Below are 70,549 nucleotides of genomic sequence, written 5' to 3'. Positions count from 1 at the left end.
CAGCAGTGTTAGGCTATATCAAATAATTTTAACACATTTTAAACAATATCACTCATTGTAATTATATTAATTGTTAAGATGTCATTCACATAATATATACAGTTCATTGTTCACGTGTGTTTAAGTGTCTTCACACTTCTGCCATATCTCAATGTCACTGTGGTAGCTGTAGCTGGTTGGGTCATGGATGGTGGTGGATCTGTGGGCTTCTCAGACACAGCAGCAGCTGAGGACGGCTTGGAGGCACTGATGGAGCTTGGTGCCGCGGCATACGCTTGGTGTCAGGAGTTGCGTATGTTGCTGATCTCTGAGGCTCGGTTGCTGTTGACTTGTCGTCACCGAGATGTTTCCGATTCCTACAGAAAAGTTTTCCAGTGGGTGTAGTGACAATGTACAAGCGAGGTTCTGAAGCCTTAACCTTCATGGTTGCTTTCTCACATTTCTTTGAGAGTTGTTTCTGGATGTATACCTGCTGTCCTTCGATTAGCGGAGGTAAATCTGTTGTTGCTCGGCTGTCAAACTGCTGTTTCTAGTTCTGATGTCAGTCTTGGAGCTGGTGGTAGTTCACCTCCTCCTGTGGCAAGGGGTTCCTGCTCCATACTGGAAGGGTGCTTTAGAGTTTACAGTAGTACCATAGCTCTGCAGGACTTGGGAGATGGTGGTCTACTGGTGTTGTTCGTAGACTTAATAACACCAATTCGGGGTCAGTGATGGCGTTCCTGGCTTTCTGGAGTGTATGTTTTATAGTCTGTATACAGAGTACGGCGAAACCATTATACCACCGTGATATGGGGCTGAAGTTACACGGTCAATGCCCCAAGAATTGGTACAGTTCTGGTACTGCTCACTTATGTAGTGCCAGCCATTATTACTGAAGATCTTATCTGGAATTCCTTGTTCTGCCAGGAATCACTTCGTGGCACCTACTACAGCTTGGCTCGTGCATGGTCCGGTGATTTTCCTGATAAATGGAAATCTGGAGTAATAATCAGCAATTTACAAATAGTTCTCATCCTTGAGGTGAACAAGTTCGTTCCCAGCATCTGCCAAGTACCAGTTGGAATCTCATGTGGTTGGAGGGTCTCCTTGAGCTGTGATCTCTGTGATTCTTGATTCTTGGCAAACTTGGCATTTTGTGCCAAAAAACATAACTCTCAGCCCTCAGCTTGCACTTTTCCTGGTCCTGGTGTCCGCTGTGGATCACCTGTAGAATCTTATTCTGCATGGCTGTCAGTATAACGATGCAATCTCTTTTCAAAACCAGTAAGTGATGGTAGTTCCCTCCATTTCTCGGGCCATCTTTTGACGATGAACTCCTTTAGTGCTGCTAGTTCCAGGTCTCATACTATCTCAGTTTTCAACCTCTGGATCTTCTCTGTGCTGAATTGGACAAAATGGACCTTCATGTCGAGTTGTATCACCTGGTGGTTCCGAGTGTTGGACAGTCATGATAGTCCGTCAGGAAGAATTATCTGTTTCCCAAGCTTGCACCTTATGGTGAGATCATACTCTTGTAGTTGCAGTAGCATGCGGTGGAGCTGCTGTCAGGTTCTTGAGGGAGATAATTTCGAGTGGCTTGTGGTTACTTGACCTCGACTGGTTTCCCCTAGATGTAAGTGTAGAATCGCTTGCAGCCAAACACGACGGCCAAGAGTTCTTGTTCGATGTTTGCATACCGCTGCTCAATTGGTGTCAGTGATTTTGATGCAAAAGCCACCGGTCTGCTGTTTTGGAGTAGTACTGCTCTTAGTCCGTGGCTAGATGCATCTACAGTAATCCCTCACCTATCAAGGTTAATGGGGACCAGAACTGAGTGTGATAGGTGAAAAACAGTGAAGTAGGTTCCCTCCCTATTTTTGGAATACGTAAATTTTTTTGTGTATATGTACGTGTATATATATATAATAACAATAAGTGTATATTAACCCTATAAATGCATATGTTATCATTAGAACATTAAAGAATCATGTACAGTAAGCGCCTTGGAGGAGTGAAAACAGAATTCGACTTCCTTCGCCCAACAACTGTCCATTTCTCTGTCCTTGGGCTCAAAACAAGCTCTTCCCAAGGATGGAAGAGTGTCTGAGCTTGTCGACATTCACGGATGAGACACCCGAGAGGAAGCCCTCGGACACTGCGTCTAGATGCTCCAACATCGAGGTTGCCCGCAAGTTCGAAACTTGGCGACGGAACGCAAAGGTGCTTGAGCCCGAGAGGAGGAAAGTACCCATGATCTTTCTGGGGCTTCCTAGTACAAAACCTCGGGTCGCAACCGAGGAGGGAAAGGCCTGGTAAGCCCCTTCCACGAGAGGTGAAGAGGAAGGGTAAAACCAGTCACCCCTTGCCCGATGGAGAAATCTCGAAAGGAAAACTCCCTGGCAAGACCCTTCCAGGGAACGACGAAGAGAAAGGACTAACCCAGGTTCCGGAAAGAAGAATGTTGCACAGACCTCCCTGAAGATTCTTCCTGCTTTAGCACGAGCCATGCTCTGCGTTTACGGGGTGGAGACTGTGTTCTGGAAATACGCGCTCCAGAAGACTCGCCAGGCTGGCCGTGTTGCGAAACCCCGACGGGAATCGCGGTCGCAATCGCCCTAGCGCTCGCGCGATGGTAAATGAATGGTTCGCGCGTGGGCGAAAGTGGAAATGCCCGTGCGCGGCCACGCAGGAGCGCAGACGAAAGTGCGCGAGGGAGCGCAGAAGGAGGGCGGGCGTGGTTGGAAGGGCGAGATCTGGCGGTCGGAATCCGATAGTTCACAGGCGAGCAACGACAAGTAGGCGAGCGACGACAAGTAGGCAAGCGATGGCTTACTGCAGGAATCGAGCTGGCGCTCGCGCGATGGAACACCGTCGGTTCGCGCGATGGAACACCGTCGGTTCGCGCGATGGAACACCGTCGGTTCGCGCGATGGAACACCGTCGGTTCGCGCGATGGAACACCGTCGGTTCGCGCGATGGAACACCGTCGGTTCGCGCGCGGGTGAACACTGGAGCGCATGTGCGTAGGCGTGCGGGCACGTGGGCGTGCGGTCGCGCGGGCACGTGGTTGCGCAGGCACGTGGGCGAGCGCAGGCGGTCGGGAGACCAATGGCGCGTTGACGAGCGATGGCCCGTAGGCAAGTGAAGGCGCGTCGGCAAGCGACGGCGCGTTGGCGAGCGGTGGTGCGTTAACAAAACGCTAGCGCGCAGGCGAAGAATCGCGCGTAGGAGATCGCTGAGGCGTAAGAGACTAGGGATGGTTATCGCGCATCGCGCTAATCAGAAGGCGCGCAGGTGCATCAGGAAGGTGAGCGCTGATGCGAGCTGTCAATCAGGCGATCCTGTACGGTCAGGAAAAACCGTTGGTGCCCATAGGTGCGTGGCAGGAAAGGGCGCGCAGATGTGCGCTGGCGATTGAAGAAAGCTGGCGCACAGAAGGACAGAAGTAAAGGTGAGCGCTAGCGAGCAGGAGGAAGATCTACGGCAAGACTCAGCTACCGGAGATCGTGGTCCACAGCAGGCGAGCGCTAGATCGCTACTGATGGTGTCCAGGGGACCTGTAACGCGTGGAAGATCGATGGCGATCGTTGACGCGCAGGAGATCGCTGACGAGCAGGCGAACGTTGATGCGTCTGTGGTCGCTGGCGAGCAGAAGGGCGACGCGTGGAATCCTGTGCGTACAGTAGCTTAGAAGCACGCGTAGGCGACCGTGAGCGTTGCTGCGCTGGAGCAGGCTGACGAGCCGGATCGCGAGGGCTAGGAGAAGAAGAGTCCTTGTCCAAGACCTGAACCGAAGTTCTAGGTCGCGCGGGCGAACGTGGGCGCACAGGGCGCGTATCAGGAACTGGAAGCGCAGGTGCGCTCTGACGGGCAGGAGATCTAGAGCGCTCAGGAGACCGATGGCGCGCAGGGCACACAACAGGAACAGCAGGATATTCGGAGTCCTCAGGAGAGCGCTGGCGAACAGGAGAGCGCTGGCGAACAGGAGAGCGCTAGCGATCAGGAGAACGCTGACGAGCAGGAGAGCGCCTGCGCGCTAACACTGCAGAAGGGCGCACAGGGGAACCCTGACACGCAAGGGAAGCACCCACCATGGGAGGCAACCCTTTGCCCCGAAGGGACCGTTGCCCGTCGGATGACGAGGTCAGACTGCTATCCATCTGCACCAGGGGCGGAAGGTCAGGAAGGCATTGGAGATCAATCCCCGGGGAGATCTAAGGAGGTAGGAGCTGCAGGTTGCATACGGAGAAGATTCAAAAAGGCGCCTCTTAGCACCCCTATAGGGAGACGGGAGGCCCTTACGACGTAGCGGACAGTGAGCCTTATGGCGAAGGCGGCCAACAGCAACAACAGCAGAAGAGTCCTCCGAAGAAGTCTCTCTATGAGTGTACAGTACTCCCTCGCGAACGAAAGAGAAACACTTCGTAGAAGAGACGGGTCAGCCAGTGACCTAAAAAGAGCAATCCTCCGAAGAGGGGCTCCTGCAGTTGCCCAGCCCCTTGAGCGTGACTGCAGGTGCGACCGCTCAGCACCAAGAGCATAGTCGCACGAAATAAAGGCAAGAGGAGAACCCCCCAAAGGGGAAAAAACTCAAGCCTGGACAGGAAAACTTCCCTCGTTAGGAAAGTTACCCACCCAAGGAGGCGAGCCTCCTGAGTGTTCTAAAATGAACTGGAGAGCTGTCAATCGTCACGGGAGTACTTCCAGGAGAAGGAGACACGCCCCTGACGAAGATCTATAGGGGAGGCAGCAACAGCCGAATCCCCAGGCCTCAACAAGACAGCTCACTCCGTTGTCACATTACAGAACGAACTAGATTGGTAACTGTGAAAAATAAAAACAAAAATCATTAGTTAACATTCATTCCCCCGGGAAGACTCCGAAGAGGAATCCCGAGGGAAAAGAACACAAGAATTACACAACAGGCACGTGCCCTCACAACCAATTACACTCACGGAAGGAGAGCTGTAACCAACACAGAATTATAACAATTATAATCATGTAACTATGTAATTATGTAATTTAAAAATGAATGAACACTAAATAAAGAACGAAAACCCCGATGGAATCGTTCTACAAAAGCTGAAAAATCAACAAATACAATTAGATTCATAAACTAATTGAGACAAAACGTACGGCGTAGCAACCCCACCCACACAGGAAGGAAGCTACTCAGGTGACGTAGTAAAGGGTGAACGACCTCAAAAGAGAGAGAGAGAAAGACCGTAGTCAAACTCGATCGCGACCCATGAAATTACACCGTGGTGGCCTAACTGCCGAGGGCTCCAAGGAGATATCGTACACTACACACACAAGCACAAACTCTGAAAAGGAAACTTACTGATTTCTATACTCAAATATATACATAAACACGAAAAAATGTTTACATATATATTGAGTAAAAGAAAAGTAAGTGATTAAGTAAAGATAAACAATGGCTGCCAAACGAGGACGAAGACAGGAACGTCTGTCCATCGTCCGAGCCAAAAATGAAGTGAGACATTTCACCGGTGTGTGAGGGAGGGAGGGGTAGCAAGCTACCCCTCCCCCTACCCCTGCTAACTAGCGCAGGGTAGGAAATCCTCGTTAAAATCTAATGGCTCGTCATTTCAGCTACGCCGAAAGTAATACCCAATGTAAATAGCATGGTTTGTATTTCGGTTACGGAACAATGATATTTTCATAATAAAATAAATTTTTGAACATACTTACCTACTGGTTATATAAGAATGGTTAAAGTCCCTGACGCTCCGGCAGAACTATTCAAAACTCGTGGCTAACGCAGGTATGCCAGGTGTACACTAGCACCCTGGTGGACTACAGGTAGAACTACTCCAACTTATTCAGATTTTCCTTGCCCCTTGGTCTCTAGAGGGGAGGAGGGTGGGATTATAACTTATATAACCAGCGGGTATGTTCAAAAATTTATTTTATTATGAAAATATAATTTTTAAGCATAAAACTTACCCGCTGGTTATATAAGAATGGCTGATTGACACCCTTGATGGCAGGTCAGAGACAGCAATTTGATTGGGAATTCACTTAATAGTTACACATAACTAATATAAGAGCTTCGTACCTGATAAGGAAGCAGACCGCAATGGTTCTCTGCCTCATTCTGTCTGCTATCCTTAGAAGATCCAGCGGTCCACCCAGGGGGCTGAAGATCTCTAGGAGCTGTCAAACGGTGCCATAACCTATAACATGACAGGACCTCAACTAATCCATCTGCACCAGGGCGCTCTCAAGGAACAACATGACCACCTGACCAAATCAATAGATTGCGAAAGACTGTCGACCAATCTCCACATACAACCATAAAACAACAAAGTTCCAAGAGAAAGAAAAGGGTACAAGGAATTAGGGGAACGTAGTGGTAGATCCTTCACCTACTACTGCATTCGCAGCAACGAATGGACCCAAAGTGTAGCAGTCCTCATAAAGAGTCTGAACATGTTTTAAGTAATGGGATGCAAATACAGACTTACTTCTCCAAAAAGTCGCATCCATTATGCTTTGCAGAGAACGATTCTGTTTAAAAGCTACTGAAGTAGCCACTGCTCTTATTTCATGTGCCTTAACCTTGAGCAGTCTAAGATCCGCCTCATCACACTGTGAATGAGCTTCTCTAATTAAAAGCCTTATAAAAAAGGATAGAGCATTCTTCAATATAGGCTGCGAGGGCTTCTTGACTGCACACCAGAGCGCCTCCGAGCTGCCTCTCAAGCTCTTTGTTTTGTCCAAATATATCCTTAAAGCTCTAACAGGACAGAGTACTTTTTCTATCTCATCGCCCACCATGTCATAGAGATTACTAATTTCAAAAGACTTGGGCCATGGACGAGAAGGGAGTTCATTCTTGGCCAGAAAATCCTGCTGCAAGGAACATATCGCTCTTCCGTTTCTGAATCCAATGTTCTTGCTGAAAGCATGGAGCTCACTGACTCTTTTAGCCGTTGCCAAGCTCACTAAGAAAAGGGTCTTCAAAGTCTTATCTTTAAAAGTAGCCGAGTGCAGAGGTTCAAACCTGTCACTCATAAGGAATCTAAGTACTACATCCAAATTCCAGGCAGGTGATACCTGATGACATCTCTTAGATGTTTCAAAAGACCTAAGTAGGTCTTGTAAATCTTTATTGTTTGAGAGATCCAGATTCCTATGTCTGAAAACAGTTGCCAGCATACTTCTGTATCCTTTAATTGTCGGGACAGAGAAGTTACGCTTATTCCTCAGATCTAAAAAGAAGTCAGCAATCTGTGTTATAGAGGTATTGGACGAAGAAACCGAGTTAGCTCTACACCATTCTCTGAATACCTCCCATTTGGACTGATACACCCTAATGGTAGAGGTTCTCCTTGCTCTTGCAATAGCCTTGGCTGCCTCCTTCGAAAAACCTCTAGATCTTGCGAGTTTTTCAATAGTCTGAAGGCAGTCAGACGTAGAGCTTGGAGGTTATGGTGATTTCTTGCCAAATGGGGCTGTCTGAGAAGATCTGCTCTTAACGGAAGGCTTCTCAGCACGTCCACTATCCACTCCAGTACCTCCGTGAACCAGACCCTCGACGGCCAGAAAGGAGCAATTAGGGTCATCCTGGTCCCCTTGTGAGATACGAACTTTTGCACCACTTTGTATAGGATCTTGAAGGGTGGAAATGCATAAACATCCATGTGTGTCCAATCCAACAGGAACGTGTCTATGTGAGCTGCCTCGAGATCCGGAACTGGAGAGCAATACGTTCCCAGTCTCTTTGTTTTGGAGGTTGCAAAGAGATCTATGAGAGGACGACCCCATAATCGCCACAGCTTCTTGCAAACATCCAGATGCAGCGTCCATTCCATGAACAGAACTTTATCCCTCCTGCTGAACCTGTCCGCACTCACATTCTTGGCTCCTTGAATGAATCGAGTCAATAAAAGAATCCTCCTTTCCTTTGCCCAAAGGAGTAGAGATCTCGCTAACTCATACAGAGACTTCGAGTGGGTCACCCCCTGCTTCGCTATGTACGCTAGGGCCGTGGTGCTGTCCGCATTGACCTGAACCACCTTGTTTAGGACCAGATCCTCGAATCCTTTGAGGGCTAAGTGCACCACTAAGAGCTCCTTCTGATTGATATGAAGAGCCCTCTGTTCCTTTGTCCAAAGCCCTGAGATCTCTTTTTCCCAATGTTGCTCCCTACCCCGAATTTGAGGCGTCTGAAAACAACACGAGGTCTGGGTTCCTCTGCTCCAACGAGAGGCCCTCACTGAGTTTGTGAGCATTGTTCCACCATCGAAGATGTGCTCTGATCGTACTCGTAACGGGAATACTCGCCTTGTCGAGACTGTCTCCCCTCTTCCAATGAGGTGAAATTGAAGGGGGCGTAGGTGCATTCTCCCCAGAGATACAAACTTCTCTAGAGACGAGAGGGTTCCCAGAAGACTCATCCATTCTCTTATTGTAGTGACTTTCTTCTCCATATAGGCCTCCAGTCTTAGAAGTGCTGACTGAACTCTTGCAGGCGACAGAAAAGCCTGAAAATCCTGACTCCGAATCTCTATCCCCAAATAAAGTATCTTCTGGGATGGAGTCAGCTGTGACTTCTTTGAACTCACTAGAAGTCCCAATTCTTTTGTCAAATCCAGGGTCAACTGAAGGTCCTTCAAACAGCGATCGACCGAGGGAGCTCTTATCAACCAATCGTCCAAGTACAGGGAGGCTCTGATGCCTCTCGAGTGCAGCATGCTCGCCACATTCATCATTAGTTTCGTGGAAATCAGAGGAGCTGTGCAGAGGCCGAAACAAGGGGCTCGAAACTGGTAGACGTCCTTCCTGTATACGAACCTCAGATAACGTCTGCAGCTTGGATGTATCGGAACATGGAAATAAGCGTCCTGGAGGTCCAATGATACCATCCAGTTGCCTTTCCTCACTGCTGCCAGCACAGTCTTCTGAGTCTCCATGGTGAATTTCGAGTTCTGGATGTAGCGGTTGAGGGCGCTCACATTCAGAACCGGTCTCCATTCCCCTGAATTCTTGGGGACTAGGAACAAGAAGTGGTTATAAAACCCTGGAGACTCCAAGTCCCGCACCCTTTCTATCGCTCTCTTTTTGAGCAGAAGCGACACCTGAAGGTGCATGGCTTGCCTCTTCGGTTCTCTCTTGTACTTGGGCGAAAGATCCACAGGATCTGCGGCTAAAGGAGGTTTTGATACAAACGGAATCTTGTATCCTTCCCTTAGAAGACGTGCAGACCAAGGGTCCGCTCCCTTCTTCTCCCAGGCCTGCCAGAAGTTGTTTAGCCTGGCTCCCACTGCTACTTGAAGGGGAGAGCAGTCAGACCCTGCCTCAAGGGGGCTTGGCTCCTCTTTTCTTTGGCTTCCTTGCCTCCGGTTTGAAATTACTGTACTTCTCCCTGCAGGTTTGCCTCGAAAGGGCAGAGCAGAATGAGAATATGATGTCCCCTCCATAGTTCTACGAGAAGGGAAGGACGTAGGCAAAACCTTACTGGCTGTTTTAGTAACCAAATCCTGAGTAGCCTTCAGAGTCAAATTTGCAGCCACTTCCTTAACTAAGTCCTGCGGAAAAAGAGCCAAAGACATGGGCGCCAAAAGCAACTACGATCTCTGACATGGAGTGACCCCCGCAGAGAGGAAGGAACACAAAGTAGCTCTCTTCTTTATAACACCTGCAGTAAACAAAGCAGCCAGCTCGTTAGAACCATCCCTAACTGCCCTGTCCATACAAGACTTAAGTTGGATAAGATTACTTGTGTCCGTGTCCTTAATTTCGGTTACTCTTCTGCTTAATGCTTCCAGTGACCAGTCAGGCAAATTAAATACCTCAAAAGCCCTGAACAATCCTTTCAAGAGATGATCAAATTCCGACATTGACCACCACACTTTAGTCTTCCTCATTGCCAGGCGACGGGAAGAGTCCACCAGGTTTGAGAAGTCTCCCAGCGCAGACGCCGGAACTCCCAAACCCAAGACCTCCCCCGTCTCATACCAAACGTTCAACTTAGAAGCTAACTTGGCTGGTGGGAAAGCGAAGCATGTCTTACCCAGAGCTTTTCTTGAATCCATCCATGCTCCATTAATTTCAATGCTCTCTAAGAAGAGTGGGAAAGCACCATTTTTGTGTAAAAGGATGTCTTTGCTGCTTTGCCTAACGTAAACTCAGAAGGGGGAGATGGCGGAGCAACTGGTGTAAAATTGTCTGGAAATAATTCCGAGAAGACTAGCATTAGCTTTTTGAAGTCCACCGAATGTTGAGGTCATCTCTCCTCTTCTCCCTCCGAGATATCCTCCAATTGTTCCTCGCGCGAGAGAACCTCATCTGGATCTTCTATAAAATCAGAGATTGGTGCTGTGCTTTGATCCAAACGTTGACCTTCCTGTGCAGGTGCATCAGTGGTGACATGGGTGCGCTTGCGTTGTTCCATATCCACATCCAATTGACAGCCATCCGCCATGCGTTTGCTGTCACGATTGATTTTACAATAGGATGAATCCAGCTGGCGCTGCCGCTCCGCCGCGTCCTGGCGTGCCGCTCTCACGCTCCACGGCGTCCTGGCGCACAGCGCTCATGCGATGCTCGCGCTGCCGCTCCGCGGCGTCCTGGCGCGCCACGATCACGCGATGCTCGCGCTCACGCTCTGCCCATTCATGACTCGACTGGCGTGGGTCGTCACGGTGATGCTTGGCGCCTGCCTGGTGCTGCCTCTGACGCTCCGATCCTTCATTAATTAACTTCTGAGCCTCGTCGCGCTGCTGCTCAGGCTTCGCCTGCGCCTCGCGCCTGCTCCCATCCTGCCGCTTCGCGGTTCGCTCCGCCATTTGGCGAACGAAATCATGCTTGGACTGACGATCGGCTGTATGCTCTTTTAATAGTTGTTGTGAAACAGAGCTCTCCCGAGACAAATCTACCTCATCCTGCCGCTGAGCAGTGAAACTGGGAGATCGCCTGTGCGATATCACGTCAGTCCCAGAGACAACAGGCCGCCTGTGCGACAACGGGTCTACCACCAAAGACTGACGCCCAGTCGCACTGCCAACAGCTGGTCGATAAGACTGCATCATCGACAAGAGCTGTTGTTTCATGTCCAACAACATAGCCCACTTGGGATCGCCTTGAGGAGACAATTGTGCAGTCTTTTCTATAGCGAATTCGCCCTCTTCATTGCTCTCCAATCGTTCACCCCTTTCGGGAGAAGAGTCCCAGTCCGAAGGGAGAGGCAGAGCATGAATCGTCACACCTGAACCAGATATTAACTCCGCATCCGAATCAATTACTCTATCTCCATCGGAATCCACATTCGAGCGCTTCGCAGGCGAACACTCGTCCAGGGACCGAAAACATTCAGGTGTCTCCCAATGACTACAGCCCGGCTGTTGCAGGGAGGAAACGTGCCGCTGTTCCACTGACTGAACTTTCCTCTTAATCGGTCTAGAAGCTTTACACCACTTATCGTCACGTGACCCTTCATCTGAAGAAGGGGACAAAGCACTAACCTCACTTTTCCTATGGTGAGTGTGAGTGACCTGAGCTACGTTACCAGGATCACTCGAGGGAACGTCTACGCGATTGATGAAGCCTCTCGTTCCCTTTCGCCCTTCGACATAACTTCTCCCCTTCCGGGAGCTTGACAGAGGTCTTAAGCTAGGCGAACGACAGGATCACGCAGGTGCGCCCTCCACAACACTTAACACATTCGTCGAACTTTTAACACTTGATTGATCACTAGTGAGACCACTTTTAAGTAAATTAATTTCTGACATAATTTGTTTTTTGTCCGCCGTTAAAGATTCAACCCTCACACCGAGAGCTTGAATTGCGGACAACATCTCCCTCATCGTAGGTTCTTTAGGCTCTTGATCTACCACTACGGGGGAAGAAATAGGATTAATGACATCAGACTTAGATAAATCCACAGAACGGGAAGAACTACGTCTAATCCTATCTTTCTCTAATTTCTGAGTACAGTACAACGCTCATAAGCTACCCACTGATTTTCTGTTAACGAAGAACATTTTTCACACCGATCGCCATAAGCACACGATTTTCCCCTACATTTAACACAAATTGTGTGCGGATCAACAGAACCTTTAGGAAGGCGAGTCTGACAACCCTTACTACACTTCCTATATACAGGGGAGGGGTCGGCCATATTGAAAAGTAACGAGAGAAAATTAAACAATAACAAAGGTCAAAATAACTAAATAACCCCAAAATAATAAAGATTTCAAGAATATTTGATAAGGAAATCACTAAAGCGAAAGCCAAAAACAAAAAGACAAAGTACATCACCAAATAAACCGTCCAATTGAATGTAAATAGCGAGTGAATTTTCAACGTTCTAGCCAGTATGGCCGGCAGAGAAAATCTGAATAAGTTGGAGTAGTTCTACCTGTAGTCCACCAGGGTGCTAGTGTACACCTGGCATACCTGCGTTAGCCGCGAGTTTTGAATAGTTCTGCCGGAGCGTCAGGGACTTTAACCATTCTTATATAACCAGCGGGTAAGTTTTATGTTTAAAATTTTTATCTATTGTTTGACAATAAATGATTAATTGTTTTGTTCGTCTTATTTCACCCTAATCATTTTAATAAAGTTATGTGTGAGCATTCCTTTCATTCCTTTTTATTCTGCATAATTATATCGAGCAAAGGTAGTAACTTTGTTCCTATATGTATACAAACCTTTATAGCTAGAAGTATGACAAATTCGGAGATAATTTGTATTTTTCCTAACCATACAAACCTTAGCTATTTACATGGGGTATTACTTTCGGCGTAGCTGAATGACGAGCCATTAGATTTTTAACGAGGGTTAACTACCCCCTCGCTAGTTAGCGAGGAGGTAGGGGAGGGGTAATTAGCTACCCCTCGCCCCTCACACACCGGTGAACTGATTCACTTCGCTTAGAGGTAGGACTTCACGGGGGACAGGGCTGGCGGGCAAGTATGTGTAAATAGCTAAGGTTTGTATGGTTAGAAAAAATACAAATTATCTCCGAATTTGTCATTTGTTCCGTAACCGAAATACAAACCACGCTATTTACATGGGGTGACTTAACCCTTAAGAAGGGTGGTAAGTCCCAGCCTTACTGGCTTTGGCTTTGCCCGGGGACTCAGGATCCGAGTGTGTAGCACTCGAGATGAGGAGTCCCTGGACCTCGCAAGTTCCTTGCTCCGCAAGGAACGTGCAGCCTACATAAGCTAGTGTGTGAAGGAAAGAAGTGTGACTCGTCCTAGGAAGTTGACCTGAAGTCCTTTAGATGGAAATCTAGGCTAGAACGTTCCCAATACCACCTCGTCAGGGTATGGGGGACGCGACAGTATTATTTAATACTAGGAACACAAGGAAGCATGGTTTACCTGCAGTGGTTTGAGGTCAGCTGTGCAGAGAACCCAGGATGCTGCTTTCCCCAAGAGAGGGGAGGATGAAGAAAAGAGTAAGGGCCACACATACTTTTTCATTCATGCAGACTAAAACTGGGTAACAATGCCCTCAACCTTCTGCTACTTGTCCATTAAGGAGCCTGAGGTTAGATCAGCTGTTGTGCAGCCACCACAGGGCCAATAGAGAACGTATCGAGCCTCCTGTGGGTCACGTCCTGCAGGTAGTGGGCTGTGAAGGTCGTTTGACGCTTCCAGACCCCAGCTTGTGGACCCTGCGTCACTGAGAAGTTTCTCTTGAATGCCAGGGACGTAGCGAGGCCTCTGACATCGTGTGCTCTCGGGCGACGTGACGGAGGAGGGTCTGGATTCAGGGAATGGTGGATGACCCTGCGAATCCAAGCTGAGATGGTGTTCTTAGTGACTCTCCTCTTCGTCCTTCCTGTGCTCACAAACAGGGCTTGCACTCGAGGACGAACTGCAGCTGTTCTCTTAAGATAGAGCCTCAGACTCCTTACTGGGCACAGTAGGAGATGGTCTGGGTCATCTGTTACAGAACGGAGACTCGAAATCCTGAAGGAGTCGAACCGTGGGTCCGGAACTCCAGGATTCTGAGTCTTAGCAACAAACTAAGGGATGAACCCGAACGTTACCTCCCCCCATCCCCTTGAATGGGCGACGTCGTACGAGACACCATGAAGTTCACTCACTGACTCGCTTGGCCGAGGCCAGAGCGAGCAGGAATACCGTCTTCCAAGTCAGGTGATGATCAGAAGCCTGGCGTAATGGTTCGAACGGAGGTCTCTTAAGAGACCTGAGGACACGAACCACGTTCCATGGAGGTGGTCTCACTTCCGACTGAGGGCAGGTAAGCTCATAGCTTCAAATGAGTAGAGAAAGTTCCAGCGAAGAGGCTGAGCGATAGCCTTTCACCGCCGAGACCGAAAGGCGCATTTCTTCCCGCAAATACACAAGAAACTCCGCTATTGCTGAAATAGTGGCATCGAGGGGAGAGATATCCCTTCCACGACACCAACCACAGAAGACTCTCCACTTCGCCTGGTAGACCCCTGCAGATGACTTTCGCAGGTGTCAAGACATCCTCTCCGAAGAGGCTGAGCGATAGCCTTTCACCGCTGAGACCGAAAGGCGCATTTCTTCCCGCAAATACACAAGAAACTCCGCTATTGCTGAAATAGTGGCATTGAGGGGAGAGATACCCCTTCCACGACACCAACCACAGAAGACTCTCCACTTCGCCTGGTAGACCCCTGCAGATGACTTTCGCAGGTGTCAAGACATCCTCTCCGAAGAGGCGATAGCCTTTCACCGCTGAGACCGAAAGGCGCATTTCTTCCCGCAAATACACAAGAAACTCCGCTATTGCTGAAATAGTGGCATTGAGGGGAGAGATACCCCTTCCACGACACCAACCACAGAAGACTCTCCACTTCGCCTGGTAGACCCCTGCAGATGACTTTCGCAGGTGTCGAGACATCCTCTCCGCAACTTGTTGCGAAAAGCCTCTCTCTGTGAGGAGATGCTGGATAGTCTCCAGGCGTGAAGCCGAAGCGATGCTACGGCTTTGTGGAAGATGTTGCAGTGTGGTTGCCTGAGTAGCTCGTGTCGTGGAGGAAGCTCTCTCGGGAGTTCCGTCAGGAGCTGCAGAAGGTCCGGGAACCATTCTGCATGATGCCATAGCGGAGCTATTAGGGTCATTGACAGGTTGACCGATAGTCTGGTCTTGTTGAGCACCCTTCTCATCAGACATAACGGTGGGAAGGCGTAAACGTCGATGTCCCACCGTTGTTAGAAGGTATCTTGCCAGAGTGCCTTGGGGTCCGGGACTGGGGAACAGTACAGCGGAAGCTTGAAGTTCAAGGCTGTCGCGAACAGGTCCACCATCGGGGAACCCCACAAAGTCAGGACTTTGTTGGCTACTAGACGATCCAAAGACCACTCGGTACTCACTATCTGCGAGGCTCTGCTCAGACTGTCGGCGAGCACATTCCTCTTGCCCGGAATGAAGCGAGGGACTTCGGTCCATCTCAGTACCTCTACTGCAAGATGGGATAGCTGTTGTGAAAAGGTACCTCCCTGCTTGTTGATATAAGCCACCACCGTGGTGTTATCACTCATCACCACCATGGAGTGACCTGCCAGGGGCCGTTGGAACTGTTGAAGTGCCAAATATACGGCCTTCATTTCTAGCAGATTTATGTGGAGGCACTTTTCTGATTCTGACCATAGGCCTGAGATCCTGTGGTTCAGAATGTGGGCACCCCACCCTTCTTTTGAAGCGTCCGAGAACAGCATCAAATCCGGGGGGAGGACGAGAAGATCCACTCCCTTTCGAAGGTTTCCGTCCGTTACCCACCACTGAAGGTCCGTCCGTTCCGCAGGACCCATAGGGACCAGAATGTCAGGGGAATCGTGGCCTTGATATCACCGGGACTTGAGCCGCCATTGCAGGGATCTCATCCTGAGGCGGCCGTTTGGAACCAGACGGGCTAAGGAGGAAAGGTGACCTAGGAGACGTAACCACGATTGGGCTGGAAGCTCTTCTCGACTGAGGAAAGGATCTGCGACCCTCCTCAGCCTTGCTATCCTGTCGTCTGATGGAAAAGCTTTGTGGAGATTGGTGTCCAATATCATGCCTAGATATACCAGTCGTTGAGATGGAAGCAGAGAAGACTTCTCGAGATTTACTATGATCCCTAGATCTTGGCAAAGTCCCAGAAGCTTGTCTCGGTGTCGAAGAAGGGTCGACTCCGAGTCTGCCAGGATCAGCCAGTCGTCCAGATAACGGAGGAGACGGATGCCGATCCTGTGTGCCCACGAAGATATCAAGGTGAACACTCTGGTGAATACCTGGGGTGCTGTGGAGAGATCGAAACACAGCACCTTGAACTGGTAGATCTTGTTGTCTAGGCTGAATCTCAAGTACTTCCTGGAAGACGGATGGATTGGGATCTGGAAGTACGCGTCCTTCAGATCCACTATACAGTACACATGAAGTCTTGCGGTCTCACTGCAAGTCTGACCGTGTCTGCTGTCTCCATGCTGAACGGAGTTTGTTTGACAAACTTGTTCAGGGCTGAGAGGTCGATGACGGGTCTCCAGCCTCCAGACGTCTTCTTTACAAGAAAGAGTCGACTAAAGAAGCCTGGGGAGCCGTCCACGACCTCCTGGAGGGCATCCTTCTTGAGCATGGTCTCGACTTCTGCCCGAAGGGCTAGCCCCTTTACCGATCCTATGGCATAGGAACTCAACAACACTGGATTCGCTGTCAGGGGAGGAAGAGATGTTATGAACGGGACGCGGTATCCCTGACTGATCACGGAGATCGTCCAGGAATCGGCCCCGAGTTGCTGCCACCTGAATGCGCAACTTTGTAGGCATCGCCCCACTGGTAGACATGCAGGGGGATTGCCAATCCTAGCGCTTGGGGCCTTGGCCGCTCCCTCTAGGATTCTTGCCTCCCCTGGAGGACTTTCCGCCCTTCTTGTCTTTGACAGGAAAGGGCTGTTTTTTGGACACCTTCGTCTTTGCTGCCGGTGCCGGTTTCGTCAACTTGGACTGGCGAGGTTGTTGGGGTGCTGGAGGTTTGTAGGGCTTAGATGTAAGAGCCCTTTGGAGGAGAGAATCGTGGTTCGATTTCTTCCACCTCTCAGCTGCCTGTTCCACATCCTTGGGCTCAAACAGGCACTTTCCTAGGATGGAAGAGTGTCTCAGCTTGCAAACATCCACGGCTGGGACCTTCGGGTGGAACCTCTCGGTCACCGCATCTCGTCGTTTCAAGATCGAGTTTGCCCACAGGTTCGAAACTTGGTGGGCCAGAAACTCGATGGTACGTGTGCCCGAGAGGAGGAAGGTCTCCAGGGCCTTCCTGGTGCTTTCCTTGGACAGATCCTCGGAACGCAGCAGGATGCCAAGAGACCCTAGCCAGACATCCAGCCACGAAGTGGCCTGCATGGCACACTTTGCGACCTTCTCCTGACTCAGGATCTCCGTTGCCGAGAATGTCACCTGCCGGTTGGAGTCTCTCAAGAGAGACTCCCCTGGTAAGCTCTTCCACGGAGTGGTGGAGCGGGAGAGCTAAACAAGGCTCCTCCATGATCTCAAAGTACCTCCTCTGTTGGACACGAGGAGGTGGGAGGAGCTTATTACCAGCAGAGGAACAGCTGGAGGAGGCGAGTTCCGAAAGCTGGCCCTTAACCTTATCTCTGGCACTCTTCACCCATTGGGACCAAGGCAGAGCCGCACTGGGCTTGAAGGGTTTTTGAGTGCCATAGACTTTGTCCAGGACCGTATCCTTGCCTTCACGAGGGGCGGTCTCGGGGTCCTTGAACTTGTTGAGATGCCTCATCAAAGTCAGGACTTGCCAGAACGCATGCTCTGAATCATGCTGCTCTCCTCCTGGTGAATTGGCAGCAAATTCTCCTGTCCCCAACTGATCTACTTGAGGGGACACGTGGACATTCTCCTGGGGTCTCGCTAGCTCTGGTCGAATCCTTGAAGAAGACTTCGGGACGGTCTTCGAGTCCTTCGGTTCCCTTCTAGGAGGGATGCAGGACTCAAGCAAAGAAGTCTGAGGGCTCTTCTCTGCCCCAGCATGTGACGATTCTCCTACTTGTGGTGGGGTCTCTCCCATTGGTGTGGTGGGAGAAGGTCTCACCTCGGTAGATTCTCCTGAGGACGGAGAAGCTTCGTCCACAGGAGAAGTAGAGAATGTCTGAGGGGGGGAAGGAGCCTTCCTTACAGACTTCTTAGGAGCCAGTTTGACCCTAGGAGAAGTCACCACGAACTCTACTCCTCTCTTCCTCTTCAGTGGGGTCGTTGGTTTGAGACCCAAATCAGCGAAGGCAGGCTTAACAGCCTGGACGACAGCTCTGATAAGGGACCCAAACCAAGGCTGACGACTGACAGACGCAGTGTCAGAGACTCCCACTGGAGGGAAGGGGATCGGGCGTTCCTTTGGAGTAGACACCATAGGGCCTGCCTGAAAGGAAGAAGAAGATTGGTGCCTAGACCTCTCTGAAGACTTCCCCTCCTCCTGCGAGCGCGCTGTTCTGCGCTTGCGGGGGGGGGGGGGGGGGGGGGGGGATCGTGAAGATGATGACCTGGTTGTACGCGCTCCTGAAGACTCGCTCGGCTGCTCGCACTGCGAAACCCATCGGGAATCGCACTTGGGGTCGCGCTGGTGCTTGCGCGATGAACAAATCACAAGTTTGCGCGCGATCGCGCGGGCGCGCGGAGATGAAAGTGCAGGCGAGGGGGCGCGTGGGAGCGCGCGGCCGTAAGGGCGAGCGTTGGCGGCCGGGCAAATGATGGCACGCAGGCGAGTGGCGGCGCGTTGGCGAACGGTGGCGCACAGGCGAGCGATGGTGCGTAGGGCGAGAAGGTGAGCGATCGCGCTCAGGAGAGATAGCGCGTGGGCGCGTAGGTAACCTTCGGCGAGCAGGATCCTGTGTGCGCGGGCGCGCTGAAGAGTGCTTGCGCGCAGGCGATAGATCGCGCGGGCGCGCAGGAGATCGCTGGCGCGCGGTCTGGAGCAGGTGGCTGGGGCGCAGGGCCAGCAGGTGTAGAAGCGCCTACCGGAGGCTGCTCGTGGGCGCGTGCAGGAGACTTTTCCTGAGCGCTCGGGCATGCAGTGTCTCGTCCAACTCTGGAAATGCGCAAAGGCGAGGGCTGACGCGTGGGCGAGTTCTGAGGGGGCTCAGGTGATCGCGGGCGAGAAGGAGAAGGAAGAGTCTTCTTGCCTGCGCCCAGATCCGGGGATCGTGGGCGCGCAGGAGAAGATCGCTGGCGAGCTGGAGATCGTGGGCGCGCCTGGCGCGTGACAGGAACAGGACGCGCAGATGCGCGCTGACAAGTAGGAGATCGCTGGCGCGTAGGCGCATGGTGACGAGCAGGTGTTGTAAAATATAGGAAATTTCAGGGTTGGCATGGAAATGTGTCGAACTTTAGTAAATAATAAGAGGCGAAATACTAATCAAATTAATTAAGTATTGTGAAGTATATTTCGTTCTTTTTAAATTAAATAAATAATTAATAAATAAATAGATAGAATATTATAAATAAAAGTATAAATAATTAGTACTGTATAAACATTTGAGAGATGCCGCGAATTAAAGTACTAGTAGAGTTGTACGGTCGTAAATAATCGATTGTTACCGTTTAGCTCTTCCGAAAAACTAGTTCAATAGTGTGCAGTAGTGCGGAAAAGTTAAAATGGGGAGAGTATTTTTCCTTCAGAGTTAGTAGTACTAAAACCTCCGCCAGACAAACAGTGCTCTCTCTGAAAATTAAGTGATTTAAAGTACAAGAAGGAACCAATTTCATCAATTCCAAGGAGCAAACCAATTTGGAAAGTGCAAAGTCGCTAAGTATATTTTCTATTTTTATTAATATGTAATAGTGAATAGAAACTATGTGTCTTTGAAACCTTAGCTCATACAGGTTGGTTTTTGAAGTTTGGTTCTTAAATAGGTTCCTTTTGTTAATTACGTGTAAATTTTCTCTTATAATTCCAAATTGCTCCTTTTTTATTTCGGAGATTAGATATTTATCGTAAATGTTTGCGTTAATAATAGTATATATAGATAAGTAATATAATGTTTAATTTATCGGTAACTTGGAGCTTTTGTCACTAGCCTAACTTCCGTTTCGATCGCCCATTTGATGTTGGAACGTTTGGTCAGTCCCATGTTAAATTGCATTAGTGATTTGGTCGTTCTTTTATTTAATTTTCTTATCCTGGCCTGATTTAATATGAAAGTTTTATTCATTGTGTATTCTTATGCTAGGGATTTGAAGTCTGTTGCCTCTGTTAAATAATTCATCCCTTGAAATGGAAAATGAGGATCAAGTAAATTTTGACTTGCGTTTCCTAGCCTACCCTGGAAATGATTCAGTATTTTTTGGATCATCCTGAATTGTTTTGAGTTAATTAGGGATGAGAAACCTGATAAAATAATTATAAAGGGCTGGGTTGAGTGGACCTCATTGTTCAACTGTAATTTTAAAATTAATTCTATATAATTTCAATCTCCATTTTTTTCGCTTTGCATTATGGCTAGTAGCAGTGAATTATTGGATTATTTAGGGGAAAACCCAAATAAGTTGCCATTGGATGAGGTTAAAGAAAAACGAAGTTTTGAGGAGTAAAAGAGCCACTCATAAACGAAAAATCACTATATATTGTAAAAAGTTGCAGGAATTGCATGATACTGGAACATTGCATTCATCTTTGTGTAAAAAGCAGGTCAGTGAAGTGGAATTGGAATTAGGTAAAGTAAGTGACTGCAATGAATTAATTAATTTGCTAATGGAAACAACTGAATTAGGAATCAGAGATGAACAGTGTTTTAATAATGAACTAGATGATCAAGCTCAATACAAAATTAATGCTTCAATAGAATTAGATGCTTATGAAGATTATTTGGTTAAAAAAAAAAAAAAAAAAGAGAGATGAAAGTGTTGGCATTTCTGTAAATGATTTCAGTGATTGTATGAGTGATGGTAAACCTCCTACTTTAACTTGTGGCACTTTTAATGGCAAAGAGAAGGATAAATTAGCTTTTCATAATTTCTTGAATCAGTTTAATAATGTAATTGGTTCTAGAAAACACTTATCAGCTTCGGCTAAATTATCATATCTGGTTGGTTACTTAAAGGGGTATGCACTAAAACAAGTATCACATTTGTCTATTACTGATAAGAATTACGCAGTAGCATTAGATTTGCTGACTGATGAATTCCTAGATGAGGATTTCATAATAGATGAAACACTAAAAAATATATTAAGAGCTGTCCCTAGTGATGATAATGATCTTGAGTTTTCCAATGTTAAATATTTTATAGCAGAGGTTAGATCTTATTTATATGAATTGCAACATTATAATATAGATTTCTTGGAAGAGGGTTCTGCTGGTAATATTCTTGTGAGTCATTTGATAATGAGTAAGCTCCCTAAAGTAGTAGTGAAGGAGTTGATAAATAAAATCTCAAAAAAATATCCTACCTTGTCAGAGATATTTTCCAACTATAAAGAAGCTTTGAAAACTTCAAGTAGAACTACATCTGTGAATAAAAAGTTGAACAGAGACAGTAAAAAACCAAATGGCAGTAGTCTATCAGTAGTGAAAGCAAATGAAATAGAGCAAAAAATTCCCACAGTACAAAATTTTGACACTGGTAGCTGCAAATAAAAAGGTTAAAAGTCATTGCAAATTATGCTTTTCTGATGGACACTCTTTAGGAAAGTGTGAAACTTATTTACAGTAACCTATGAGTCTAAGTTAGCCAGAATAATAGAATTATCTCAGTGTACTAGGAGTTCAGGTTCTGGTCATAAAGAATCTGAATGTTATAGGAAAAAAGGTATGATGAGGTTTAAATGTTTGATTTGCAAGAAAAGAGAGCATATAACACCTTTGTGCCCTAATCAAGAAAAAACTACAAAGACTAATGTTAGTGTAAATTTGTGCTATGCATCCAGAAATATGGATATCGGTAATATTTTACCAACAATGACCCTAAAGTTGAAGAATGGAAAGAGATGCCGTAAAGTAAGGGGTTTGGTGGATTGTGGTAGTCAGAGGTCCTATATAGTGAAACATGTTTCCAAAGATATGTGTTCAGAATATGAAAGTTTATATGAATTGGAACATGAAGTGCATACATATATAGGTCAAGAAACTAAACAATTCAAACAAATGTCAACTGGTATAAAGATAGGAAATAGATTAGCATTTGTGCCTTTATTAATAGACGAAGAGATGAATATTTCCTATGAAGTGCCAGGTATGAACCAGATAATAGATAGATTGAAATCAGAGAATAAAAGTTTGGCTGATGAAACCTTTTATGAAGAAAGAAATCATGAATTGATAGAAGTAGATATGCTGATAGGTATGGATATAATTCAGTATTTCTCCTTGTCCATTTAGAAATGTGATGGTGGTTTTTGTTTCATATTGAATGGAAGGGTAGCCCCAGTAGGAAATGCATTAAACTTTCTTAATTCTTATCAAAGAAAGTCCTTGTCTGAAACTCAGACAAAGGCAAAGCAAGTTAGTAACAAGACCAAAACTATGGTTAACTTAATTATGGATCTTCTTAAATCATATTTTAATCCATTGGAACATATTTTGTCTGACAGTGAAGTAGATAATGGGCTGGAAAATACATTCAGTTTTGAATCTATGGGTATTAAAACTAATGATAAGGAGCTGGTCTCATTTGATAAACAACAAATAGAAAATTTCCAAGAAGGTATTAGTTTGAAGGAGGGTTATTATCATGTTAAATTACCTTGGTACCCTGAAAAAATTTCTCAAGTGCCTTCTAATCATTTTATAGCCCTTAAGGTTTTGGATAGAACAATGGAACATCTAAATAGGAAGGGACTATTAAGTAGTAAATATGAGGAAGTTTTTGATAATCAATTGAAAGATGGAATCATAGAAGAAATAAATGTATCACCTTCTGATTATGATAATTATACTTGGATACCTCATAGGCCCGTAATAAGAACAGATGAACAAGTAACAACTAAAACAAGACCTGTTTTCAATTGTTCCTTAAAGACTAATAAAGAGTTGCCTTCACTAAATGAAGCTGCATACTCAGGAATAGATTTAATGGGTTCTATTTTGAAATTATTATTTTATTTTAGAACAAATGAGTATGTTATGCTAAGTGATATCAAACAGGCGTTTTTAATGATAAAGCTTTCAGAAGAATATGATAAAAACAGGTTTTGTTTTTTTCTGGAAAAGAGGAAGTAAATTAGTATATTATAGCTATAAGACTATAGTTTTTGGTTATACATCTCCACCTTTCATTCTTAATTATGTTATGAAGCATCATGCTAAGATGTATCCTGAGGAAAAGTGTAGAGAAATTTTAGAAAATAATTTTTATGTAGATAATCTAATAATCACAGGTCATAATATTGATGAATTACAGGAATTATATAGTCTTTGTGCATCAAGAATGCAAGAAGGAGGATTTACCTTGAGGTCATGGAATTCTAATTCACTTGAATTAAGGAAAATCATGGAGGCTGAAGGAAGGCTAGTTGAGCATAATTGTATAGAAGAGAAAGTTTTAGGTTATAGGTATAATGTAAATAGTGATAAGTCTGGCACCTTGTAGTGTGGAAACCGCTGCTGACACTAAAAGAAAATTGTTCCGTAACCTAATACAAACCACGCTATTTACATGGGGTATTATTTTGGCGGAGCTGAAATGACGAGCCATTAAATTTTAACGAGGGTTAACTACCCCCTCGCTAGTTAGCGGGGGGGGGGGGGGGTAGGGAAGGGGTAGCTAGCTACCCCTCCCCCCTCACACACTGTGGGTAGGGAAGGGGTAGCTAGCCACCCCTCCCCCCCTCACACACTGTGAATAGCTCAATTCACTTTTGGCTCGGACAGTGATCGGATGTCTCCGTTCCTGTCCTCGCTTGGCCAGCCATTTTTCTTGTTTTGTCTTTACTTAACTACTTACATTTCTTGTACTCATATATATATATGTAGCATATTTTATGTTTATGTATATATCTGAGTATGGAAATCAGTAAGTTTCCTTTTCAGTGTTCACGCTTGTGTGTGTACGATATCTCCGTGTGGCCGCCGGCAGTCAGGCCTCTAGTAGTAGTTCATGGTTCGCGATCTCTCTGGAGTTCGTTCACCTTTACTACATTTACTATAATTATTACATAACTCCTCTATGAGGGTGGAGTTGCAACGCTGTGCTTTACAATTATTTTTTTATTACTTGTTATAATCTAATTGTTTTTTGTTAACTTCAGTTTGTAGAACGTTTTCCCTTCGGGGTTGTTCGTTCTTACTTTAGTGAACTTTCTTTGAATTGCATAGCGTAACTGTTATAATTCTGTTTTATTACAGCTTTCGCCCGTGCCCTCCCCCCCCCTTCCCATGAGTATAGGTGAGGTGGAGGGCGCTTGCCCGTTGTAATTCTTGTTTTTTTTCCGTCGGGTTCCTCTTCGGAGTCTTCCCGGGGGAATGAATGTTAACTAATTACTGTTTATTTTTTCACAGTTAAGGATTTGCTTTTCGTTTGCCTATGGGTCTACGAAGCAGAGCTGTCTTGTGGGTACTCGTGGAGTCGGCTGTGGCCGCCTCCTCTTTGGATCTTCGTCAGGGGCGTGTCTCTCCTCCTGGAAGTCATCCTGTGATACCGACAGCTCCTCAGTTCATCTTAGAACTCTCAGGAGGCTCGCCTCCTTGGGTGGGGACACTTCCCTTCCGAGGGAGGTTCCTTTCCCAGGTTTGAGTTGTTTCTCTTTCGGGGGAAATTTCTCTTACCTTAATAATTTATAATTGATTTGTGCAACTATGCTCTTGGGGCTGAGCGGTTGCATTTGCGGCTACTTTCAAGGGGCTGAGCAGCTGCAGGGGCGCCTCTTCGGAGGTTGGCTCCCAGGTCACTTGTTGACCCGTCAGTCCTCTGGGCTCCTCTTTGGCCTGCGAGTGTTTCTTCCCCGTGGGGGAAGCTCACCTCAGAGATCCCTCTTCGGAGGCCTCTTGTTGCTGTTGTTGCTGAAGGCTCAGTCTCCTTCAGGGGGCAGTTGAGTCCTCCGGTCTCTCCTGCGAGTGTTTCTTTCCCGTGAGGGAAGTTCACCACAGAGACTCCTCTTCGGAGGCTTACTGCTGCTATTGTTGTGGAAGGCTCGGTCTCCTTCGGGGGGCAGTGGAGTCCTACGGTCTCTCCTGCAAGTGTTTCTTCCCCGTGAGGGAAGTTCACCACAAAGACTCCTCTTCAGAGGACGGTTGACCCGTCTTCCTACCCAGAGGTCGCCTTCGCTTCGCCCTCTTCACGAGAGAGGTCTTCCTTCTCCCTACAAGGGAGTTAGGAGGCGCCTCTTTGGATCTTCGTCTCTTCCCCTGTGGAGGACCCGTCTTGTCTGGAGAGGATCGTCACTGCAACTTCCTGTGGATCGTTCGCGATCCCCTACACCTACCAGACCTCCCTTCGCCGTTCCTGGCTGCTGACGTGCTTTGGGCGCCTACGCAGGATTCCCATGCGCGCCCACCTGCGCGCTTGCGTGCAATGGAGCTCTAGCTCTCCTGCTCGCCAGTGCTCTCCAACGCGCCAGCGATCTCCTGCTCGCCAGCGCTCACCTGGGTGCTCTCATCTTCCAGAGAAGTTACAGCGCTCTCCAACGCTCCAGCGATCTCCTGCTCGCCAGCGCTCACCTGGGCGCTCTCCTGCGCACCAGCGCTCACCTGGGCGCTCTCCTGCTCGCCAGCGCTCACCTGGGCGCTCTCACCTTCCGGAGAAGTTGCAGCTCTCTCCAACGCGCCAGCGATCTCCTGCTCGCCAGCACTCTCCAACGCGCCAGCGATCTCCTGCTCGCCAGCACTCTCCAACGCGCCAGCGATCTCCTGCTCGCCAGCGCTCTCTGCTCGCCAGCTCTCATCCTCCAGAGAAGTTGCAGCGCCTTCCTGATGCGCGCACTGCGCACCATCATTCTCCTGCGCTCAAGCACTCGCCCGCGCGCAAGCACTCATTTGTGCTTGTGCTTGATGTACGCCCTGTGCGCCCACGCTCGCCTGGTCCTGATGAACGCAAGGGTTCTCCTTTGCCTCGCTCGCGCTCTCCGGAGTGCCCATTGATCCCTGCGCGCCCAGTTGCTCCTGCGCGCCCAGTTGCTCCTGCGCGCCCAGTTGCTCCTGCGCGCCCTTCTATTGCTGAGCGCCTTCTTAGTTTGGCGCAACCGCGCCCACGATCTTCTGCAGCTCGTCCTTCACGTCCGCATGCCTTGGTTCCTGCAGACCCTAAGAAGGGGCGCTCGCTAACGCGCTCTCCTGGCCGACGTTCTCCTGCGCTTCTGGACTTAGTCAGAGTCTGAGCACCCGCACGCCCGCGCACCAGCGCTCCCGCGTGCCTACGCGCATTCACACATGCGCGCACACGTTCTTTCTTGAGTCCGTGCTCCTACGCGCCCACGCTCCAAGAAATCTCCTGTTCCTGTCCAGCCAACGCCCGCGCGCCCGCGCACCTGCGCGCCCGCGCACCTGCGCGCCCGCGATTGATTGATTGATTGATTTAAAGTTTTCAGGCATCCTGACATCTGAGGTCATTGACGCCGGTAACATTTAATTTATGTATACAAAAATAAAAAAATAAAATAAAATAAAAAATAAAAGAGTATTCAATTAAAATCATAAAAGTTGAATGTCATAAAAGTTAAATATTTTTCAGAAGACCTGCTTCTGAAATAAATCTAAAAATGCCACTTGCATGGTAGGACACATCATTTCCAAGAATCATGGCAAGGATGAACCTGCCACCCTCACCTCGAGCCTCAAACAAATATCTATTCCGCAAGTTGTTATAATTGGGGCATTCGGTCAACAAATGCCTTACTGTTAGAGGTACTAAACAGTTGTCACAATAAGGTTGGTGTTGGCCCTTCAGCAGAAACTCATGTGTCAACCGAGTGTGACCAATACGGAGACGACAAAGAGACGTCTCCCATTTTCGGGGCATCATATTATACCTCCAAGGAGATATGTCATTTGTTATCTCTCGCATTTTATTGCCATCTTGACTATCCCATTGCTGTTGCCATTTATTGCTAACCAATTTCTTGATGTCAGGTAAGAAATCATTACAGGGAATGGGATACCTTCTTGGCAGCAACTCGGATGAAGCCTCCTTAGCCAGTGAATCTGCCTTCTCATTCCCAGACACACCTACATGTGCTGGAACCCAACAAAATTGAACTGTTATACCTCTCCCTCCAATAATGAAAAGCCATTCTAAAATCTTTAAAACTAGAGGGTTATTAGAATTAAAAACTTCCATAGCTTGAAGGACACTCCTTGCATCACTAAAAATTGTAAAATTACCCTCCTTCTCCAACGCTATTTTCTCAATAGCGGTTAATATGCCATACAGTTCGGCAGTAAATATGGAAGCGGTCAGAGGAAGTGCACCTCTACAATTAAAACCATTACTATGTACTCCAAATCCAACGCCAGCATCAGATTTGGAGCCATCAGTATAGATAAAAGTTGATCCTCTATGTTCTTTAACATGTTCATTAAAAAGAGACCTGGCTTCTAGGTCTGACATATTCTTCTTATCTCCAATAAAATATTTACAAAAAGATATCTCTGGTAACTTCCATGGAGGCGTTGATGATACCTTGAATGGAAGTACCTTATTTCTAATTATATCCAGACTATTTAATAATCGTTTCACCCGAAAACCATAAGGTTGAGGAGATTTTGGGTGCAACTCAAAGTATGATGCGTGTCTTACAAGGCTTGCGCGCCCGCGAGCCCTCACGCCAGCGTGCCTGCGTGCTCACACACATGCACGCAATTGCGCGCATGCACGCACAATTAATGGCCTTTTGACCCACGCGTGCACGTGTTCTCGCGCGCATGCATGCATTCGCGCGCCTATGCATGTCACGATCTTTTCCACGTTTCTTCCCAAGAAGACCTCTTGGGGATGGGAGACTTAGCTGCCAGTCCACCAAGAGGAGAGCACAGCGAGGCAGAACATGCGTTCTGGCAGGTCCTTGGATTGATGAGGGAGCTCAACAAAATCAAGGACCCGGAGACAGCCCTTCGCGAGGGGAAAGACACCGTGCTTGACGAGGTCTTTGGTGTCCAGAAGCCCCTCAAGACTAGTGCGGATTTGCCCTGGTCTAAAGGGGTGAAAAGCGCCAGAGACAAGGTCAAAGCTCAACTCTCCGGTCTGGCCTCCTCAGGACGTTCTTCTGCCGAGTTCAAACTCCTCCCACCTCCTCTAGTCCCACACAGGAGGTATTTCGAGATCGACGGGGAGTCTTGCATGTCTCTTCCACTCCATTATTCCATGGAAGAATTGAATTGAATTGAATATAGGATTTAGGCATTAAGCCAAGCACTGGGGCATCAAAGGCCATTCAGCGCTATATAACGAAAATCATTCAATAATATCTGTACACTCACACCATTTAGTATCATTTTAACCTTTAATACAAATCGTAGCACATTCATACAATAAAACCTAGATGTGAAATAAATAGGGATTAAAAGGGTAAAATAAATAAATAAATCAATAAAATCAATTATAGCTCGTAATATAACCCAATACTTTGTATAAATTTTCTCAAGTTCAGGGTATTACAGTTTTCCCCCAGTATATCTCTTAAAGGTTTGTCCTGGAGTAAATGTGTCCTCCTCTGAAGATTAAAAACAGGACAATCAACTAAAATATGTTTAACATCCATTGTCACTTGACAGGTATTACAAAGAGGGGCCTGTCTCCCTTCCCCACTCTTCATTAAATAATTGTGCGTTGCATGTGTATGGCCAATACGCAGCCTAGTTGAAATAATGGTATCCCTTCTACTTGTAGAATTACAAGATAACCATTTATCCACCAATGGGTGGATTTGTTTCAATTTTGTATTGGTGGTCAGTTCAGACCATCGAGCTTGCCACTTATTTTTACAGTAAAGATTAATCTCACTTTTAAGATCTTTGTAAGGAATACTCAAGGGGGATGGATTACTTAGCCCTTAAGCTTCCTTTGCTGCCTTATCTACTTGTTCATTTCCATCCACCCCAACATGGGCAGGGACCCAACAGAAGTGAACACTGATACTCTTCCTAGACTGCAGAAGTACTAACCAGTCCTGCACCTCTTGTACTAGATGATGGCCTGGCATAATTTGTTTTAATAAGAGTAAAACACTATTGGAATCCGTAAAAATTGTATACAAACTATTTTGGTTGCCATTTTTAAAAATATGTTGGACTGCGAGAATTATTGCGTACAGCTCAGCAGTAAAAATTGAACAAGAGGATGGGAGTTTCCTTCTAATAACAATATCCCCCACCACAGCTGCACTTCCAACTCCTGCAGCCGATTTGGAGCCATCTGTAAAAACATGTTTCCCATGATGTTGAGCAGCATGATTTAAAAACTCACTTTTCATTACCCTACTAGGTAAGGTATTTTTCCCTCCTGCCATAAAACATACTTTAACAGGTGGATTACACCAAGGAGGAGACTTGGGATATCCTACCTCTGCTATCTGTGCTGTTAACAAGCCTACTTCTCTAGCATCATTTTTCAGCTGTACTTCCAAAGGCTTAGGCACTCTAGATCTGTTAGGAGCCCAATCTAAAGGCGCCCTAACATATTTACAGTTAGGATTGTTTCTCACAGCAAGGGACCTAGCTAAAAACCTCAAACTCAACTCCTCTCTGCGAATGGAAAGGGGAGGTATGCCAGAATCAACATAGAGACTGTCAATGGGAGATGTTCTGTAAGCACCTGTGCAGATGCGAAGCCCAGCATTGTGAACAATATCAAGTTTTCCAAGTAAAGTCTTTGTAGCTGACCCATATATTTGGCATGCATAGTCTAACTTGCTCAGACACAAAGATGCATAAATTCTAAGCAAAGTTGTTCTATCAGCACCCCAATCAAAATGCGATACCACTTTCAGAATGTTCAGTGACTTCTTGACCCTGATAGATAGGTCATTTATACGGGGACCAAATGTCATTTTCTTGTCGAAAATGACTCCAAGAAACTTGACACTATCCTCATATGGCAAAATACAATCATTTAAGAAAAGGGTAGGGATCTCTTCCCTTTTACGAGTACGAGTAAAGCGAATGGCTTTGGTCTTCTGAGGAGAAAACATGAATCCACGAGAATTTGCCCATGCGGAAGCAGCATTTATTGCAATTTGAAGATTTTGGCATGCTTGTAGTGCAGATGATCCACTACAATAAATTGCAAAGTCATCGACAAATAGTGATCCTTGTATGCCAGGAGGTATATGACTAATGAGACTATTAATAGCAACAGCAAACAAGGTCACACTCAACACGCTGCCTTGGGGGACACCTTCTTCTTGCATGTAGGATGAAGATAGTTCTGACCCTACTCTCACTTTAATTGAGCGGTTTGATAAAAATTCTTCAATAAAAGAGAACATATGTCCTCCTATACCCCACGAGGCCAATTGCTTTAAAAAACCACCCCTCCAGGTGGTGTCATATGCCTTTTCGAGGTCAAAAAAGACACCCACCACCTGGTTTTGGTTAGAAAAAGCATTTGAAATTTCCCTTGATAACATCAGCAAAGGGTCTAGAGTACTTCGGTTCTTCCTAAAACCAAACTGTCTGTTAGATAAAAGATTTTTTGATTCTAGATACCACACAAGTCTGTTGTTGATCATTCTCTCAAATAGTTTGCATATGCAACTGGTCAAGGATATGGGCCTATAACTAGATGGCAGTTCTGGGTCTTTACCAGACTTGTGGCCTGGAATTATAAATGAAGTATGCCAGGAATCAGGAGATGTATGGGAAGCCCATAGACCATTAAAGGTTTCTAATAAAAATTCCTTGGTATCCACTGGAAGATGTGATATCATTTCATACCGGATGCCATCCTCACCTGGGGCAGTTAAAGAAGAGCTAGAGATAGCATTTTGCATCTCCTCCATACTAAAAGGCAGGTTAAAAGCTTCAGTATTTGAAGAAGCAGGAGGAACAACAGATGTTGATGCTCTAATTTGTTGAAATGCTGGGGAATAGTTTTCCGCACTTGATACATGGGCAAAGTGCTTAGCAAGAACCTCTGCTACATCTTTGGGGTCAGATATATATCTATTATTTTCCCTTAATATTGGTAGAGGCTTAGGGACGAATTTACCTTGAAGTTTTCTAATCTTGTCCCATATTTCCTTTGAAGGAGTTTTGGTATTAATATTAGATATATATTTCTTCCAAGATGCTCTCTTTGCTTTTTTTAAAAATTCTTTTTTGTTTGGCACAGGCTCTGAGATATGCTATTCTATCTGCTAAATAGTTTGTTCTCAAGTATCTTCTGAAGCAAGTTCGGGTCACTTTTCTTGCGTTGGCACATTCTTTACTCCACCAAGGAACTACAGAGCGATGAGGTAAACCGCATGTTTTAGGTATAAACTTGCTAGCATTATCATCAATAATATTTTCAAGATGTTGATAGGCATGCACTGGAGATGTAAATTCATCATACTCTTTATCGGTGTGTGAACAGTTTTCATAAGCTGCCCAGTCTGCCTCATCTATCTTCCATTTTGGTGGACACTGAGAAGGAAGATTATGGACATAATTTAACATTATTGGCCAATGGTCACTGCCATGTAGGTGCTCATTTACTGACCAAAGGTAGTCCAATCGAATGGATGAGGAACAGATTGACAAATCAATGGCTGATGTAGAGTTGTGGAATACATCATACCTAGTTGGAGAACCATCATTCATTAGTATTACATCATTGTTGTCGATTAATTCTTCAACAAGATTACCCCATCTATCGCACACATTTCCACCCCATAAAGTATGCTTTGCATTAAAATCACCCATTAAAATAAAAGGGGCAGGAAGCTGATTGATCAGGTCTTGGAGGTCAGAAAGTCTAAGCCTTCTTGGATTACCAGCATGATCTAAGAGGAAAGGTTCTAAGGATGGTTCAATATATAGCGAGCATAAAGTAATTTTTTTTACGATATGAGTTCTAACTGCACATGCCTGTAGTGGTGTATTGAGTGGGATCGTTTCAAATTTTACAGATTTGTGAATAATAAAACCTGTACCACCTTGAGCTCTTGCAGCTTGCAAAGGAGGGGATCTACAAAAATGATAATTGAGTCCAGGATTAAATGGTTTGTCACTGATCTTGGTTTCCTGTAGGCAAATTACCTTCGTGTCCGAGTCCCTGGTTAAAGTTTTTATTTGCTCAATGCAAGTACTTAGACCTCTGCAATTCCACTGGATGATAGACATTATCTTTTGTTATTATTTTTCTTTGTCTCATTTGTCTTTTGGGACTTTTCAGATGAAGCCATGTAAGGCCTGGAGATGGAAGGCTTTACTAGGCCACCACTCTTCTTTTCTTTCTTTCTAGGATCTTTATAAGAGTCAACCTTAGGATCATGAGCAGTAGGGCACTTACCTGACTTAGATGAAGGTGAGGATGATGGGGACCTTTTCCTCTTTGGAAGATCTTGTTTTCCAATCTCCATCAAATCAGGTAGAGATTCTGCCTGAGACAATACATTTAAGGTGGTGGAAGCCACATTGGCTTCCTTGGAGGATTGTGCTAGAACTTCAACAGTTCGAGCACTTAACCCAGAAGGCTGGGCTACTACCTCTAGGGGAGATGCTCCTATCGGTGACAATACTTTTGGTGTGTTGGGAACCATATTGACCTCTTTGGAGGTTTGAGCTCTGGCTTTTATAGGCTGAGCACTTGACCCAGATGGCTGGGCTACTACCACTAAGGGAGATGCACCTGACGGGCCAGGTGCTGCCACTGGTCCCCCTGTGGTAGTAAGGGGTAGTGGATTATAATCTTTTGTTGGCATCTTAACCGCGCGAGCAAAATTAAGTTGCCGATTGAGTAAATGCTTTGCATAACCTACACTTATATGTTCAGCATTTGCTTTCAAGATTGCAGCTTCTTCTTTCTTGTATTCTCTACATCTTTTATCATTTGATTTATGATGATCTTTACAGTTTGCACAGGTTGTATCTCTGTTGCATTGGCCATGTTCTAACAAAGAACAGTTAATACAGATCTTCGTATTATTGCAGTACCGGGAAGGGTGACCGTACTTGAAACAATTAAAGCATTGTAAAGGCCTAGGTTTATATTCTCGAACACGTACTCTTTCATTCTCAATAATTATATGATCTGGTATAACAGGGGTTTCAAATGTTAAAACTACCATGCTTGTTTGAGGGATCTTACTTACTTTCCAAACATTAGCAGGGCACATGTCCAGAATTTCTGGTTCTGAAAATTCATATAGATCTTTATCAAAAACTACTCCTTTACCATAGCTGAAGCTCATATGTGGTTTAATATCCTTAATAGGATCAATTTCTGCAATCTTCATGCCACAAAGCATGTGAGCTTGAGTATCTGATTTTGCATTAATCAAAACAGATTGCTTACCGTATCTACTAAAGGGATTTTGACGAAGGAAAAATCTATTTCTGGGGAGAGACCTGTGGCGCCCGGCGAAAAGTCCTTCTTGTATACCTTTTCTGATAAAAACCTTCCAATTATACCAGAGAAAGATAAAAGCATGGAATGCTGAGGTTACAACCCTCGCGCGAGCACCTTTTGGGTGTCGTGTATAAAGCAAAGGCGCGTGAAATCCACTATTCACAGGTTGTCTTCCATTTAGTTAATTCCTTCGCCAAAGGGATGGGCCGATACAGAGGCCCTAGACACATCCCCAACGCCGCACCACCCACGCCACGACGCGAGCGCCATCTGAACAACATCCTTCTGTATTGACCATGATGGCTTGGAAAGGAAAGGGTGGGATCGTGTAAAATAAGGGGAAGGGTTTCGCCGGGCGCCACAGGTCTCTCCCCAGAAATAGATTTTTCCTTCGTCAAAATCCCTTTTCTGGGTCGAACCTGTGGCGCCGGGCGAAAATGTACCAGAGAATGCCTTCCAAGCCCAACAATAACTACTAATTTAATAAGGGGAGAGAAACAACACCATGTAAAGAAAATCATATATAATTCAGGTAAGTAGGCAAAAAATATAAACTAGCCACAGGGCATAGTGAGAGTAAGGATAAACAAACATGATAACAAGGAAACCTCTGAGTATCAGAGGAAAACATGCAACAAAACTGACATGGCTAAGAATATCCCAACTTAATAACAAGGAAAAACAATAATAGTTACAATCATATTAACCTAATATGTAATACACTTAGGGCTAACGAACCACCAAGGAAGCGGCGTCGTGGTGCGAGTGGCGGGTAGGAGGGAGAAGAGAAGAGATGGATGAAAGGAAGAACAAAAGATCAATGGGGAGAGATAAGGCTCCCAGCTGCAACCGTTGGATATTTAAGAGCCTGTAAGTTCTTTAGATAGTGGCGTTTGAAGACCATAGGAGATTTCCAACCCGTGTACTTCTTAAGGTTATCAAAGTCCATATTCTGGAAATAGTTGATGGAGGTAGCTATCGATCGGATATCATGAGCATGGGGAAATGATCCCGGATTGGCTTGTTTAATGAAGTATAGGATCTGTTGCCTAATGCCACGTATGGAAATGGTACCTCCTTGTTCTCTGATAAACAAGGGGCCAGACGATCGGGTAGCAGTCCTGGCTAAAAAGGCCCTGAGAGTGGTGACCGGACATAGAGAAGTATCTTGGAGAAGAGGAATAATCTTCCAAGGGGACCACCTATTTTGGGGGTCCTCGTTCTTAGCTAGGAACGCCCTGTCTGGTGAAAGAAGTACCTCACCTGAAGGGAGGAAATCCATGTTCTCTGAGTTTCGTGAGAGAGCTGCTAGTTCTGAGATTCTGGAACCCGAGGCCAAAGCTGTTAGAAATAAAGTCTTCCTAAGAAGAGTGATATAAGAGCAGGATTCGTTGTCCGTGTCGGAGGCCAGTTTGAGGACATCATTTAGAGACCAAGAGACCTTTTGAGGACGGACCGAAGGTCGAAGCCTAGCACATGCTTTTGGAATAGATGAGAAATAAGACTCCGCCAGGTTAATGTTAAACCCAACCAGGAAGACTTTCCTCAGAGCTGACTTAATGGTGGTTATAGTGCTAGCTGCTAGGCCTTTGTCAAAAATGGACCTAAAGAAGGAGATGGCTAAATTAGGAGTCATAACCGAATGGTCTGAAGTCCTTAAGAAATCCGCTAGTTTCTTAACCGCCGAATCATATTGGCGAATCGTTGAGTCCCTTTTGTCTGATTCTATAAAGAGGACATTATCTGGGTCGATGTTTGCGTCCCTACGTGCCGCAAACTTCATGAAATCCACAAAGTTAGGGTTTTGGCTATCCTTGAGGAATCTGACACAGTCCGTGTTTGGACCACCTGGGTCAGTTTGGGGAATGGGATCCGGAAGGGACGGAGTTTCAACTCGAGGAGGAGAGGAAACCAACTGCTCTTTGGCCAGTGAGGTGCCACTAAAGCTACTACCCCGTTGAAGGAGCGGAGTTTGTGCAAGACTTTCAGTAGAAGATTCACTGGAGGGAATAAGAAGATCTTCTGCCAATGGTTCCAATCCAGGGTTAATGCGTCCATGGCATAAGCCTGAGGGTCCAGGTTCGGTGTCACATAACACGGGAGTTTGTGATTGAGTCGGGTCGCGAATAGATCTACCTGGAGACCTGGAACCAGCCTGAGTATCCACCGGAAGGAGTGCATGTCCAGGGACCACTCCGATTCCAGTGGGCTCGTCCTGGATAATGCGTCTGCTATCACATTCTGGACTCCTGCTAGGTGAGTTGCTGACAGGAACCAGTCTTTGTCGGCTGCCAAGGTGAAGATAGTGACCAGGATCTGATTCAGGTTGGGTGATTTGGACCCCCCCCTGTTGAGGCAGTGGACTACGGCCGTGCTGTCTGAGACTACTCTGATGTGGGTCGACCTCGGAGGGGAGATTCTCTTCAGGGTCAAGAACACCGCCATGGCTTCGAGAACATTGATATGGAACTGTCTCATGGCGGGTGACCAAGAGCCCTGACACATCTGATGTTGGGAGTAACCCCCCCAACCACTCAGAGACGCGTCGGTATGAATTGTCACTTGTGGAGAGGGGAACTGTAGAGGAACCGACTTGGAGAGGTTCCTCCGATCGGACCATGGTTGTAGTCTCATTTTCAAGACAGAGGGGATCTTCAAGGTCTTGTCTCTTAAAGGTATTGTCGCCCTCTTTCTCCAAACTCGATTGATGTCTTTGAGTTTGGCTTTTAATAGGAGATCGGTCAGTGAGGCAAACTGGAGTAGGCCGAGGACTCGTTCTAAAGCTCTTCTGGACACCTGTTTGTGTCTGAGAAAGTTCCTGACCTTGGAAGCTATCTCCCTCATCTTCTTGGGAGGAAGGGAGAGCTTGTGCTTTGAGAGGTCCCAACGGATGCCTAACCATTCGAAGAGGCTTGATGGTTGTAGGCGGGACTTCCGGAGGTTGACTTGGAAGCCCAGTTTGGCGAGAAAATGGAGTACCTTCGACGTAGCTCTTTTGCATTCCTGGTGCGACTGGGCCCAAATGAGCCAATCGTCCAGATAGGCGACGATTTGTATCCCTTGGTGTCTGAGTTGCTCGAGCACCGTCTCCCCCAGTTTCGTGAATACCCTGGGGGCAATGCTGAGACCGAAGGGCATGACTTTGAATGCGAAGGCTCTCTTGCCGAGACGGAAGCCTAGATAAGGAGAGAAGTTTCGAGCTACTGGGACATGATAATAGGCGTCGGTAAGATCGATAGAGGTGGTGACGGCCCCACGGGGAAGTAAGGTCCGTACCTGAGAGATAGTCAGCATACGGAACTTGTCGCAAAGGATGTAAGAGTTGAGCTTCGACAAGTCCAGAACTACCCTCAACGCTGACGAGTCTTTCTTCGGGACTGTAAACAGGCGGCCTTGGAACTTCAGGGATCGAACCCGCTTGATTGCTCTCTTCTTGAGTAACTCCGCAGTGTACTCTTCCAGGATGGGAGTGGGTCTCTGGAAGAAGGCCACCGGTGGAGGAGGGGATCCCTGTGACCATTTCCAACCCAAGCCCCTTGATATTATGCTGTGAGCCCATGGACTGAAGGTCCAATGATCCCGGAAGTGATAAAGTCTCCCTCCTACCGGCATCACATCATTGGGAGGGAGTGAACTTAGGGCCCCTCCCTCCACGGGAACCCCTTGCTCTGGGCCCGCCGCGTTGGCGGAACTGTCCTCTACCTCTGGAACTCCCTCTTTGGTATCCACGAAAGGAACCGGAGGGTTCGTAGGCAGGGTTGTATGCAGGTGAGGGCATCCAAGAGGGGTTGGGCTGTGTACCAGGGGGAGCAGCGAGGTAGACTACCTGCTGAGGAGGCGCCTGTTGTCGAGAAGTCGAGGCCGCGGAAGGCTGTGGGGACGAGGTACCCCGGGCCGCTTTGTAAGGACTAAACCTCAGCTTCTTCTTGAAGAATGTGTGTCTCTGGGGTTCGAACCTCTTTTTGGCTGAGAGACCCCACCTTACCTGCAAATTCTGGTTTGCCCTCGCTGCGTCCTGAAGAACCTTATCCACCTCGGTCTGAGGGAAGAGGGTCTTACCCCAGCAGGAGGAAGCTATCAGTCTGTTCGGCTCATGCCTGATGGTGGCCTCCGACAGAACGAACTTCCTGCAACTAACCCGTGCTGACCAGAAGTCATGGAGATCTATTTGGTAGGATAGCAGCTGGTTCTTTGTGGCGACTCTGAACAGCGTTTCCTCTGGGTAAAGAGATGCAAGGGACTCCATGGAGGTGATGGATTGGAGGGACCTAGCAAGTCTAGTACGGGTCTCGAACTCAGTTTTGAGAAGACTCTCTATTAATCTGGGAAGCTTCTCAGAGAAAAGAGTAGAGGCACAGTCCGGGTCTAGTTTCCCCACCGTGAAGGTAGAGGCCGCAGCATCCCAGGCTGCCGAGGAACCCGGAATAAGCAAAGAGGTGGGGTCCGTCTCCTTGAGAGCCGGCATGGAAGAGCCTTCTTTGATGGCCTGTATAGTCAGCTCTGTGACTTTGTCTATGAGCGGCAAAGAGATGGAGGCCGCTGTCGTAAAAATAGTGTAGGAACCCTTGTGAGGGGTGAGCTTGGAGTTAATACACCCCCACTCTGATAGTGTTCTGGCCCAGATAGCCTGGGCCTGCTCTTTTGGAAATATGACCGTTTCCTTCGGTACCTTGTCCATACGGACCAATGCATGTTCCTTTAACCGTACAAAACCATTGAACGGGAATGCTAGGCCCGGGGGATAGAACTCCAGGTCCTCTAGAGGGCGGGTGCCCATGCCCTCCAGAGTTAGGGAGCCATCTACGAATGGAGCATGCAAAGCAAACCGCCAAGGATTGTTTTTATCGAAGGGCGGCAGCTTCGATGCGTCTGGGGCAGAAGGGGGAGGGAACTGAGTTCCGGCGCGGATCAGAGTAGCCATCATATCCTTAATCTCTGTTATTGCACCAGAGTGATGTTGAACTTGATCCCTGACCAATCCTTTGATCAGTTGGATGGGGAGGAGATCAGCCCAGGGTACCTGAAAGTCACCCGTTGGCTTTTTCTTGGATTTGGTAGACTTAGACTTCTTAGGAGTAGTGGTTTTACGAGGAGCAATATGAATATCAGGAGCTGTCGAGGGTCCGGGGACCGGTGACGTTGATACTGGCAAAGCTGAAGTCTTATAAGTTCGAAGTGGCTTCACCTTGGGTCGTACGGAGGCAGAGGGATCCCGAGGAGAAGCCTTAGAGTTATCAAAACCTAGAAAGGAAGAGGTAGAAGAGGGAGTAGGAGAGAAAAGGGTTTCCACCAACTCGGCACCACTTACCTGCTCGTCCCTGGGTTCTACGTCTATATCCAGACCAGCCATGTCCATCGGTACGAGGGTTTCGTCCTCCACGGAAATGGTAGCCCTGACTTCTTCAATTAAAGGGGCAGCAAGGTCAGGAGAGACTGCAGCAGTAGTCGAGCCTGGGAAGAGACGGGAGGCCATATCCCCATCGAGGAGATAGGGAGCGCCGAAGAGTAGCCCTTGCTGACCGAAGAGAGACATCATCGGCCTGTAAGATTTGCAGTGATTAGTGATGGAGGAGGGGGTTTGCCCTCCTAAATATACTGTGTATATCATATTCATGTCTATATTAGTGTCTGCCAACGAGAAATAAGGAACAAAGGGAAAACCCACTTACATCATCATTCAGCAGAACTGACGACAACTCGTAACAGAACGAGCACAAATCCGGGAACCACACTGGGTATTGGGCCTGTCCCGGTTCCTGGATAAAGGGAATGGAGCAGTGAGCATGAGACCGGCAGAGGTCATGCCCAACGGGGTCGCTGAACGAGGCAGAGCATCCTTCAGCAGTACAACGGGCCTTCTGTAAAAGAAAGGAGACATGAGTCTGGTGATGCTTGAAACTCTGATAAGGGATAAAAACCTATTATTTTAGAGTTCTGGCACTCACTGAATTACCTAAGCACCCATATTGCATTGACCAAACAACTAACTATTAACTTTAAGTTGATACTGCCCCATACCATTGTTGGCACTTTAAAATTCAATTGTCTGTATATTTGTAATGCACCCAATGTCTGTTAATGACATAAGGATAATAAGCTTAAAGTAATCCGCCGACCTCCAAGGGTCGGGGAAGCAGTGACATGCCCTTAAAATAAATACAAACACCAGCCTTAGCTAAAGGCAAGGCAAATATAAGTGTGAAGTGTATGGGCGACCTCCGGTGAAGCCGGAGCTCCGGTGAGGCCGGATCGTAATGAAATGTCCTGAATAAAGGAGCCTTAGCTAATTAGCTAAGGCAACTTTAAGTGTTAAGTGTTTGGGCGACCTCCGGTGACGCCGGAGGATAATGAGATGCCCTGAATAATTCAATTGTGGCTAATAATTCAATTGTGAAAGATAAAAAGCTAAGTCGTAGCTAAAGACTAAAGCTTAGATTATAGTAAAGCGTATTTACGATCTCCGGTGAGGCCGGAGGGAGAAGAAAGGTCCTGAATAATTATTGTGAATAACAACACAGTTGTAATAACAAAGGCTATTGTGGATATGGCCGTGGCCTGAGACCGAAGTAAGGGCCACCGGAGGGTCTTATCTAAACAATATGAAGCCCGTCCCATGTAGTAAACAATATAAATATAACAATAGAACGAAAGTTATTGAGAATCCCTCGTGGCGGAGTATAACTCAAGGCGGAGTGGATAACGTTCATAACTACTCCCGAGCCGTAACGGGGAGAGGACGAAACACGGACCAAAATAACGCTAACAATTGAAAAGTCACGAAAAATAAATAACTCGTAAGTTATCATCCACCCAGAGGGGGAGAAGTGAGGGAGGGAGAACCCGCTGAACGCACAAAACGGAAAACGGGAAATCCGCTCCCCCACCGAAGCTAAGAAAGAAAACGAGAGAAAGGGGTAACTCGTGACTGCGAACAGAAAACGGGGACCCCAATCTCCCGCTCTCTTGGACACAAAAACAGGACTAAAAATCACAAAACACTATTATAAACGTATAAAATAAAAATGTACATCCATATAATACTACGATCGAAGAATAGCATCCGTTAAAACTTAAAATAAATAGCACTGTTCCTTTAACCGAGTCGAGTGACGAACGCCTCGGGCGGTTACTAAACAAAAACAAAGCTAAATCGCTATCTCGATCGTAGGCTGGACTTACTTGCAAAAAGTACCATGAGCATAAAATAAAAATAAAAATAATAACGGTTCTAAAGGCATAAGGCCAGGGACTTAACCAAGAACCTAAGTGACAGAGTACTAAACGGGCAGATAAAGATGAATTCCCCAACAAGTGAACAAACAATGGCCGCCATGAAAGGCCAGACGGGGATAATAAAACAGACTATACTGGATATAAAACACAAGCCCGGTACAATAAAATACTGTCAAAACAAACTATGGTACTTAACATTGGAATGTGTGAAGATGGAGCTTCGGACATGACAAAATAAATCCACGATAGATAAAAAAGACCGAGAGCACAACGAAAACATTCAACACTTTTGAATTCCAAAAAGAAGGATGATGTTCAGATGGCGCTCGCGTCGTGGCGTGGGTGGTGCGGCGTTGGGGATGTGTCTAGGGCCTCTGTATCGGCCCATCCCTTTGGCGAAGGAATTAACTAAATGGAAGACAACCTGTGAATAGTGGATTTCACGCGCCTTTGCTTTATACACGACACCCAAAAGGTGCTCGCGCGAGGGTTGTAACCTCAGCATTCCATGCTTTTATCTTTCTCTGGTATAATTGGAAGGTTTTTATCAGAAAAGGTATACAAGAAGGACTTTTCGCCCGGCGCCACAGGTTCGACCCAGAAATATCCTTACTTTTAATTAAACCAACTTTTTTTTTGTATAAATTTACTAATCTTATAATAGTTATAATTATCTATCTTCCCAGATGCAATTATCCATGTTGGGGGCTTGGGTGTTCTTACTTCTGGAAGTCTATGCTCTATTTCTTTTTCCATCCATTCTTCTGGTTTATATACCTCTAGGTGTCTTGGTGCTTTATCACATAGAGCCCCAGAAATCAAACAATTGTCAATTTTTATGCTCTCTAAATTTTTATTTGCTTCTAAAGCAATCTCAAAACTTGAAAATGATACCCAAGCTTCCCAAAAGCCTTTACTACCATTAAGCTCCATTAAAATTTCTTTGATTGCCCCAAATCTACAGAAGGCTTCATGAATTATGTCATAGCTACAACCAATTGGTATGTTTTTTAAGTGGAGAATTTTCAGTTTTTTTGTTGGATCTGGTAATGAGCCAGAACCAGAGAGTAAAGTATTACTGTTATTGCAAGAATCATTTTCCACCAGTGCCGATAAATTGTCTTTAACAACACTGGTCAGAGAAGTATTGTTGGAGGAATCCTTTTTATTGCCGAGGTTGTCAACAGAGCTTTCCCTATTTAAACAAGCAGAAGTCGTCAACGGTGTCTGGGGTTCGCCATTTGATCCAGGGGTACGGGGAATATTAAGTTTACTCATTAATTATTTTTTTAGGGGGAGGGATGGGGTCATAATAACAATGAAAAAAACAAAAAAACAATGGAAAAAAAATAAAGTTTAAGGGAGAGAAAAAATTAAGACTGTCTGAAATTCCAAAGAAGACACCGTTAGCCTTTCCTGGAATTAATTTCTCCACCAATGACACCTGTGAAAGCTGCTTACCAAATGTCCACTCCCTACCCTACCACAAAGGGATGGTACCACTATGATTAGAGTGGCTCAAGTGTATGCCAAACCCGCTTGATGGGACTGAGAGCATTTCAAGAATACAATCATCCCCACTCTAATCATAGTGGCAGGCAAACATTCCATGGAGGAACTAGCAAAGGGAACTTCTTTCGAGAAGCTCTCTACCCGGCAGGTGACGTTTGCAGCGTCAGAGACCCAGAACCTGGAAAAAGTCGCGAAAAGTGCCATGCAGGCAACTTCGTGGCTTGATCTCTGGCTTGGGTCTCTGGGCATCCTATTGCGATCCGAGGATCTGTCCAAGGAGAGCAATAGGAAAGCTTTGGAGACCTTCCTCCTCTCGGGCACTCGCTCTATTGAGTTTCTAGCCCACCAGGTCTCTAACCTGTGGGCTAACATGATCCTCAAAAGACGCGATTCAGTGTCCGAGAGGTTCCTTCCCAAGTTCCCCACTGCAGACGTCAGCAGGCTCAGGCACTCCTCTATTTTTGGAAGGGAGTTACTGGAGCCTCGTGACATTGAGCAGACGGCTGGGAGGTGGAGGAGATCGAACCAGGACTCTCTCCTCCAAAGAGCCCTGACATCTCGGCCCTATAAACCTCCAGCCCCTCAACAACAACAACGTCAACAGCAGCCTCGCAAGACACCTAAGCAGGCTCCGGCAGCTAAGACAAGCGTGTCTAAGCCGCAGTCCTTTCAGCCAAAATACAAGAGATTAAGGGAGGTAGAACTCCTAGAGGAAGCGGGAAAGGTCGCAAACACTAGGAGTGGCAGTCCCCCCGCGTGTCCACCTGTGGGGGATGCCTAAAAAGTTGCGTGCAGAGGTGGCAGCAATTCGGGGCCTACCCTTGGATGGTCTCTGTGATCGGTCAAGGGTATCGCATCCCGTTCACAACATCTCTACCTCCCCTGACAGCGAATCCAGTGTCGTTGAACTCCTATGCCTTGGGATCGGCAAAGGGGTTGGCCCTCCGGGCAGAAGTCGAGTCCATGCTCAAGAAGGATGCTCTCCAGGAGGTCGACGACGGCTCCCCAGGCTTCTTCACTCGACTCTTTCTTGTAAAGAAGGCGTCTGGAGGCTGGAGACCGGTCATCGACCTCTCAGCACTAAACAAGTTTGTCGTACAAATTCGTTTCAGTATGGAGACAGCGGACACGGTCAGACTTGCAGTGAGACCACAAGACTTTATGTGCTCTCTGGATCTGAAGGACGCATACTTCCAGATCCCCATCCACCCGTCTTCCAGGAAGTACTTAAGATTCAGCCTAGACGGCAAGACCTACCAGTTCAAGGTGCTGTGTTTCGGTCTCTCCACGGCTCCCCAGGTGTTCACCAAGGTGTTCACTCTGTTCTCGTCGTGGGCTCACAGGAACAGCATCCGTCTCCTTCGTTATCTGGACAACTGGCTAATCCTGGCAGACTCGGAGTCGACCCTTCTGCGACACCGAGACAGGCTTCTGGAAGTTTGCCAAGATCTAGGGATCTTGGTAAATTTCAAGAAGTCCTCTCTGCGCCCTACGAAGAATCTGGTATACCTAGGCATGAAACTAGACACGATTCTCCCCAAAGCCTTTCCATCAGACGAAAGGATAGCAAGGCTGATGAAGGTAGCAGAACCTTTACTCAGACGAGAAGCGCTTCCAGCCCAACTGTGGTTACGTCTCTTAGGCCATCTATCATCTTTGGTTCGTCTTGTTCCAAACGGCCGCCTCAGGATGAGATCCCTTCAGTGGCGGCTGAAGTCACGATGGAATCGGGGAAACGATTCCCCGGACTTCATAGTTCCCATAGGACCTTCGGAACGGGCGGATCTTCGATGGTGGCTGGACGACGAGAACCTACGGAAGGGAGCAGATCTTCTCGTCCCCCCCCCAGATTTGACTCTGTTTACGGACGCGTCAAGTCAAGGGTGGGGGGCCCACATTCTGAGCCAAAGAGCCTCAGGCCTTTGGTCAGAATCGGAAAGGTGCCTCCACACCAACCTGCTAGAATTGAAGGCCGTTTTTCTGGCTCTTCAACAGTTCCAACAAACCCTGGCGGGCCACTCCGTGGTGGTGATGAGTGACAACACCACAGTAGTGGCCTATATCAACAAGCAGGGAGGTACCTTCTCGCAACAGCTATCCCATCTTGCAGTAAAGATTCTGAGATGGTCCGAAACCCGCTCGATCTCACTGTCGGCTCGCTTCATTCCTGGCAAGAGGAATGTCCTCGGCGACAGCCTCAGCAGGGCGACGCAGATAGTGAGTACCGAGTGGTCTTTGCATCCTCATAGCCAACAAAGTCCTGAATTTGTGGGGTTCCCCGACTGTAGACCTGTTTGCGACAGCCTTGAATTTCAGGCTGCCCCTTTACTGCTCTCCAGTCCTGGGTCCCAAGGCTCTCTGGCAGGATGCATTTCAACACAGGTGGGACAACATGGATGTTTACGCCTTCCCACCTTTTTGTCTGATGAGAAGGGTGCTCAACAAGGCCAACCTATCGGTCAACCTCTCCATGACTCTCATAGCTCCGCTATGGCATCATGCGGAATGGTTCCCGGACCTTCTGCAACTCCTAACGGAACCCCCAAGAGAACTCCCTCCACGTCACGAGCTACTCAGACAACCACATTGCAACATCTTCCACAAGGCCGTAGCTTCGCTTCGGCTTCACGCCTGGAGACTATCCAGCGACTCCTCTTGGAGAGAGGATTTTCTCAACAGGTTGTGGACATGATGTCTCGACACCTGCGAGAATCCTCTGCCAGCGTCTACCAGGCGAAGTGGAAAGTCTTTTGTGGTTGGTGTCGTGGAAGGGGCATCTCTCCACTCGATGCCACTATTCCACAATAGCGGAGTTCCTCGTATATCTTCGTTGGAACTTTCTCTACACATACGCAACTACGAGCTTACTTGCCCCCAGTTGGAAGTCAGACCCCCTCCTTGGAAGGTGGTTCAAGTGCTCAGGGCTCTGAAAAGAGCTCCCTTTGAATCATTACGCCAGGCGTCTGATCGCCTCCTAACGAGGAAGACGGTGTTCCTACTCGCGTTGGCCTCGGCCAAACGAGTAAGTGAACTTCATGGTCTCTCCTACGACGTTGCCCATTCAAGGGTATGGGGGGAGGTAACGTTCAAGTTCGTCCCTGAGTTCATTGCTAAGACTCAAAACCCTGGGGTGTCGGAGCCAAGATTCGACTCCTTCTTCAAGGTAACGAGTCTACGTTCTGTAACAAGTGACCCAGACCATCTGTTACTGTGCCCAGTCAGGAGTCTGAGGCGCTACCTCAAAAGAACAGCTGCAGCCCGTCCTCATGTGTAAGCTTTGTTTGTGATCACAGGGAGGACAAAGAGGAGGGTCACCAAGAACTCTATCTCTTCATGGATTTGCAAGGTGATAAGCAGCACCTTGAATCCCGACTCTCCTCCGTCACGTCGTCCCAGAGCTCACGACGTCAGGGGTGTTGCTACTTCCCTGGCCTTCAAGAGAAACTTCTCTGTGACGCAGGTTCTTCAAGCTGGGGTCTGGAAACGTCAGACGACGTTCACAGCCCACTACCTGCAGGACGTGACCCACAGGAACCTCGATACGTTTTCTATCGGTCCTGTGGTGGCTGCACAACAGCTGGTCTAACCTCAGGCTCCTTATTGGACAAGTAGCAGAAGGTTGAGGGCATTGTTACCCGGTTTTAGTCTGCGTGAATGAAAGAGTACGTCTGGCCCTTACTTCTTTCTTCATTCTCCCCTCTCTTGGGGATAGCAGCATCCAGGTCTTTGCGCAGCTGACCTCAACCTCTGCAGGTAAACCATGCTTCCTTGTGCTCCTAGGATTAGCCTTAATACTGTTGCGTCCCCCATACCCTGACGGGGTGGTATTGGGAACGTCCTAGGTCAACTGCCTAGGACGAGTCACGTTATTCTCCTTCACACACAACCTAGTAGGCCGCACGATGGTCAAACATGACAACGTGCGAGGGTTAGGGACTCCCGTTCCTTGAGTTCTACAACTCGGAATTGGAGTCCCCGGGTAAAGCCGAAGCCAGAAGGCTGGGGACTTTCCGCCCTTCCTAAGGGTAAGCCACCCCATGTAAATAGCGTGGTTTGTATTAGGTTACGGAACAAATGACAAATTTCGTAGATAATTTGTATTTTTCCTACCATACAAACCTTAGCTATTTACGCAAATGTTACCCGCCAGCCCTGACCCCCAAGTCAAGTCCTACCTTTAAGTGAATTGAGCTATTCACAGTGTGTGGGGGGGGGGGAGGGGTAGCTAGCTACCCCTTCCCTACCCCCCGCTAACTAGCGAGGGGTAGTTAACCCTCGTTAAAATTTAATGGCTCGTCATTTCAGCTCCGCCAAAATAATACCCCATGTAAATAGCTAAGGTTTGTATGGTAGGAAAAATACAAATTATCTCCGAAATTTGTCATGTTTTGTCTCAGATCTCTAAAGTTTTTGATCCACTGAATTTTACCTTGCCAGTAAGTATAAGAGGGAGGGTATTAATGAGAAAAGTATGGAAATTAGAAGTAGAATAGGATCAACAAGTACCAAAAGAGATAACAAATGAGATGAAAAGCATAAGTAGAGATTTTGAAATGTTGTCAGAGTTGTCTTTTCCTCGTCAGGCTTTAAATGAACAAAAAACTTACGGACTTCATGTATTTTGTGACAGCTCAACTGAAGCTTATGGTTTTGTAATGTATGCATGTTCTGATGACGATCAAAGCTCTTTTTTGTTTGCTAAATCTAAATTGGCTCCTTTAAGAAAGGGAAATGAGCATAGTGTGCCCACTCTAGAATTAATGGGGGTGATTTTAGCATTAAAATGTCAACCTACACTTATGGAAACTTACAGAAATATTCAGTTCCAATTTGTAAATATTTGTGTGGACGCTCAAGTTGTATTGAACTGGATAATAACTAAGGAGTCTAAAGTAAAATCTAAATTTATAAGAAATAGGATATTAGAAGTAGATGAACTTAAGAGTGAAATTGTTAAAGAATTTAAAGTACCTATAAAGTATAATTATGTGCATACAGAACAAAACCCTGCTGATTTGTTGACGAGAGGGTTGTCTTATAAGAAGTTTTTAGAGAATAGGAAATTTTGGTTGGAGGGACCAGAATGGTTAAATAATAATTTTGAAAGGTGGCCTAAATATCCTTTAATGAGTTGTCTCCACAACATAAAGGTAAAGTAAATGTAAATTATGTGGAAATAGTGAAAGTAAACACAGGCTTTTTGAATATTAATAAATTTTCTGGTTATGAAAAGCTTGTCAAATTCACTAGTTATTTCTTCAGACCTTTATGCAAAGTAAAGGGTGGAGATCCAAGGGAAAGGGCCAAAAAGTATTGGGTTAGAATAGCTCAAAGTGAATGTTTCTCTTTGGAAATAGAATTCCTGAAAAAAGAAGTAAAATCAGAAAAAACTGTTCCTTTTCTAGTCTAATTTAAATATATTTCTGGGTCGACCTGTGGCGGCCGGTGAAAAGGGTCCTTCTTATACACTTTTCTGATATAAACCTTCCAATTATACCAGAGAAAGATAAAAGCATGGAATGCAGAGGTTACTACCCTCGCGCGAGCACCTTGTGGGTGTCGTGTATAAAGCAGAGGCGCGTGAAAACCACTATTCACAGGCTGTCTTCCATTTAGCTAATTCCTTCGTCAAAGGGATGGGCCGATACAGAGGCACCATCTACGCTACTAGAACCACGCCACCGACGCCCCGACGCGAGCGCCATCTGAACAACATCCTTCTGCTTTGGACTTGCTAGCGTGTTCTTAGAATTTTGTGCTCTCGGTGTTTTCACTTTTCGTGGATTAATTTCGTCATGACCGAAGCTCCAACTTCACCCATTCCAATGTTAAGTACCATAGTTTGTTTTGACAGCTTTTTGTAGTACCGGGCAGTTGTCCTTTTCCCAGTATAGCGTTGTTTTTATTTCGACCGGCTTGGCCTTCCGCGGTGTCGGCAGCCATTATTGTTTTGATTTGTCTCGCTGGGAATTCATGCTAGTCTTGCCCATTTGGTACTCTGTCAGTTAGGTTCTTGATTAAGTCACTGGCCTTACGCCTTTTTGAACCATTATTATTATTATTTTTATTATTTTTTCCTATGGTACTTTTTGCTAGCAAGTCCAGTCCCGAACAAGAATAGCGTTCTGGCTTTATTATAGTTTAGTACCCGCCCTGAGAGGCGTTTGTCACTGGTCTATATCCTTTTAAATTTTGTTGTAGCAGACGTTATTCTTCGTTCGTAGACTTGTTTTGGATGTCACAATTTTATTGTTATACTTATATCATATCATAGTGTGCTTAATTCGTTTTTATAGTGTAACCACGAGAGCGAGAGCATGGAGTTCTCGTTTTCTGTCGCCAGTCACGAGTTACCCTTTCTCTCGTTTTCTTTCTTAACCTCGAGTATGAGAAATGGATTTCCCGTTTTCCGTTTTATACGATCAACGGGTTCTCCCTCCCCCCTCTCCCTCTACGGGTATATGATATCTTACTAGTTATTTTAGTTTGTGGTTACTATTGAGATAGATAGCGTTATTAATAGGTCTTGTTCCTGTGTGAGTCATTGTTTTGGGCCATCCTTAAGCTCCCCCCTGTTCCCCTCGTAGTTCCGTCCTCTCCCCGTTAGACCTTGGGAGTAGGATCTGAACATTCATCCACTCCGCCCTGAGTTCTACTCCGCCATGAGGGATACTCAATGAGCTTGGAACTATAGTTATATATTGTTTAGATTGCAGCCCGCTGGAAGGGCCTCATCCCCCGGTGGCCCCTTGCACCCAGTTCCCGGCCACGGCCATATCCACACAAAATATTCATTATTAATCACAACTGAATTATTCAGGACCTTTCACCGGACCTCCGGCTTCACCGGAGATCACCAATACGCTTAACAATAATGTTAGCCTTAGCCTTTAGCTACTGCTGGTGTGTTATAATTTATTTTTACGGGCCTGTCACTGGATCCCCGACCATGTCGGAGGTTCTGCAGATTTCATTAGTTTATTTATTCTTATTTTAATAATATTTCTAGTGATACGGACCCATTTCCATTGCTCCGGCACACTCCGGTGCAGAAAACACTTTATATTTAACATATTTTAATATGGAGCCCCGGCTCTCAGTCACTGAACTCCCCGATGCACACATACTTCATTCTATCTAGGCTGTTAGTAGATCTTAATCCCTTACCAGAGTCTCAAGGAACATCCAGACTTATGTCTCCTTTCTTTTACAGAAGGTCCGCTGTGCTGCCCAGGGCTGCCCCGCCTCTTTCAACGATCCCGTTGGACATGACCTCTGTCGTTCGCATGCGCATTGCGCCATCTCCTTTATTCGGGAGCCGGGACAAGCCCCGTATATGATCTGGTTCCCGGAATCGTGCACACTCTGTTACGAGTTGTCCTCCATACTCCTGAACGATGATGTAAGTTGGTTTTCGTTTTGTTCCTTTTTTATCTTTTGGAGATAAATTAATTTGTCCCTTAATTATATATACATGGTGTTTTTCGGAGAACGATCCTTCTCCTTCATCACTAATCCCCTCAACTCTTTCAGGCCGATGATGAATCTCTTCGGTCAGCAAGGGCTGCTCTTCGTCCTTGGGTGTCAGGCTTCGGCAGGAATGCTCCGTCTGGCGCACCCTATCTCCTCGATGGAGACATGGCCTCCCGTCTCTTCCCAGGCTCTACAACTGCAGCAGTCACTCCGGAAATAGCTGCCCCTTTAATTGAAGAAGTCAGAGCAACCATTTCCGCGGAAGATGAACCCCTTTTACCGGTGGACATGGCAGATCTAGATCTAGACGTCGAGCCCATGGACGAGTAGGTAAGTGGTGTCGAGTTGGTGGAAACCTTTTTATCTCCTACTCCTTCTTCTACCTCCTCCTTTCTCGGCTTTGATAAGCCTACGGCTTCTCCTCGGGATCCCTCTGTCCCCGTACGACCCAAAGTGAAGCCACTACATACCTATAAGTCTTCAGCTTTGCCAGTATCGACGTCACCGGTCCCCGGACCCTCGACTGCTCCTGATGTTCCTATTGCTCCCCATAAAACTGTGACTTCTAAGAAGTCGAAGTCCGTCAAGTCCAAGGCTTCATCAACGGGTGGCTCTCAGGTACCCTCCTTCCCCGTCGAACTGATCAGGGATATAGTCAAGGAGCAAATTCAGCAACAGTCTGGGGCTATGACGGAGCTAAAAGATATGGTGGCTACTCTGATCCGCTCCGGAACTCAGATGCCTCCTCCTTCAGCCCCAGACGCATCGAAGCTACCTCCCTTCGATAAAAACAACCCTTGGAGGTTTGCCTTGCATGCCCCATACTTAGATGGTTCCCTAACTCTAGAGGGCATAGGCACCCGCCCTCTAGAGGACCTAGAATTCTACCCCCCGGGGCTAGAATTCCCATTCAATGGTTTCGCATGCCTAAAGGAGCATGCATTGGTTCGAATGGACAAGGTACCGAAGGAAACGGTGATATTTCCAAAAGAGCAGGCCCAAGCTATCTGGGCCAGAACTCTATCTGAGTGGGGGTGTAATAACTCCAAGCTCACCCCACACAAAGGTGCCTTCACTATTTTTTCGACGGCATCGTCCATTTCTTTACCACTCATAGACAAAGTCACAGAGCTGACAATACAGGCCATCAAGGAAGGCTCTACCATGCCGGCTCTCAAGGAGACAGACCCCACCTCATTGCTCATGCCGAGTACCTCTGCCACCTGGGACGACGCGTCTTCTACCTTCACGGTGGGGAAGCTAAACCCAGACTGCGCCTCTACTCCTTTTTCTGAGAAGCTCCCCAGATTACTAGAGAGAGTTCTCAAAACTGAGTTCGAGGCCCGTAATAGGCTGGTTAGGTCCCTCCACTTCATCACCTCCATAGAGTCCCTAGCCTCTGTTTACCCCACGGAAACCTTGTTCAGGGTTTTCACAAAGAACCTGCTTCTGTCCTACCAAGTGGACCTCCACGACGTCTGGTCGGCTCGGGTTAGCTGCAGGAAATTCGTTCTGTCTGAGGCTTCTATCAGACATGAACCGAACAGGCTGATAGCGTCCTCCTGCTGGGGTAAGAACCTATTCCCTCAGAACGAAGTTGATAAAGTTCTTCAGGACGCTGCGAGGGCAAACCAAAATTTGCAAGTAAGGTGGGGCCTCTCGACCAAAAGGAAGATCGAATCCCACAAACAAACATTCTTCAAGAAGAAGCAGAGATTTATTCCTTACAAGACGAACCGGGGTCACTACCACCAATCGTCAGTTCCCCACACGTCGACACAGTCTTCCTCTGCTTCGACTTCTCAGCAACCGGCTCCCCCTCAGCAAGTAGTCTACCTCACTGCTCCCCCAGGTGCACAGCCCAACCCCACTTGGATGTCCTCTCCTGCATACAACCCTAGCTACGAGTCCTCCGGTTCCTTTCGTGGACACCAGAGAGGAAGCTACAGAGGTAGAGGACAGTTCCGCCAGCGAGGCAGACCTAAAGCAAGGGGTGCTCGTGGAGGGAAGGGACCTAGATTCACTCCCTCGCAATGATGTGTTCCCGGTAGGAGGGAGACTTTATCACTTTCGAGACCATTGGACCTTCAGTCCATGGGCTCACAGCATAATATCCAAAGGCTTGGGTTGGAAATGGTCACAGGGATCTCCACCTCCACCAGTGACCTTCTTCCAGAGACCCACTCCCATCCTGAAAGAGTACACCACAGAGTTACTCAAGAAGAAAGCGATCAAACGGGTTCGATCACTGAAATTCCAAGGCCGCCTGTTTACCGTTCCAAAGAAAGACTCGTCGGCGTTGAGAGTAGTTCTGGACTTGTCAAAACTAAACTCTTACATTCTCTGCGACAAGGTCCGTATGCTGACTATCTCTCAGGTACGGACCTTACTTCCCCGTGGGGCCGTCACCACCTCTATCGATCTTACCGACGCCTATTATCATGTGCCAGTAGCTCGAAACTTCTCTCCTTACCTAGGCTTCCGTCTCGGCAAGAAAGCCTTTGCATTCAAAGTCATGCCCTTCGGTCTCAGCATTGCTCCCAGGATATTCACGAAACTGGGAGAGACAGTGCTCGAACAACTCAGAAACCAAGGGATACAGATCATCGCCTGTCTGGACGATTGGCTCATTTGGGCTCAGTCGAACCAGGAATGCAACAGAGCTACGACGAAGGTAATTAAATTTCTCGCCAAACTGGGATTCCAAGTCAATCTCCAAAAGTCTCGCCTACAACCATCAAGCCACTTCGAATGGTTAGGCATCTGGTGGGACCTTTCAGAGCACAGGCTCTTCCTTCCTCCCAAGAAGGTAAGGGAGATAGCTTCCAAGATCAGGAACTTTCTCAAACACAAACAGGTGTCCAGAAGAGCTTTAGAAAGAATCCTCGGCCTTCTCCAATTTGCCTCAGTAACCGATCTCCTATTAAAAGCCAAACTCAAAGACATCAATCGAGTTTGGAGAAAGAGAGCTACAATACCTTTGAGAGACAAGATCTCGAAGATCCCGTCTTAAAAATGAGGCTACGACCATGGTCCAAACCGAGGAACCTCTCCAAATCGGTTCCTCTGCAGTTCCCCTCTCCACAAGTGACAATTCATACAGACGCATCCCTGAGTGGCTGGGGGGGGTTACTCCCAACATCAGATGTTTCAGGGCTCTTGGTTACCCGCCATGATACAGTTCCATATCAATGTGCTCGAAGCCATGGCAGTGTTCTTGACCCTGAAGAGAATCTCTCCCCCGAGGTCGACCCACATCAGAGTGGTCTCAGACAGCACAGCAGTAGTACACTGCATCAACAGAGGAGGATCCAAGTCACCCAACCTGAATCAGATCCTGGTCACTATTTTCGCCTTGGCAGCACACAAAAACTGGTTCCTGTCAGCAACCCACCTAGCAGGAGTCCAGAATGTGATAGCGGACTCACTATCCAGGACGAAACCACTGGAATCAGAATGGTCCCTAGACATAAATTCATTCCGGTGGATACTCAGGCTGGTTCCGGGCCTCCAGGTAGATCTATTCGCGACCCAACTGAATCACAAACTCCCCTGTTATGTGACCCCAAACCTGGACCCTCAGGCTTATGCCATGGACGCATTAACCCTGGATTGGAACCATTAGAAGAAGATCTACTTATTCCCTCCAGTGAATCTTCTAATGAAAGTCTTACACAAACTACGCTCCTTCCAAGGGGCAGTGGCTTTAGTAGCACCTCACTGGCCAAAGAGCAGTTGGTTTCCTATCCTCCTCGAGTTGAAACTCCGTCCCTTCCGGATCCCATTCCCCAAGCTGACCCAAGTGGTCCAAACTCGGACTGTGTCAGATTCCTCAAGGATAGCCAAAACCCTAACTTTGTGGATTTCATGAAGTTTGCGGCTCGTAAAGATGCGAACATCGACCCGGAAAATTTCCTCTTTATAGAATCAGACAAAAGGGACTCTACGATTCGCCAATATGATTCGGCAGTTAAGAAACTAGCACATTTCTTAAAGAATTCAGACCATACTTTTATGACTCCTAATTTAGCCATCTCCTTCTTTAGGTCCATATTTGACAAAGGCCTAGCAGCTAGCACTATAACCACCATTAAGTCAGCTCTGAAGAAGGTCTTCTTTGTTGGGTTTAACATTAACCTGGCGGATTCCTATTTCTCATCTATTCCAAAAGCATGTGCTAGGCTTCGACCTTCGGTTCGCCCACAAAAGGTCTCTTGGTCTCTGAATGATGTCCTCAAACTTGCGTCAGACACGGACAACGAATCCTGCTCCTATATCACTCTTCTTAGGAAGACTTTATTTCTAACAGCTTTGGCCTCGGGTGCTAGAATCTCAGAACTAGCAGCTCTCTCACGAAACTCAGAAAACATAGATTTCCTCCCTTCAGGTGAAGTACTTCTTTCTCCAGACAGAGCTTTCCTAGCTAAAAATGAGGACCCCCAAAATAGGTGGTCCCCTTGGAAGATTATTCCTCTTCTCCAAGATACTTCTCTATGTCCAGTCACTACTCTCAGGGCCTTTTTAGCTAGAACTGCCACCCGCTCGTCTGGCCCCTTGTTTATCAGAGAACAAGGAGGTACTATTTCCATTCAAGGCATTAGGCAACAGATCCTATACTGTACTTCATTAAACAGGCTAATCCGGGATCATTTCCCCATGCTCATGATATCCGGTCAGTAGCTACCTCCATTAATTATTTCCAAAATATGGATTTTGATGACCTTAAAAAGTACACGGGTTGGAAATCTCCTATGGTCTTCAAACGCCACTATCTAAAGAACTTACAGGCCCTCAAATACCCAACGGTTGCAGCTGGGAGCCTTATCTCTCCCCAGTGATCTCTTGTTCTTCCTTTCATCCATCTCTTTTCTTCTCCCTCCTACCCGCCACTCGCACCACAACACCGCTCTCCTTGGTGGTTCGTTAGCCCTAAGTTTATTACATGTTTAGTTAGTATGGTTATACCTATTATTGTGTTTACCGTAACTTTAGTGTTGGGTTATCCTTAGCCATGTCAGTTTTGTTGCATTTTGTGCTCTGATACTCGGAGACTTCCTTGCTATCATGTTTATTTAGCCTTACGCTCACTATGTCCTTTGGCTAGTTTATGATTTATGCTTACTTACCTTAATATAATATATGGTTTTCATTACATGGTGTTTTTTTCTCTCCCCGCATTAGGTTACTAGTTATTATTGGGCTTGGAAGGCATTCTCTGGTACATTATCACCGGCCACCACAGGTCGACCCAGAAAAGGGATTTTGACGAAGGAAAAATCTATTTCTGGGGAGAGACCTGTGGCGCCCGGTGAAACCCTTCCCTATTATTTTGTATGATCCCACCATTTCCTTTCCAAGCCATCATGTTCAATACAGAAGGATGTTGTTCAGATGGCGCTCGCGTCGGGGCGTCGGTGGCGTGGTTCTAGTAGCGTAGCTGGTGCCTCTGTATCGGCCCATCCCTTTGACGAAGGAATTAGCTAAATGGAAGACAGCCTGTGAATAGTGGTTTTCACGCGCTTCTGCTTTATACACGACACTCACAAGGTGCTCGCGCGAGGGTAGTAACCTCTGCATTCCATGCTTTTATCTTTCTCTGGTATAATTGGAAGGTTTATATCAGAAAAGTGTATAAGAAGAACCCTTTTCACCGGGCGCCACAGGTCTCTCCCCAGAAATAGATTTTTCCTTCGTCAAAATCCCTTTTATAGATGAAGATGACATATTAAGGTCTAGAGGAAGGATTGTTATGTGCTTATATTTTGATTATAATGTTTATAATCCTGTGTTGCTTCCGAAAGTGCATAAATTAACATCTTTAATAATTAATTGTCATGAAAAGGTGCAACATTTGGGTACTGGTACTACCTTAAATTTTCTTAGGGAACAAGGGTTTTGTATCCCTAAAGGGTTAGTGGCAGTTAAGACTGAAATAAGGAATTGTAAAGTATGTCAAAAGTATAATGCTCTGGCTTATAAATATCCAAAAGTAGTTGACATGCCTAAGCATCATATAAATTTAGTGCAGCCCTTTGATCATGTAGGAATAGATTATACTGGACATTTCTGGGTTAAAGATGACATAAGTGGAGGAACAGTCAAAATGTTTGTTTTGGTATTCACTTGTTTAAATATAAGAGCAGTGCATTTTGAACTGTTACCAGATATGTCCACAAGAAATTTTATTTTGGCTTTTCAGAGATTTTGTAATATGTACTCCATTCCTCAATATCTTTATAGTGATAATGCTAAAACATTTATCAAAGCAGGTAACATTTTGGAAACTTCTTTAAAATCAAAGGAGTTCCTAGACGAAATGGAGAAGTGTCAAATAAAGCATATCAGAATTCCTTTATATTCAGCTTGGGTAGGAGCTGCTTGGGAAAAGTTAATAAGAGTCTTGAAAGGTTGCCTTTATAAGGTTACTGGAAGGGCAAGATTAACTTATTTTGAATTAATGACCACACTATCAAATGTAAAACTAGCTGTAAATTCAAGACCCCTGACTTATAGAGCTAGTACTCCTAACCTTGAATTCATTACTCCAAATCCTTTCTTGAGACTTTATAGTAATTCATCTCTTGTTTTGAGGAAGAATGAGGAGGATGTATGGCGGGGTGATTGATTGATTGATTGATTCAAAGTTTTCAGGCATCCTGACATCTGAGGTCATTGACGCCGGTAACATTTAAGTTATGTATACAAAAATAAAAGATAAAATAAAATAAAAAATAAAAGAGTATTCAATTAAAATCATAAAAGTTGAATGTAATAAAAGTTAAATATTTTTCAGAAGACCTGCTTCTGAAATAAATCTAAAAATGCCACTTGCATGGTAGGACACATCATTTCCAAGAATCTTGGCAAGGATGAACCTGCCACCCTCACCTCGAGCCTCAAACAAATATCTATTCCGCAAGTTGTTATAATTGGGGCATTCGGTCAACAAATGCCTTACTGTTAGAGGTACTACACAGTCGTCACAATATGGTTGGTGTTGGCCCTTCAGCAGAAACTCGTGTGTAAACCAAGTGTGACCAATACGGAGACGACAAAGAGACGTCTCCCATTTTCGGGGCATCATATTATACCTCCAAGGAGATATGTCATTTGTTATCTCTCGCATTTTATTGCCATCTTGACTATCCCATTGCTGTTGCCATTTATTGCAAACCAATTTCTTGATGTCAGGTAAGAAATCATCACAGGGAATGGGATACCTTCTTGGCAGCAACTCTGATGCAGCCTCCTTAGCCAGTGAATCTGCCTTCTCATTCCCAGACACACCTACATGTGCTGGAACCCAACAAAATTGAACTGTTATACCTCTCCGTCCAATTATGAAAAGCCATTCTAAAATCTTTAAAACTAAAGGGTTATTAGAATTAAAAACTTCCATAGCTTGAAGGACACTCCTTGCATCACTAAAAATTGTAAAATTACCCTCCTTCTCCAACGCTATTTTCTCAATAGCGGTTAATATGCCATACAGTTCGGCAGTAAATATGGAAGCGGTCAGAGGAAGTGCACCTCTACAATTAAAACCATTACTATGTACTCCAAATCCAACGCCAGCATCAGATTTGGAGCCATCAGTATAGATAAAAGTTGATCCTCTATGTTCTCTAACATGTTCATTAAAAAGAGACCTGGCTTCTAGGTCTGACATATTCTTCTTATCTCCAATAAAATATTTACAAAAAGATATCTCTGGTAACTTCCATGGAGGCGTTGGTGATACCTTGAATGGAAGTACCTTATTTCTAATTAAATCCAGACTATTTAATAATCGTTTCACCCGAAAGCCATAAGGTTGAGGAGATTTTGGGTGCAACTCAAAGTATGATGCGTGTCTTACAAGGCTTGCAGTCTGAAAGGCGAGAGAGTTAGGGAGTCTTTGCAATCTAAACCAATACCGAAGAATGGAAGACATTCGGTATAGGTCTAGAGGTAACTCTCCAGCATCAACAAGGAGACTTGGGATAGGCGAGGTTTTAAAAGCTCCAGTAGACAATCTAATACCTGCATGATGTATCGAGTCTAATATTTTTAACCGGCTTGGGGTGGCTGAAGAATATACCTCACAACCATAACTAATTTTGGAAAAAATCAAGGCCTTGTATAATTTTAAAATAGTATTGCGGTCTGCCCCCCACGATGTATGGGACAATACTTTTAAGATATTCAGAGCTTCAACACATTTAGCTTTTAATGCTTTTAAGTGAGAAACCCATGTCAGCCTACAATCAAATATCAAACCTAAAAATTTAGCTTCTCTTGCACATGGTATCCGTTGACCTTTAATGTATATATCCGGGTCTGGATGTACTCCCCGGATACGACAAAAATGGACAACGGTAGTTTTACTTGTCGAGAACTTAAATCCATTCATGTCAGCCCACTGGATAATTTTATCAATAGAGTGTTGGATTTTTCTCTCAACCATTGCCATTCTAGTGCCAGCAAATGATATTGAGAGATCATCCACAAATAATGTTGAGAGAACATCCTGGGGAATGGCTTTGGATATCCCATTAATTGCTAGTGCAAAAAGGGTTACACTCAGCACACTACCCTGAGGAACTCCTTCTTCCTGGCACTTACTCTCAGATAGTGTTTCCCCAACTCTCACTTGAAAAACTCTACGTGAAAGAAATGCCTGAATAAATAGTGGCAGCTCTCCTCTCAATCCCAATTCATGAATGGTTTTAAGTATACCATATCTCCATGTGGTATCATATGCCTTTTCAAGGTCAAAAAATACTGTAACATGGTGCTGTTTGGAAGCAAAGGCTTCACAAATAGAAGACTCTAGTCGTATCAACACATCAGTCGTTGAGTGCATTTTTCGGAATCCACATTGAATCGGTGATAAAATACCTTTCTTTTCAAGGTACCATATCAGCCTTGCATTGACCATCTTCTCCATGATTTTACATAAACAAGATGTCAATGCAATAGGACGATAGTTTGCTGCTAAAAACTTGTCTTTACCGGGTTTTAAAAAGGCTAAAATAATGGCTAGTTCCCAAACACTTGGGTAACTATGATCATGCCATATTCTATTAATAATATTTAAAATAAATAGCTTTGTATTAAAATGTACATGTTTAATCATTGCATATGGAATTCCATCGGGTCCAGGGGCTGTATCGTTGCAATGAGCAAGTGCGGAATCAAATTCTCTTTCAGTGAAAGGAGAATTATACGACTCTTCCCTTCTTGTTGCAAAATTTAAAATTTTCTTTTCTTCAGCGCTCCTATACTGGTGACCAGGGGCTCCTTCACACTTGCTGGATACATTTGAAAAATGATTAGCCAGGGCATTGCTAACTTCCTTTGCTTCAGTTACATACTGGCCATTCACCTTCAACACTGGTGGTGGGTTGGGGGTGAATTTGCCAGCTATCTTTTTTACTTTCCTCCACACAGAAGATGGTGGTGTTCTACTGTTAATGGAGGAAACAAAAGACATCCATGACTGGCGCCTTGCTTCTTTCATGGCACGACGAAACTGTGCTCTACATTTCTTGTACATAATTAAATTCTCATCAGTTCTGCGTCTACGCAATCGTGTTAAAGATCTTCTTGTGGCTCTGTGCAGGGCAGTTAGTTCTGAAGACCACCACGGGACTGGTCGTCGTTTGAATAACCCTGTTGTTTTTGGAATTGAATTGACTCCTGCTGTATGGAGAGTTCCATTCAGTAAGTCTATGGCATCATCGATATTTTCAACTTGTCCTGCATCCCCCTCAATTTCGCTTAGCTCACGAAATTTACCCCAGTCCGCCTTGTCAAGATTCCATCGTGGCGATCCCTGTAAAGGTGGACCATTGTTGGTGTTTATAATGATTGGTGCGTGATCACTAGTATGCCAATCATCTAATGTTCTCCAATCGAAGTCTATTAGGCAATTAGAGCTTACGATTGCTAGGTCAATACATGACAAGGTACCTGTCTGGACATGAAAGTGTGTGGGCTCTCCTGTATTAAGGAGTCCCACATCTTCATTTTCCACAATTGATGATATGATATTTCCCCTCGTGTTTGCTAAAACATCACCCCACAAAGGATGTCTACCATTCAAATCTCCAAGTAAAAGAAAAGGTTGAGGGAGTTGTTGAATCACCTCCACTAAGTTGTCATACAAAATGTTATCATTTGGAGGCAAGTACAGAGAACAAATTGTATATTTTCGCCCTATGTCGATCTGTACAACCACTGCCTGCAGAGGTGTACGAATAGACAGAGAAACTTGGGGAACATCTCGACGAACGTATATGAGACTTCCGCCATGGCTCCCCACTTGGTGATCATATGGTGTCCTATAACTAATGTATTCGCGAGGACATGGGGTATTATGATCAAGTTTGCTCTCCTGTAGACAAATAATTATGGGGGAATGCTCATGAATAAGGAGCTTAAGTTCTTCATATTTGGCCCTTAAACCCTGACAATTCCATTGCAAAATGGAGGAAAAAACTATGGTTTATAATTTGGTAGACCCCTTGGATGGAGTCTTCCCATTAGCAGTTTTTGATCTAACACTATTTTTAGGTGGTTTTATTAAAGAAGGTCTTGATAGATTGGGTTTAGAATTTATGATTTTCTTTTTGTTTTTTTGATCTGATTGTTGAGGAGGTTGGTGGACCTCCACTTGAATTTCCGATTTATTTAAATTGACTTCCAGATCAGAAATATCAACAGACAAATCATCATATTTATTTGACGTCGTAATTTTGATATTTCTTATGGAAGGGGGTGAGAGAGATGGAGGTCTCTCTCTTTTCCGATTAGTAGGTTTTGAGCTACCAGGTTTTTGCACCTTCCCCAATACAGGTGCACCTGGTAACTTAGTGTCAGGTGGCATCTCCATCAAATCAGGCAAGGACATGGCCTGGGAGAGGTTAGTACTAATGTTAGTAATGGGGGACGAAGGCTGTACAGAAATGGGCAATGACCCATTTTTAATACGCTGTGGCAAAGCCTCAGAAGGCAATACGATTACTTTGTCATGCAGTACTTTATCATCAGAGGTTGTATTTCTTTTCTTAGAATTACTGGCAGTGCTAGGTGGGGTTGCTGTCTCCTGTGGTAAATTTACCTTTGATTTTAAGGCCTTTGCATAGCTGGTTGATTTATTCAACATTCTTTTTGCATGTCCCACACTTATGTGTTCTAAACTTGATTTGTTTAGGGCAGCTTCCTCCAACTTATACAGTTCGCATATCCTATCAGTTGATTTATGATTCAAATTGCAATTTGAACACCTGGCCTCAAGTGTACATTCTCCATGATAAGTTTTGGAGCAAATACCACACATTTTTCCATTTTTGCAAACTTTGGATGGGTGTCCAAATTTAAAACAATTAAAACATTGCAGGGGCTTTTGTTTGAAAGGTCGAACTTTAATCCTTTCATTTTCAATAAAAATATGGAAAGGTACATCAGCATCCTGGAAAGTAAGTATAATCATTGAAGTTCCAGGAACTTTATGCACTTTCCATACATTTAATGGACACATAGAAAGTATCTCCTCCTCTGTAAATTCGTATAGGTCCTTATTAAAGACCACTCCCCTTCCATAACTAAAATTTAGATGAGGTTTCATTTCCAATGTAATTTCATCACTGCCTGTCTGTAAGTTAGACAGTATTGCAGACTGAGTCGAAGATTTGGCATGGATGAGATAACTGTTCTTCCCAAAACGAGATATATCTCCAGGTGCTATGGTTCCTACTTTTTTTTGGATAAACTTACATATCTTAAAATAATTCCCTATTATCCCTTTAGGTTCAGCTAAGAGCCACATAGGTGGTTTGGGTTTTCTCTGTGAAGGCATGGGTACATTTCTATCTTTTTCAAACCAATCAGCAGGTTTGTACACATCCAATTCCTTTGGGACCTTATCACAAAGAGCTCCCATGATGTTCAATTCGTTAATTTTGATACTACTAATATTACTTATGGCATTAAACGCTTCATCATGACTTTCAAAAGATATCCAAGAGTCCCATTTTTCATCTCCAAGTCGCATCCGTATTTCCTTTATCAATCCATAGCACTCAAATGCTCTATACATATCATCATAATTTGTCTCTAATGGGATTTGGGAAACATGAAGGAATCGTAGTTTCCCTGTGTTACCCAAATTGCTAGATTTTTTAACATCAGTAGAGTGGTCCTTTTTAGTTCGAAGGTCGTCAACAGAGTTTTCCTTAATTTCAGTAGCAGAAGTCGTCAACAGTGCCGGGGGGGAGTCAGCAAATCCAGGGGATGGGGAGTCAGTATTTGAAGGGTCCATATTTAAGGGAGGGATTTTCAGGTTTTTTGTTGTTTTGTTGGGGTACCTGCTTGAGAATTATAAGAAAGTATCATACGTTGGAAAGGAAATTTGCATTCGCCACTATCGGCACAATGAGAGTATATTTCCCCGATGGTCCACTCCATACCCTACCCGAAGGATAGCATCAAAACAGATATAGAGGCACAGGTGTAAGCTAAACCCGCCTGTTAGGACTGAGACCAAAGTAATATGGAATCATCCTCCCTATATCTGTAATGATGGGCTTCCGGCCAAAAGCCAAGAGTCCCACCTCAAGGATTGGATCCCCCTGGATTCCGATGACCCAACCCTTGAGAGTAGTTCCACCAAAAAGGTCCAAACCATCTTTGGGATGGCTGAGATCATCCAATACTCTCATATATAGCTTTGAATGCGAATACCTCCCAACCGTGATCCCTTCTCCCATTCATCTAAGCAGGCAGTAATAACGAATGTGGAAATATCCACGCCATTTAAATAAAATAGAAAAAAAATAGATAAAAAAATAAATGAACAAATAAAATAAATATATATATATGCATACATCTACATATATATATATAACTAAGAAAAATAATAATCATAGAGATAGGACAGCAAGATGAAAGAAAGGAAATTTGATAAAATTAGGAGAAGGTCGAAGTAATATTAAGCAGAAGAAAAAGATGAAAGAGAGAAATTTAGATTCGAACTGGGGGAGCAATTTCCCGAAGTTCGAGAGCCCTCTTGCCCGTCACCAAGATTCAGCACGGGAATGAAATGCCGTGCTGAAGCTCAATGACTTCATCAAGGCATTCTCTCATTAAGAGGGTATGGCGGGGTGAACAGGATTCAACCTCATTGGATAAAGCTCTTAACACCCAAGAGGAAATATTGAACAACTTTAAAACATTGTGGTATGAAAATTACTTGTTAAGTCTCCGGGAACATAGTAGAAACGTGTATCAAAATAAATGGGAGAATAGAATAAAAGTTGGGGATATTGTGCTATTTAAAGCAGTAAATAAAACAAGACCTTTTTGGATGATGGGTAGAGTATTGGAACTTGTATTAGGTTTTGATAATAAAGTAAGACCAGTCAAACTTAAGCAAGGAAATGGAGCAATTGAATATCATTCCATATCCAATCTGTATCCAATGGAAATATCTATAAGTCAGGCAGAAACTCCGACCCAGACAAATGTGAATGGAAACTGTAATAATGAGGTAGTGGCTAGACCACAAGAACCAAACGAGGGTAATAACAGTAGGTCAATTCACCCGAGCCAGTCTAGTAGACCCAAAAGGAAAGCTATAGATAGATTTCTTAAAATGATGAGGGATAATATTGATGCCTTATAAGGCACGGTATATATTTGTAAATATTAGTAATAAATAAGTAGTATTAATAAATATTCATAATTAAAAAATGCTACACTGTTGCAGTGAAGATTTAAAAAATAGTATTAATAAATATTCATAATTAAAATGCTACACTGTTGCAGTGAGGATTTAAAATGCTACTCTTACTTCTTTAAAGAAGTGAGAGAGGATAAAGTTATCCACAATTTGTGATAGCCATTAATAAATGTTAATTTATTAGTAAGTAATTATAAGGCAAGTACTTTGGGTTCATTGCAATAGTCTATATTGCAATCCTCTAAGGGGAATGTGTTGTAAAATAAAAGTAATTTCAGGGTTGGCATGGAAATGTGTCGAACTTTAGTAAATAATAAGAGGCGAAATACTAATCAAATTAATTAGGTATTGTGAAGTATATTTCGTTCTTTTTAAATTAAATAAATAATTAATAAATAAATAGATCGAATATTATAAATAAAAGTATAAATAATTAGTATAAACATTTGAGAGATGCCGTGAATTAAAGTACTAGTAGAGTTGTATGGTCGTAAATAATCGATTGTTACCGTTTAGCTCTTCCGAAAAACTAGTTCAATAGTGTGCGGTAGTGCGGAAAAGTTAAAATGGGGAGAGTATTTTTTCCTTCAGAGCTAGTAGTACTAAAACCTCCGCCAGACAAACAGTGCTCTCTCTAAAAATTAAGTGATTTAAAGAACAAGGAGGAACCAACTTCATCAATTCCAAGGAGCCACCAATTTGTAAAGTGCAACGTCGCTAAGTATATTTTCTATTTTTGTTAACATGTAATAGTGAATAGAAACTATGCGTCTTTGAAACCTTAGCTCATACAGGTTGGTTTTTGAAGTTTGGTTCTTAAATAGGTTCCTTTTGTTAATTATTTGTATATTTTCTCTTACAGGAGAGCGCTGACGAGTTGACTCTGCCTCTGCTGCAGGAGATCGCTGGCGTGTAGGAAGGTCCTCAGCAACAGCAGGAGAGCGCTTGCGCGCAGGAGAACGTAGGCGCACAGGTGAAACCTGGCGCTGAAGAGACGTGCTCACATTGTGAGACAAGTCCTTCTGCCCCGAAGGGATCGGAGGCCGTTGGAAAACGGGGTGCGTGGGCGCCCACAGCGCGTCAGGAACGGAGAAGGAAGATCCACTGGTCTGGCAGGCGTTGGAGATCGCGAACGATCTGCAGAGAGGTCCAGAGATGCAGCTGCAAAGGTCGACTCACATCGAGGAGGAACCTCTGCGGGGGACATCGAGGGCGAAGAACCGAAGAGGCGCCTCCTAACTCCCTTGTAGGGAGAAGGAAGACCTCTACGGCGGAGAGGAGGGCGAGCTTGTGGCGAAGACGACCTCTAGGAGCAGGCTCACTATCGTCGGTCCTCCGAAGAGGAGTCTCTGTCAGTGAACTCCCCCGAGGGGGAGAATCACCCGCAGGAGAGACCGTTGGACTCAGCTCCTCCCTCGAAGGATGTTCGGAGGGGGGAACTGAGCCTTCAGCCACAACAGCAACCAAGGCAGGGGTTTGACCCGACCCGTCGGAAGCCTCTGCCACAACAACGTCGACGATAGACAGAGGACCTACCTCCGCTATCACCGGCGACTGCTTGACAGCTGCTCCCAACTGGATCAAGTCACACAGGGCTTCCCTGGAGGGCGAACCCTTAAGCTCCAAGGAAGCCCAAAGCTGTAATAAATCATCATTAGACACAGAGTTATTAACATCCTCCCCAGGAGGAGGAGCTGCCTCGCTATGGGAGGCAACTCCCTCTCCCGAACCCCGAGGTTGGTCAACAAAAGAATGGCCTACGCTACCACTCACCGGCCTCTCATGAGAGACTGATCGAGTGGGAGCTTCGGAGGAGGTTCAGGCAGTGGAAGAAGAGTCCTTGGAACCTTCCTTCTTCAAGGCAACCCTTGAAGTAGAAAGATCCCGCTTAGACTTCTTCTTCCGTCGCCGGGAAAACCTCTCCCACTGGGAGGTAGACCAACATAAAAGTCCCATAAGGGCGGTCGGGTAAGCCAGGGCACTTCCGCATGATAGAGGTAGAGGCCAACTTCTGAACACACACTGAAAGAAAAAGCAAAAAAGATTAAGGCTGTCAATATGCTAGGGTGAGGTAGACACGTCTGACCGTCACCCGAGCCAAAAGCGAAGTGAATCAGTTCACCGGTGTGTGAGGGGGGAGGGGTAGCTAGCTACCCCTCCCCTACCCCCTCGCTAACTAGCGAGGGGGTAGTTAACCCTCGTTAAAAATCTAATGGCTCGTCATTCAGCTACGCCGAAAGTAATAACCCATGTAAATAGCGTGGTTTGTATTTCGGTTACGGAACAAAACTTGTTTCAATACAAGATACAAACTTGTCTGTTGTGGTATACAACTGGACTGCTATACCTCAGATGCTACGGTGGCTGACATGAACCTGTGTTCATATTATAAATACAACTTTGGCTAAAGGCATACCGTGAGACCTGCATGTCCTTATTGAATACTAGGTGGGTCATATGAAATATGCAACTTCGAGACGTTTTCCCGAGTCTAGTTTGACTCTTCTCTGTAGGGGGCAGGAAGCTCTAACATAGTATATGATTAGAAGAAATGACATATAATGGTAATGTCATAGGTCTCTTAGGTCTAAATGACCAAAGAAATATCGTCTTGTGGTCTAAGGCACAACTGGGAAATCCACGGATACATTAATGCTCTGGTAAACTTCCATCAGGACGACATGGCCTGAGCCCAAAAAAAGGATTTTGAGCGAAGTGAAAAATCTATTTTTGGGTGAGATAGCCATGTTGTCCTGATGGACCCGCCCTCCTTTCTATGACAGGCCTTGGCAGGATCCCTCCCGATATTACTGTATCAATAAGTGCTGGCTTAACGCTACAAGGAATAAAGATGGCCGACGATTATGGCGCCATCTGAGTACTCAAACAGTAACGGAGGAAGGAGAACTTTATAACGGCTCCTCTTTTATTTTGCCACTTTTCCCCCTCGAAGCGTAAACGCTATGCGGGGTGCAGATTGCTATATGGCTTGTCAAGAATACGTCCCCTGATATTATGTGATATCCTAAAACGAAACTTTAAGGATATTCGCGCCAGGAGTTAGAATTCTGGAGACCTCAAATTAAACTGTCTGGGAATATCACTGTAGCCAAATATACCCAAGGAAGCTACTTAAAGGAACCTTCCATCAGGACGACATGGCTATCTCACCCAAAAATAGATTTTTCGCTTCTCTCAAAATCCGTTAAATACTATTGGTGAGATAGTATACACTAATCATTCTTCGCATAGAAAAAGAAAGAAATTGCAAGTCATACTACCTAGTCTACGTAGTTTACGTCATATGACTGTGATGTCATAGTGTTGGCGGACTGTTTTCCTCCCGCCATTGTTTTCAAGAATAGGTTCGTTAGTTTTACAGTAGGCTGAAAAAACTTCTAATCCTACCTTTTAAGCTATGAACATGACAAATTCGAAGATAATTTGTATTTTTCCTAACCATACAAACCTTAGCTATTTACATTGGGTTTACCTTTTAGCGTAGCTGAAATGGCGAGCCATTAGAATTTAACGAGGGTGTAATACCCCCACGCTAGTTAGCGGGGGGTAGGGGAGTGGTAGCTAGCTACCCCTCCCCCCCTCACACACAGGTGAATGCTCCACTTTCACTTAGAGGTAGGACTTGTCTTGGGGGACACGGCTGGCGGCCAAATATATGTAAATAGCTAAGGTTTGTATGGTTAGGAAAAATACAAATTATCTTCGAATTTGTCATTTGTTCCGTAACCGAAATACAAACCACGCTATTTACATTGGGTGACTTACCCCTTAGGAAGGGTGGAAAGTCCCCAGCCATACTGGCTTTGGCTTTACCCGGGGACTCAGAATCCGAGTAAGTCGCACTCGAGAAAAGGAGTCCCTGCACCTCACAAGTTCCTTGCTCCGCAAGGAACCGTGTGGCCTACATAAGCTTGTGTGTGAAGGAAGAAGTGTGACCCGTCCTAGGCAGTTGACCTGGAGTTCCAAAAGGAACTCTGGGTTAGGACATTCCCAATACCACCTCGTCAGGGTATGGGGGACGCGACAGTATCGACTCAATACTCGGAACAAAAAGAAGCATGGTTTACCTGCAGAGGTTCAAGGTCAGCTATGCAGAGACCAGGATGCTGCTTCCCAGTAGAGGGGAAAATGAAGAAAGAAGTAAGGGCCAGACATACTTCTTTCGTTCATGCAGACTAAAACCTGATAACAATGCCCTCAACCTTCTGCTACCTGTCCAAAAAGGAGCCTGAGGTTAGACCAGCTGTTGTGTAGCCACCACAGAGCGATAGAAAACGTATCGAAACTCCTGTGGGTCACGCCCTGCAGGAAGCGGGCTGCGAAGGTCATTAGACGCTTACAGACTCCAGCTTGTAGCACCTGCGTCACAGAGTAGTATTACTCGAAGCCGAGGGACGTTGCGATGTATCCGACATCGTGTTGTAGGGCGACGTGACGGGGGAGGGTCTGGATTCAGGTCGAGATGAATGTCCTTGAGTCCGAGCTGAAGAGGTATACTGGTGACTCTCCCCAGTGTCCTCCTTGTGCTCCCAACCCGGCTACACGTGAGGACAAACTGCAGCTGTTCCCAAAGCTAACCTATCGATTCCTTTACTGGCAAGGAGAAGGTTTTGGGACATCAGATACAGAATGGTGACTCGAAATCTTGAAGGAATTGGACCGAAGGCCGGGACCCCAAGATTCTGAGTCTAGCCAACAACTCAGGAGCGAACCTGAATGTTGCCTTCCCCCATTCCTTAGAAAGGGCGGAGTCGTACGAGACCAAGAAGATTGCTTACACACTGGCCGCGGCCAGAGTGAGCAGGAGACCCAAGACGGAATACGATCAGAGGCCTGACATAAAGGGTCTTGAGAAGATCTCTTAACCCTGGATAGGTACGCTCCTCGGACACCCCTTTAAGGGTATACTCGGTCGCGCGCGACCCCGACGCAAAACAAAATTCTTGAAAAATCTGTTTCTGCAGTAACCTCCTTTTTTTTTTTGCCAAAAAAAAAATTCAATGAATGCTTAAAACTACTGTAAAGATAAATACTACTCATCTGCAGAAAAACTATTTATTATAAATATTTTTAAAAATTAAGTAAAAAAAAAAAAGACCTTACATAAAAATTCATAAAAAAATTTATACATATATACACAAATCCTTTTAGGAATTGATTCTTGAATGTTTAGGACACATCTTGATGTATTTTGGATGAAGTCGGACCCATGGAGGTGAAGATCTGAAATGAGAAAAAAAGGGTAACTTTTTTTGGCCAAAAAAATTTGTCCAAATTTCATGAATTTTTTTGGGTACCCAAATGAAATAGGAAGTGGCTAATTTTTTTAGGGAATAAACATATGTTATCCTAAAATAGAAATATGTAAAAAAATCTTCATTATTTTGTAAATTACATTTATATCAGGGGCCATATCTAAAGGTCATTTTTTGAGTACTTAGAAATTTCGTAAAAAAATACATATATTTAATATATAATATGATATTTATGCAGGTAAAAATATACCAAAATATCACAAATTCTATAGGGAACAAGAATATATATAGATAGGGTAACTTACGCTTCGGATATGTCCACAAAATGGCCGCCAACCACACTGACTCAGACTCCCTAATCTGGCACCTGAAATGTAGGAAGGGTATGTCAATTTCAAGGTGTTATTTACTAATCTACTTATTCTAGGATATACATAAAAATTGTATGGTGGATTGCTGGATGATTGTCGATTATTTTACGACTATAAAATTAGAATTCTGACCCCTAAAAAAATTTTTGAAGGGAAATAAAATCGAAAAAAAAAATTGTAAAACAATATAATATTTTAGCTAGAAAAATTTGATGATACTCAATCAAAAAAGTAAACAAAATTTTCCGACAAATAAACATCTAAATGAATCATTACTCTGTGATAGTTCCTTAGTACGTAGTAATTTTGAAAGAAATGGGAAAAAACGAAAAAGTGGCAATCGCAGGAAAATCGAACACATACCTATATACTGTATACGCCATATCTGGCTAAAAATAAAGATAGGCATGGGTAGCCAGATCATCTAGAAACACTTTCCAACACTATAAAAATATAAGTTTTGCGACACTACTTGCCAATTCCTTACGGTAACATGACTAAGCAAAAAAATGCAAAACAAATAAAAAGGGGCACTCGCGGAAAAATGGCCAACATTCTAATATACGGCATCTCAGATAAAAAAAGACATGCACGTGTTAGCCCAACCATCAAGGCACATTTTCCGACAAATAAACATCTAAATGAATCATTACTCTGTGATAGTTCCTTAGTACGTAGTAATTTTGAAAGAAATGGGAAAAAACGAAAAAATGGCAATCACAGGAAAATCGAACACATACCTATATATACGCCATATCTGGCTAAAAAAAAAGATAGGCATGGGTATCCAGATCATCTAGAAACACTTTACAACACTATAAAAATATAAGTTTTGCGACACTACTTGCCAATTCCTTACGGTAACATGACTAAGCAAAAAAATGCAAAACAAATAAAAAGGGGCACTCGCGGAAAAATGGCCAACATTCTAATATATGGCATTTCAGAAAAAAAAAATTTCAGCCACGTGCTAGGCAAACCATCAAGGCACATTTTCCGACAAATAAACATCTAAATGAATCATTACTCTGTGATAGTTCCTTAGTACGTAGTAATTTTGAAAGAAATGGGAAAAAACGAAAAAATGGCAATCACAGGAAAATCAAACACATACCTATATATACGCCAAATCTGGCTAAAAAAAAAGATAGGCATGGGTATCCAGATCATCTAGAAACACTTTCCAACACTATAAAAATATAAGTTTTGCGACACTACTTGCCAATTCCTTACGGTAACATGACTAAGCAAAAAAATGCAAAACAAATAAAAAGGGGCACTCGCGGAAAAATGGCCAACATTCTAATATACGGCATCTCAGATAAAAAAAAAGACATGCACGTGTTAGCCCAACCATCAAGGCACACTTTCCAACAAATAAACATGAAAAAAAATCGATACTATATGGCAATTCCTTACTACGTAGTAAATTTTTACAAATATTGAAAAAAAAAACAGAAATTGGCAACCGCAGGAAAATACCCCACATACCAATATCTACGGCGTATCTGACAAAAACAAAGTCACGCATGGGTAGCCATATCATCTAGA

At 45.3% G+C, this 70,549-nt stretch overlaps 3 protein-coding genes across 3 annotated transcripts; 2 read left to right on the top strand and 1 right to left on the bottom strand.

Moving 5' to 3' along the window:
* Nucleotides 1-10,451: 10,451 nt before the first annotated feature.
* Nucleotides 10,452-18,009, bottom strand: LOC137650825 (uncharacterized). Its single transcript, XM_068384006.1, has 2 exons — nucleotides 17,741-18,009; nucleotides 10,452-11,478 (listed from the first exon to the last, which is right to left on the bottom strand). The coding sequence occupies exons 1-2, from the start codon at nucleotides 18,007-18,009 to the stop codon at nucleotides 10,452-10,454; spliced, it is 1,296 nt and encodes a 431-aa protein (XP_068240107.1).
* A 4,459-nt stretch (nucleotides 18,010-22,468) lies between these two features.
* LOC137650749 (uncharacterized) lies at nucleotides 22,469-23,149 on the top strand. The gene has a single exon (XM_068383931.1). The coding sequence runs from the start codon at nucleotides 22,469-22,471 to the stop codon at nucleotides 23,147-23,149; it is 681 nt and encodes a 226-aa protein (XP_068240032.1).
* A 32,228-nt stretch (nucleotides 23,150-55,377) lies between these two features.
* LOC137650650 (uncharacterized) lies at nucleotides 55,378-56,253 on the top strand. Its single transcript, XM_068383851.1, has one exon. It carries the CDS (start codon nucleotides 55,378-55,380, stop codon nucleotides 56,251-56,253), a length of 876 nt encoding a protein of 291 aa, XP_068239952.1.
* The last annotated feature ends 14,296 nt before the right edge of the window (nucleotides 56,254-70,549 follow it).

This window comes from Palaemon carinicauda, chromosome 1 (genome assembly GCF_036898095.1).
Source record: "Palaemon carinicauda isolate YSFRI2023 chromosome 1, ASM3689809v2, whole genome shotgun sequence".
NCBI classification, from domain to species: domain Eukaryota; kingdom Metazoa; phylum Arthropoda; class Malacostraca; order Decapoda; family Palaemonidae; genus Palaemon; species Palaemon carinicauda.
The sequence above is the reverse complement of the archived record's forward strand: the minus strand, read 5'-3'. Positions and strand labels throughout refer to the sequence as shown.

Coding starts and splice junctions, on each gene's coding strand:
- LOC137650825 (XM_068384006.1), bottom strand. CDS start 18,009: ATGGGAGAGACCCCACCACAAGTAGGAGAATCGTCACATGCTGGGGCA. Junction 11,479..17,740: donor GATTCAGAGCATGCGTTCTG/GCAAGTCCTGAC, acceptor CACTCACCATAG/GAAAAGTGAGGTTAGTGCTT.
- LOC137650749 (XM_068383931.1), top strand. CDS start 22,469: ATGGATCTTCTTAAATCATATTTTAATCCATTGGAACATATTTTGTCT.
- LOC137650650 (XM_068383851.1), top strand. CDS start 55,378: ATGTGCTTATATTTTGATTATAATGTTTATAATCCTGTGTTGCTTCCG.